Source organism: Saccostrea cucullata, unplaced genomic scaffold (genome assembly GCF_032062105.1).
Source record: "Saccostrea cucullata isolate Sc308-1 unplaced genomic scaffold, CSIRO_AGI_Scuc_v1 ctg1867, whole genome shotgun sequence".
NCBI lineage: Eukaryota > Metazoa > Mollusca > Bivalvia > Ostreida > Ostreidae > Saccostrea > Saccostrea cuccullata.
In genome coordinates, this window is record NW_026940998.1 from 1,846 (window position 1) to 73,934 (window position 72,089).

Here is a 72,089-nt window from a genome sequence, read left to right on the forward strand (position 1 = left end):
ATATACCTAATGTTTTCACATATGAATAGATATAATCATGAAAACATTTTTAGAATTATAATCTATGAGTTTAAGAACTTAAAAAAAATCATTCTTTTAAAATTACGGTAAAAAAGTCTTCTCAAATCGAACCTGTTAATATCTCTGCTCCGCCGCCAAAATTGTGCGGTTTTTCATTAAAAAAAAAACGATATATATAAGTGTCTTAGAAGTAAAATTTAAGCATCTTTACAGTAGGAATTATGGCATAAAATTTAAATCAAGGGGACAAGTTAGAAAATTTATTCTTACCGACTTTATTGAATCCCGGTGTCGTACGTATATCCCAAATCACTATTTTGCAAGAGTACAGAGTGATAAATAAGTCAATAACCACTAAATAATTTAATGGGTACAATTATTTATTCAACAAAAATTTAAATCCAGTCACAGTTTACTAAATACAGCCATTATTCAGTCGTATTTGTGGAGAAAGCGAACGACAATCCATCGTTTGTTTACATCGGAAGCCATTTTGCCGCAATGCATGACGGAGCCAAAGACTTCTTTTTTGGAGTTCACGCCGTTTTTGGAGTTCGTCTAGACTGATATACGCACCTTTAAATACCCGTGAATGGCGTCGTAATCAGAGCGTGGCATTTGACCCGTGAGGAGACTACAGGTTACATGTTTTTAACGCTTTGTGTACACATTATGCAATATTATGGCTTGATAAGGGTGATGACCTTTATAATTGAGACTTATCAAAAGACTTACGTGACTGATTAATTCTGGAGAAAAAGAAAAACACCGTGGTCATTGAAATACAATGTTGATCGTTTTAATGCCAGAGTTTACGCTATGCAGGTGATGACGATAAACAGAGGAAAGGAGAAAAATTATGGAAAGAATCGTTATTCAATTGGAATGCATAAAATTTCTAAATTATTGGGGAGAGAGAAACTAGAGAGAGAGAGAGAATAAAATTACCACGTTACATGAAAAGCATTATATTAATAAAGCTATATATTTTAATATTATTTATCTAAATTGACGAGAATAATAATTTTGGTGATTTTACAGGCAGTCGTAAAACTGGAGAAATCCCCTGAATAGTAATTATTGCTACCACAGCCTACTCCACTATATGCCAGTTATTTCTTCAAATGGTGACAGGATTTGGCCCACAGGATATTTCATTCACCCTCGCCCTCTAAAGGTTGCATGTGATTTTTAACACTGTTTCGTGAAGGGGAAGGGGCTTTGTTTAATGGATTTCAAGGTGAAATAATAGTAAGTGTGCACACATCACGAATTATGTAACACTAAATGTAAAGGTGTTCAAGTTATACAACGCTTTTGAAAAAAAGATACTACAGAGCATAACAAGAAGGCGTTCATTTCCTTTAAGAAAGACAAGAGGCGAAGTGCAAGCTTTATGTTCTTTAATGCTAATAAAATTGATTAAAAGTTAACTGGCTCAGGGCTGCTAGCTTATTGCAATCATTCTTCTAGGTTGATAATTGTCAATGCATGTCAACACAGTAATGAAATCCTTACTTTATAAGCATATTAATAGCTGCGGCCAGTACTTTGAGGACATTGGTTTCATACTTTTTCTAAGAATATTTTTTTTAAAGATAATATTAATGTGCAAAAAATGTTTGTCAGTAAGTTTGATATGGATAAAAGAGAAAATGTTAATAGCTAAGGTATTCAATGTATAGCTGACAGAATTTCTAACCCCGGGCCGATAAATTTCACAATTCTTAAAGAGGCATCCTTAATTGTTATACATACACTTAATCAGTCTGTCTACTTAGTACACACAATGGAGAAAAAAAATACGATTTCCAAATTATACTTGTAATTGTTTTTTTTAAACTATGTCTTTTATAATATTGTGTGATTTTCATATTGGCTTTATCCAACAAGTTGAAATGACGTACATGTATATATTCGCGAGGATTGCCGAGCGAATATTACCATTTCAACGAGTTGGATAAAGCCAATATCAAATCACACAATTACAGCTGTTCTAGTTATCTACTACGACTTTCTTTTTCAACAAAACTTTGAGATTACCCCTGTGAAACTATATACTCAACAAAAAAGTTGTGGACCACTTACTTTTCTGACAGTTTTATAACCTATAACTATTTCATATTGTACTTTTTAGTTTTATCTAGGTTTCCATACATGTTCTAACACACTCTTGATTTGTGCTCATTTGCTGAGAGGTTTGGTTATTGAGAGCAGTATTGCATTACCCACATTCCTGTAATATTTGTTGTTTTGTATTGTTTATGTTTTGTTTTGTATAAACCCATTGACAAATTCCAAAAGGAACAAGATTCGATTATTTGTACAGTACAGACCCTAAACTGGTCACTCAAAAAAGTACAACTGTAAGACAGGATCGACATATAGAACTACTTGCCAAGAGAAACCGAATGTCTTCAGCTATTGCACTGAAGAAAGAGGTACATGTATCTGTAACAACAGGTATGAGATCTCCACACAAACCTTACGAAACAGATTTCATGATGGGGGAGTATGTGCCAGAAGACCTGCTATGTCCCAACCTTTGATCGTGAAACATCGCAACCGTCGCCTCCAGTTTGCCCAAAACTATGCGCTCATCAACGGAGACCGACATCATCTAGTTCGAAATACGAGGGTTGATCCAATAGTTCGTGGAATTTCTTTCTAAAATTTTATCGTGATTTGATGAAATCAATCAACAGGCATATTCATAATATAGAGTCATAATGCAACAATATTGGAAAATTTCACCACTTTCCGATTACCATTAAGGTCACACGAGCTTTCTGAAAATGGATAGTTGGGAAACCCGGGGGAGACATCTACGTTACGTCAAGTTAGATATTTCACGTCACGTTATAGAAGCATATCACCAAATGTCCAATTTGAAATCGTAATTCTACAAAATGCTGCCTTTTTCTCCATTTTTTTTCTCAAGAAAAGCCTGGGTATCCTCTCGTACTGTTATCTTCATTTTTTACTCATATTTCAAAATACTACCCATCTTTCCATATGATGTTCCAATTTCAGTAGCAATGTCAAGAACAGTACGGCAGCTGACTATGTCCATTAACGCTTTTAATTTGTCCAGGGGGGTAAACACTTAAAACAGAGCCTTCAAAAGGCGGCTACACCTTTTATCAATGTCCATGGAAGTTCTATTTTCCTTAAATTTCTTATGCCACTGGAAAACCAGTAACTAAATGCATTTTTCTTAAGCCAATAATATAAGCGTTTAAAAATAGAGTGATCCCGGGATTTTCACAAAAAGTGTGACTTGACCGAAATTTGACGTTGGCTAACAACTTAAAAATGAGCAATAAATCATCAATATATAAACTAAATATCCAGTAAAATCAGTAAAACTCTCACACAAAGGTTTATAAAAGATCAAGCAATCTTAATAATGACATAATTTTCGTTTTATATACCACATTGGGCGGTTAAATTCTTATTTCACGTATTAAGAATTAAAATGATAATAAACGCGTTAATGTCTCCCCCGCATTTCCAGACAACCGTTTCTATGGCAACTGCCAAAAAGCTACTATCAAAGATATTTAAAATGTTTTTTAATGTAAGATTTTCATCAAGTGTCTATATTTTCATTTGTAATTTTCAACCAATTCCACTTAAAAACAATTAAAATATGAAGAAATTCCACGAACTTTTGGATCAACCCTCGTATATGACGTTTTCCAGTTTTTTTTAAGTGCAAAGGAAACTTCAGAATCTTGGAATTCGCTGTCTCCAACATTTCGTGTATTTTATTATCTTGCAAATCCTGTATCGAAATGCGGAGTTCTTCTCTTTTCATGAATATTAGTGAGCACTAGAAGCATTGTGCTATTGATAAATTCTTATTTCAACATTTAGTTCTGTTCGCAAGTATCGAAAATTAACTCCGAATTGAGACGGTGAAATTTCCAGTTTTCGTAATGGCGCTATAGTTCTGCATAAAGTTTTCCTAGCACATAAAATTTTAAATAGTAAAAAGAGAAATCACTGAAATCATAAAATTTTACCAAAATCAACTAGTGCTAATTGTAACGGGGACCGTTACAGATGTTCCCCAAACTCTCCCCGACTCCCTTTTGGTGCCATATTCCCTGTAAGCTTAATTAAATAGGACAAAATCTATGCATTTTTGACTTTAACAACGCCAATTTCATTCAAATTTTAGCACTGCAGGCGTGCGCATGTGAATGCATGTGCGTAATGACCATATCATCTTGTCTACACAATCTATATATTTTGATATACTAAATACATGTATTAAAGTATTTAATCCAAAAGTATTAAAAAAAAAAACGCTCATTCAAGTGTATTTTTAATTTTACCCATTTCACGTGCACGCACGTGCATACATGAGCATGGTGACCACACCTTCTGGTAGATGTCCGTTACATCTATCTATGTTCTAAATCCCACACCATTTGGTTGAAAACCAAGGGAGTTATAGCTGTTTAAAGTTTCAGCCAATCAGATTGCAGCGCACGTACATGCACGTGTATGCATGTGCATGGTGACCATATTTTCTTGCAGTAGACCAGTATATCTATCTATGTTCCAAATCCCATCCTGTTTGGTTGAAAATCAAAGGAGTTATAGCTATTCAAATTTTAAGCCAATCAGATTGCAGCGCACGTGCATGCACGTGTTTTCATGATAATTGCTATATATCATGTTGTAGGATATTCTAATGCATGGCTATTTTTAAATTTTCAAAGAATTTCGTCAAAAAACAAGAAAGATATTGAGACTTTACTTTCAGCCAATCAGAGCAAAGCGCACGTGCATGCGCGTGAGATCTTGCTATTTTGACCATGTCATATTGTCTATGCTACTAATATATCCTTATATTATAAGTTTCAAAGCATTTCATCAAAAATTTAAAAAGTTATGCCTATATCAATTAAATCGGTCATTTCACATGTTGCACGTGCACGCTCTTGCAAGCACGTGCGCGCAAAATGACCTTCGTTCCGCAAATCTACATAACATGTCTACTGACCCTAAAAACATTTCACCTTAGTCGGATGTATAGTTTACGAGATCATTCCCGGACAAAAAAGTACCCAGGAAGAAGAAGAAGAAGAAGAACTAGATACGATCTCGTTGCGAGCAACGAGTGGTCTTCCGTCCGTTTTAGGAAAAGAAACCTCACTATACAACTGACTATATAAGTCAACAACTACCTGCCTTGTGCCTCTTGATTTAGCCTTTAACACCTGCCGGGTGTCTTACTGCTTACGAAGTTGCCTACATAACTCTAGCCAGGGGGCTACAATAAACTTACACAGTATGATTTAACTTTGGTAGAGCTTCTCTGTCCTGATGACAAATTTACAGCTAACGTCACAAAGCTACATTTTAACAGTCACTGACTACGGCAACTTTGCACAAACCGATTTGATCAATAAACCAATTGGTTTCTGTAACTAAGTGCCAGTTGTCTGTACTGCCCCCTTGTACATGTACCTAAACTTAATCAATGATCATTAGTTATCAGATATCATTTTGATAAAATACAACAGACTGCCTTTCCTTTGGCAACACTATTATTGTTTTCTAACAGAGCATCATTTATCAATATTACTTGTATAATTCCTTTGTCAATTGACCAATGAATTAAAATATTTACATTGATTATCTATCATAATATAAACAAGTAACGGGAGGTAACTCCTCCAACCAATTCACTACAACGTGAGAGTCGAAGTAGTTTTTTACATTTCATGTATCCTTATGTCAGAATCGTTTAATCAAACGCTCAGCTGCCTGTCTAAAAAATATCTAAAGGCATGCTACTATTCATCATTTCGCGCCAAACGCCACGAGTTAATCTTCGGGCCTTTTCTTTGGAATGTTCCATTAAAAAGGTATGATAGCTTCAATAAAATTTAAAAAAGGAACGTTCTTTAAGCTTAAATGTCGAGGTTTAGAAAGTATATTTAACTGATTGTAGATATTTTATGTCTAATAAAGGTTAGTAACACAAAAGAGCTAAAATGGTAATCATTTTAAACTTTTTTTTATTTCCCGTTTATCCCCAAACTGAACTAACCCGTTTCGTTACACTTTCATGAAAAGGTAGAAATGGTTCGTTGAAAGACATGTCTCGCCCTACAACGGTCAAGGAATCAGATATCAATGTTCAGTGTTCAACTTTAAATATCTTTGAGAAAAAAATGTTAATATAAACTAAATTAAACGGTCTTTTAAAATATGATTTTCTTATTTTTGTCTCTTCTGTTTGTTTAATATGACACGAGTGTGCATAGGAAAAACAGTGGTTACGTTTTATACTTACCATATACATCGATATTGTTTCTTAAAAAACTATAACTTATAACAATGATTTAAAATCTGTTTTCCCATCGTGCAAAAACAAATTATAGTATGTATAGTATTATCATATGCATATTCAGTCTTTTCTTTTTTTACTTTGAGCACCAGCCAAAACCAATAAGAGAAAACGTTTGAAAAGACCCTGGAATAAATCTTTTGTTTTACACAGAATTGTAACGTTATTACTACGTGACAATCCAGTAGTCTTTAACCTTTCATTTATCCCTATCTTAATTTCGTTTAAGCAAACGCTCGGATGACTCCATAAACCCCTACTCGCGAAATGGCGGTGTTGACAGAGACAGCCGCCATCTTGATCCCGCTTCATATTTTCAAATGTTAATATCTAGAGTTCAGATTAACCAATATTCAAACAAATTATACAGTAAGCTCTATTGAAAGGGTGTCTATTAGCATTCCAAAAAGAAATGAAAAATATTGAAAGTCAAAAAAGTTAGAAAATTCGATTTTTTATCTTCGCATCTCCTTACGACAGGAAGTACTGACGACGAACAAATTGTTGCGTCCTGGATAGTAAATATCACGAATTATAATCCCTGAAAGTTTCATGTTGATATCGTTTACCGTTTTTGAGTTTAATTGTGGACAAAATGTCATTTTATTTTCAGGAAAAGTCCCTAAACTTGGCACCGGAAGCGAGTTTTCAAAAAATCTCTCGGAAAAAATAACTTCAGATAACAACACATAAGTCCTGTAAATTTCGTGAAAATCTATCCAGTAATCTTTGAGAAATCGCGTGCACAAAATTTGATGTACGGAAAAATAATAATAATAATAAAAAATAATAATAATAATAATAATAATAATAATAATAATAATAAGAAACAATAGAATCACTATAAGGTCTTCCGTGAAGACGGAAGACCTTAAAAATAATAATAACTAGTGCTAATTGTAACGGGAACCGTTACAGATGTTCCCCAAACGCTCCCCAACTCCCTTTCGGTGCCATATTCCCTGTAAGCTTCATTAAATAAGACAAACTCTGTGCATTTTTGACTTTAACAATGTTTTTCCAGAATGATACCTATTATATCAATTTTTAGCATTGCACCCAAGCGCATATGAATGCATGTGCATTATGACCATATCATCTTGTCTTTCAAGAGTAGTTTTAGATATACTCGTTTCAAATGCACGCACGTGCGTGCACGTGCATGATGATCATACCTTCTTGTAGGAGTCCCTTACATCTATGTTCTAATTCCCATCCTGTTTGGTTGAAAAACAAGGGAGTTATAGCCATTTAAAGTTTCAGCCAGTCAGATTGCAGCACACGTGCATGCGCGTAATTTCATGATTTTTTTTAATATCATTTTGTAGGATATCCTAATGCATGACTATATTTTAAATTTCAAAAAATTTCGTCAAAAAACAAAGGAGAAATGGCAATTTAAAGTTTCAGCCAATCAAATTGCAGCACACGTGCATGCGCGTGATTTCATGATATTTTTTCTATATCATTTTGTAGGATATCCCAATGCATGACTATATTTTAAATATCAAAGAATTTCGTCAAAAAACAAAGGAGATATAGCCATTTAAAGTTTCAGCCAATCAGCTTGCAGCACATGCACATGCGCATGTTTTCATGAAAATTCTTATATATCATGCGGTAGATCATTATAATGTAGGACTATGTTCAAAATTTCAAAGGATTATGACAAGAAACAAGAAAGTTATTGATACTTTAGTTTCAGCCAATCAGAGCAAAGCGCACGTGCATGCGCGTGAAATCTTGCTATTTTGGCCATGCTATCTTGTATATACTACTTATGTATCCTTACATTATGAGTTTCAAAAAATTTCATCAAAAAATAGAAAAGTTACGGCAATATCTATTATATTGGTAATTTCACCTAATGAACGTGCACGCTCTTGCAAGCACGTGCGCGCAAAATGACCTTTGTTTGGCAACTCTACATAACATGCCTACTAACCCTAAAAAGGTTTCACCTAAGTCGGATGTGTAGTTTACAAGATCACTCGTGGACAAAATTTTCCCAGGAAGAAGAAAAATAATAATAATAATAAGAAACAGAGTAAAAACAATATGTTCCCCAACTTCGTTTGGGGAACATAACTAGAAACTCTTGTTGCTACAGCAACAAAGAAGGTCTTCCGTACTCCTCTATTTATCTGTAAGAAGGATATTTTCATAAAAGATATTTATGGGAGAGTAAGAAACTCAATTTATGCAGTTTTTCTCTCATAACCAGAAGTCGTCGTTTTTGTTTCCAATGGGACTGACATATTTCGAAACTACTAGTAAAAAGCTATTAAGGTAATACTAAGAAAGATTCCATAAAGAAAAGTTTAAAATTTTGATTTCTTTGATCACTTCCTGTGACAACCGGAAGTGACGGCGGATGATCTTAAACTCAAAGGATTTGTCTACTCATCAAGGTCTACCACCCCTAGTAGTTTGCTTTCTCAATCTCTTACCGTTAACGAGATGTTGTAATGATAACTTCTGATTTTGAGGACAGGAATTTTCGCGACAGGAAGTGAATTTTACTGAGAAATTAGACATTACTGTAGACATTTGCAGTCTGAATAACATATCCAAAAATCATTACAAATACTTTAACTATAAAAAGTATTTATGGGAAAGAAAAATATTCAAATAATGTAGTTTTTCTCTTTTAACCGGAAGTTGTCGATTTTGTTTCCGGTGATACTATCATATTTCAAACCTACAAATAAGATGCTATAATGTGATGCAAAAAATTTCTATAAGAAAAGTTGAATTTTTCGATTTCTTTGATCACTTCCTGTGACAACCGGAAGTGATGGCGGACAATGTTATCCCAACTGGTTTTGCCTACTCATCAAGGTCTACCACTTGAAATAGTTTGGTGTCTTAATCTCTTATTGTTTACGAGATCTAGCTATGATAACTTCTCAATTTGAGGACAGAAAATCACGCAACCGGAAGTGAATTTAACAAAGATATTTGACCTTCCTGTAGATATTTGCAGTCTGAATTACATATCCAAAAATTGTAACAAATATGTCATGTGTAAGAATTATTTAGGAGAAAGAAAAATACTAAAATAATGCAGTTTTTCTCTTAAAACCGGAAGTTGACGTTTTTGTTTCCGGTTGGACTGATATATTTTAAAAATACAAATAAGATAGTATAACGTCATGCCCAAAAAGTTTAATAAAAGAAAATTTGAAAATTTTGATTTTCTAGAACACTTCCTGTGACGACCGGAAGTGACGGCGGACAATCTTATCAAAACTGAATTTGCCTACTCATCAAGATCTACCATTTGTATAAGTTTGGTGTCTTAATCCTTTTCCGTTTACGAGATCTAGCTATGATAAGTTCTCATTTAGAGGAAAGGAAATCACGCGACCGGAAGTGAATTTTACAAAGATATTTGACGTTACTGTAGACATTTGCAGTCTGAATAACATGTCCAAAAATCATTACAAATACTTTATCTATGAAAAATATTTTTGGGAAAGAAAAATACTGAAAATATGCAGTTTTTGTCTTATAACCGGAAGTTGTCGTTTTTGTTTCCGGTGGGACTGATATATTTCAAAACTACAAATAAGATGCTAGAACATGAGGCAAAAAAAATTTCATAAAAGAAAAGTTGAAATTTTCCATTTCTTTGATCACTTCCTGTGACGACCGGAAGTGACGACGGACGATCTTAACCCAATTGGTTTTGCCTACTTATCAAGATCTATTACTCATATAAGTTTGGTGTCTTCATCTCTTACCGTTTCTGAGATATGACTCGGACAAAACTTTTTTCGAAAAAACCGGAAATCGGACATATCTGACGACCGGAAGTGAATTTTGAAAAATTGAAAACTGCATTTGAAAGATATTTTGACTATCTATCATCTCTGAAAATTTCACCTGAATCCGTCCAGTCATCTCTGAGAAATCGTCAAAAACAAAAGGGGAAAAAAAAAAATAATAATAATAATAATAACTAGAAACTCTTGTTGCTACAGCAACAAATAAGGTCTTCCGTTCTCCTCTTTTATCTGTAAGAAGAATATTTTTATATTTAAAAAAAAAACAACAAAATGCCAAAAAAACAAAATCAATTCTTCCATCTGGTCTCGATCCCAAAACCATTAGTATGTAAGTCGGACACGCTAACCACTGAGCCATCAACTTCCACAACATTTCAGGTATTTTGTAAGCTTAGTATTTTAAAGTTGAAGGAAATAGTTTCGAAGTGAAAGAAATAGTTTCGTAGTAAAGTCCCGGTCAAATTTCTTAAAAAACTGAGATATTGGCTGTTTGATGTGATATTGTATGTAGGAAAATGATTAGAATAATTATGGGACACATTTGCAGTGAAGCAATGACACTTAGCATATACAGAGTTGTAAAGCGAAACTAATACACGTGGTCAGTTGCAGAGTAAATTCAAAATCCCGGAAAAAGAGTGAGTGAGTCATGGGCATTTTTTCAACACCATATCGTATCAAGCGGGGTAACTGCAATTGACCTATCTCAATTGCGTGGAAATTTAATTGATATGAAAAATCGTCATTTCCGAGTTTCAGCCGATTCATATTTAAATCTAAATAAAAATAAAATAAATTCCATACACCTAAGAAAGCAAGAATACTTGGTATTAAAATGTCGTAATGGAGCAGGAGAATCGAATGATATTAACAATAATTGCAGAAATATCCAATACGAGTTTTAATTAATTTTTATGCTAAGCAATAACTTAATTTCAGACAGAAAAAAATGCAGATTTTGCCGATATTCACTAGAATTTCAAAATACTTCAAAGACTCACCATAAAACTCTCAGGACACTTTCTTTCAGGTCTCTTCTTTCTTTTATTACGAATCTTATGCCGATATTTCGTTTCGTTTGACTTGTAGACATTTTCTCTTAGTTGGTATTGATTGTTTTGTTTTGTTTTTAGAGAAAGGAGGGGATATTTTATAAGCATTTGTTAGAGTAAGAGTTGCAAATACCTCCACGACCGTAAGCTTGATTGTGACCTTTGGGTCAATGGGGCCAAAGAACAAGGTCATTTATCAAGGTCAAAGGTCAAGGTCATCAGAGAGAGAGAGAGAGAGAGAGAAAGGTAACCTTGAGATAAACACTTGAAGCTGAATCTAGAAAAAGGTAATGAATATTTCTTTATTACTTTTTGAGTAAGGGTCAAAGGTCTCATTTTGAGGTTTCTCTAGACATTTTCAGTCTGAATAACATGTCCCAAAATCATTTCAAATACTCTTTTTATAAAAGATATTTATGGGATAGTAAGAAACTCATTTTATGCAGTTTTTCTCTCATAACCGGAAGTCGTCGTTTTTGTTTCCAATGGAACTGACATACCGGTATTTCGAAACTACTAGTAAGAAGCTATAAGGTTATACTAAGAAAGATTCCATAAAGAAAAGTTTAAATTTTTGATTTATTTAATCACTTCCTGTGACAACCGGAAGTGACGGTGGATGATCTTAAACTCAAAGGATTTGTCTACTCATCAAGGTCTACCACCCCTAGTAGTTTGGTGTCTTAATCTCTTACCGTTAACGAGATCTAGCAATGATAACTTTTGATTTTGAGAACAGGAAGTCACGCGACCGGAAGTGAATTTTACTGAGATATTAGACATTACTGTAGACATTTGCAGTCTGAATAACATATCCAAAAATCATTACAAATACTTTACCTATAAAAAGTATTTATGGGAAAGAAAAATACTCAAATTACCGGGTATGTAGTTTTTCTCTTTAAACAGGAAGTTGTCGATTTTGTTTCCGGTGATACTATGATATTTCAAAACTACAAATAAGATGCTATAATGTGATGCAACAAGTTTCTATAAAGAAAAGTTGAATTTTTCGATTTCTTTGATCACTTCCTGTGACAACCGGAAGTGACGGCGGACAATGTTATCCCAACTGGTTTTGCCTACTCATCATGATCTACCACTTGAAACGGTTTGGTGTCTTAATCTCTTATCGTTTACGAGATCTAGCTATGATAACTTCTCAATTTGAGGACAGAAAATCACGCGACTGGAAGTGATTTTAACAAAGATATTTGACCCTCCTGTAGACATTTGCAGTGTGAATTACATATCCAAAAATCGTTACAAATATGTCATGTATAAGAAATATTTAGGGGAAAGAAAAATACTAAAATTATGCAGTTTTTCTCTTAAAACCGGAAGTTGACGTTTTTGTTTCCGGTTGGACTAATATATTTTAAAAATACAAGTAAGATATTATAACGTCATGCCAAAAAAGTTTCATAAAAGAAAATTTGAAAATTTTGATTTTTTGGAACACTTCCTGTGACGACCGGAAGTGACGGCGGACAATCTTATCCAAACTGAAGTTGCCTACTCATCAAGATCTACCAATTGTATAAGTTTGGTGTCTTAATCTTTTTCCGTTTACGAGATCTAGCTATGATAAGTTCTCATTTTGAGGACAGGAAATCACACGACCGGAAGTGAATTTTACAAAGATATTTGACGTTACTGTAGACATTTGCAGTCTGAATAACATATCCAAAAATCATTAAAAATACTTTATCTATAAAAAATATTTATGGGAAAGAAAAATACTCAAATTTTGTAGTTTTTCTCTTAAAACCGGAAGTCGTCGTTTTTGTTTCCGGTGGGACTGACATATTTCGAAACTACAAATGACATACTATTTTGTGCTGCAAAAAAAGTTTCAAAAAAGAAAAGTTAAAATTTTCGATTTCTTTGATCACTTCCTGTGACGACCGGAAGTGACGGCGAACTGTGTTAACCCAAATGGTTTTGCCTACTTATCAAGATCTATAACTCATATAAGTTTGGTGTCTTCATCTCTTACCGTTTCTGAGATATGACTGGGACAAAAATTTTTTGAAAAAAGCGGAAATCGGACATATCTGACGACCGGAAGTGAATTTTGAAAAACTGAAAACTGCATTTGAAAGATATTTTGACTCTCTATCATCTCTGAAAATTTCATGAGAATCCGTCCAGTCATCTCTGAGAAATCGTCAAAACAAAAAGGGAAAAAAATAATAATAATAATAAAAAGAAAAAACAGTAGAATCACTATAAGGTCTTCCGTCTGAAACGGAAGACCTTAAAAAGAAACAGTAGAATCACTATAAGGTCTTCCGTCTGAAACGGAAGACCTTAATAAGAAACAGAGTAAAAACAATATGTTCCCCAACTTCGTTTGGGGAACATAATAACATAAAATTTTACGACTTTTAAACTTCATATACAAATATTCCCCACGATAAATTAAAGTCAAGGCTTTCTATTATTGACAGATGTCAACTTCAGAATACTTGTGTGTACAAACAGAATGTTTTTTTTTAATATAATTTTGCAAAAAGATATTAAGGTAAGGTTTGCGTTTACAGGGAGATAACTCTTGCGAATCACCAAAGCGTTTGAAACAGGCGAATTTAGACCAGCGATGCTAAGCATCTCGGTAACGAATTTCCTCTGTCATACTTGATGTTTGTTGTCACTTAATGTTAGGGCTAAAAACGAAGGACGTTTTCATGAGAAAGTCATAACAAATCAAAACATAGGAATCTTAGAAGCCTTTGAGATTAGCGTGATGCATGTGGATGAACCAATAAAGGAGGACTTGTTTATTTTCGATACGAAACGTGGCAAGTTGCACGGCAATTCCGATCAGAAGAAAGTCATTGACGCATTGTGCTGATGTGTGTTTCTCGCTTCACCACTACACTAAAATTTTAAGTGAGAATGGGAAAGAAAAAAGAAAAGACCTGAGAGTATCCTGTAAAGTATTATGCTATATGCAGTCCGAACAGGGAAGAAAAGTCACGGTGCATTGACCATGTCCAATGATGATGTTGACAGTTTGATTGTTGATAGTATTTTCATCAGGTAATTATTTAACTATTCATTTTACTGAAAGTTATGAATGATCTACTGACTACGGATTTAAAAACGATGAATAAACGGTACAAGGATGTCAGGATGTGACTAATATCCCAACATTGCCAAAAAATAAAAAAAATGCATTCATTCAAGAAATTATGAAAAATAAAATCCTTGCTTTTTAGGCCTCAGAACAGGTATTCAATTGTTCAAGTTACCTTTTTAAATGAGGTTTGATTTTAATTAATATCTCCTTTTCTAATTAATAAAAAAGAGATACAGATTGTGCATGACAAGAACATTAATTTTCTTGATCAAGCATTTGCATTTCACTAATTCAATCTGTAAATTTTACAATAATTTCATATTGATTCTTCATTCATTATATTGGAAATTTATTCATTTCATTGAGTGAATGAAACTCAGTGCAATTCCTTATGCTATTCAAAAAATGCAATTCCTTAAATGTTATTGTAAAAATGAACACATGTGATTTCAGATCATGGGTCATTAATTGGAATAGATAAGAACCAAAAAAAGTACTTCAGTTTTTCCTTAAAAGATTTGTGCCATCAATCAAAGTAGAGGTCATCCCATATCAGCTCAAGAATATTAAAGAAAGTTGGATGGATCAAGCTAAGATGTTGAACCAGACATGGCAAAATCAATGGAGATTTGGAGAAGAACTTCTGACTTGTTATACCCAATGCATATTTTTATATGTATATAGATTATAGAACAAAATTTAATGTTCAACAACATCCTATCTAGTATATACATAACATGCTGTTTTCCATATATTTAGAAAAGATGTGTATGCGATGATTGCAGTTCATGCTCTGCTTGTCCATCTTTGAATTTGTTTTCAGTAAAATAAATGTATACATCATAGGTATTAATTGAAGGTTGCTTTTGTCATGTTTGTCTATACTTACATGTAAGTTTCTTAAAAGGGTTTGTAAAATTGCAAGGAAATTAATACATGAACAATTAAGATTAATATTTTTATTCATTAAATTTTGTTCTTACCAGGACCTAATACATGTACATGTAATATGCTCAGATAAGTATTTCTGAAAACTGACGAGTTTTGTATATAAAGCTGCAGTGAACATGTATAATTATATATCTACTGTAACAGTTTAAAACATGACACTTGGCAATTGTAAGGTTGTTAATTTAGTAGGAATGATAAGACCAATTTAGTAATCTAATAAAATTAAAAAATTTTCACAAATACATGTAGTTTATTTTAAAGTTGTTTACATCTATAATCTTTTAATTTTTTTTCTGTATTTTGATTTTAAAAAGCAGAAAATTTTGTTATATTTAAATTATTATTTCATGGATATCAAGGAAATATATCTATCACTGTAGCATTGTTTCTTTTTCCCTGTTCTTGACAAATATTTATCATAATGACAGTGTTCATGTCATTTTGCAGAATTTGCCTTTTCTCTGAAATCAGAAGTACTCTGTAAACTCATTAAAGTATGAATTGATGTCACTTAGAATTCATCTTTATTTTGTTCTGTCTGATATTTCAATTTAGATTCTAAGACTATCTAATCCAATGATTGAGCTAATGTCCATGAAGTGTAGAAATAGGCCATCTTTAAAAAATGTTTGGTTGTCGGCCTCTCCAGACCGACTGACTAAAATGATCAGACTGAAAATTTTTTTTTCAATGCAGGGCAGTATTTTTTTCTTTTTATTCCTCTTATCCCCTTTAAAAAATGTTGTTGAAGATTTTCTCACCTACTGACCCAATAATTTTACCCTGAGTCAAGAGAGGGCAAACAAACATTACTTTAAAGATAGCATTTCTACTCTTCGAAGTAAAGAAATAATTTAATTATAAAAACAGCAGCTTCGTGGATGCAATGCTTACAAAATTTCACTCAAAAAATGGCATACATGTATAATGACAGTCACCAACCATAACTGAATAAAAATATTTTGCTACAAAGATGTCTAGAAGTTACTACATGTTGGAATAACTAATCAGCATGAGGTCAAATTCATAGGCTTTTAATTGGTTTAGTTGCAACATGTTCTGAAGTATGTTTATATACATATACATGTACTTCTAAAGGTGTTGCAATATAATTCATGGACAATTTCATCAAAATATTCAGATGTAAAGATTGCCATAAATACTAGAGTTCTTCCATGGAATAATTTTTTAGGCCATCATGTAGCACAGGAGGCGTTTTATTTTGAATATTTTTGGCCAATTTATGCCTAAAAACAATATCAAAAATAACATTTAGTTTTTAACATTCACCATGACAAGGTGATATCAATGTTGTCTTTAAAAGTGTAGAAAAAGCCTGATTTTTATGTTCCGAACCCATAATATAGCCCCTGTTTCCATGGTAATAATATTGGGGACATACATATTTTTTTAGTTCAAATTAATGAAAATGATCAAATTAATAACTTCATGGATTTTGATGGAATTGGTAGATATGTAAAACGTTGGTTTTTATATTTTTGTTGCCATGGCAACGGTTTCACTTTATCAAGGAAAATTGAAAAATCTTCTTTTTTACCCAAATTTTCACATTTTTGATAAAGGAAAATTAAAAGTTTAAATAATAGAAGCATGACTTATACTAATTCCGGTCATTTTGATTATAAAAGTTTGAAAATTTATAAAAAAAATCAATTTTTTCAATGAAAATAATATTCGAGGTGAAATGTGAAATACGTTAAATTTGGCGTCTTTTACTCAAAAAATGAGACGGGCAATATCTTTGAAAATCATATTGAATGATGAAGCTAATCTCCCTGAAAAAATTGATATATAGCATGTATGCATATTAAAAAAAATATGAGTTGGAGGGACTTTTTTCGGTTTTGCTTTCACAACCTTAACGCAAACCTTCAATGGTATGCCACAAGTTCAGAAAAAATATTATTACTTAGTTTTTTTTTTCTTCAAAGAACTGGAAAATGAAATACACTTTAAAAATATTAGTAATATTTCAATAAAATTACAAATATTGACAAAACACACTAAGTAAAGGTTTACATATGAAAAGAAATTTTAGAATATGTTAAATTAGTGCTAAAAGTGTAACACAAACTTTAGAAAAGTATACCAAGCCAGGTGTTTTTTATCAGGAAAAGAAAAATGGTAAAAATTCACCTATATGATATTGCTGAATTCCTGTCATTTTCTCTGTCCTCATAAAATTCACCAGGCTTGGTATCATTTTTCTAATGTTTATGTACTTTTAGCGCCAATATAACATATTCTAGAATTTGTTTTCATCTGTTAACCTTTACTGAGTGTGATTTGTCTATATTTGTTTTTTTTTTTATTAAAATATTACTAAGTTAACATTTTTCAAGTCTTTGGGAAAAAAAATCTAAGAATTATCCAATTTTCTGAACTTGTGACATGATATTAAGCATCTTCCAAAGGAGAAAATTGTTTGTATCATCTGCCCTTAAGATGATAATTATTTTGAGTAATATTTTTACTTTAAAAATTGCACGGTAGAATAAACCAAATTAATTCAATAATTTTACCAAAAAAATTCAAACACAAAAAGTGATAAGATTTTGACAAGGATCCATTCTAAAAGAAAGATTTTTTAAAAGTAAACTTAAACCTTTCACTAAATATATATGGCATACCTGTACATGGCGATCAGCAAATTTAAAAGCAATATGACTGCCGTGAGAACGTAAACAGCTTTTAGATAGGGGGCCAGAAACCTCCCTAGTGCTGAAGGACATCGTTCTTGTGACCCATCCCTATATTCAGTTTCGTTAAATGTACAATCAGGTTCCGTCACTAGAAAAATAGAAAAACAGGAAGTGTTGGTCTTTGAAAGACTGGTTGGCAAGGAATGCTTATTTTCCAATAGCACATGATCCCGACTATGATGTTTTTGAGGTTTGTGTTTGCTTTTTTGTATTGTTTAATGGAAATTTAATCTTGAATACTGTTTGCTATATCCATATGAAACATATGGGGAAAACAAATACTATTCAAGATCAAAGTCCATAAAACAATACAAAATAGGAGCAGAGCAAACAGGGACCTTTGAAACATCAGAAAGATCAGGTGCCATGGAGGAGTGAGCTTCCCCTGCCGACCGTTCACACCCACGGTGTACCCATTGTCATGATCGGGATATAACAGAAACTATTATAATCTATAACGCAGTTATGAAAAGGCTGTCCGAAGGCTTAAAATGTCTTAAAAATATATATTTTATTTTGAGCTTGATTATAATGTCAATATGTGATCCTTGTTTGAAATTGCAGTCAACTTGAGATAACAGTTTAATCAGGTATTATAATAAAGCATTTCTGTGATGTCAGATGACTGTGTTGATCACGTGACGGACATTTTTGATATTCTTAAATGTTGCACAAAAATCACCTCGGCACAAGTGCAAAAAGAAATATTTGTGCAAAGTTTGTTACATAGATCAATTAATCGTTATCCCTGGTACAAAAAAAGTGCTGGGGGCAGGTTTAATTTTTACTTCTTAAGAAAATATTTTACGATTAATTAAAATTACCAACGTAAAGAGTGATATTTTCCACACTTTATCGCGATTTATACAAAAAAGGATAAACTACATAATTCAGTTAGAAAACATATTTTTCTTCTAGATTCACGCCGAATATCTTCAATTTATCCTTGTCTTTCACTTGTGCCAGTCTAATTTAAACACGATTCATAAATTCTAACTCTGTCTACGGAAGGGTAAGGGGAGCGTTTCAAACATAATCTTTTGCTATTGCTTGAATATATGCTAATCGGACAAGCAAAAGGAATAGAGACATTTAAATATCAAATGTTAAACATTATAACAGCACACACAAACTTAAAAAAACAACCCTTACTCTTAAATTAAACACATATCCCCATAGTAAATCTACATGCCGTGTAATAATTATGACACTTTTCCCGTCATGTCAGCTCAAGTATGCAGTGTTTTGACGTCATATTCTATTATGACGTCATATCTAGGTAGTTCAGAGAAGTAAGTAGAGTTTGAACAGTTTGATATTTTACGGGCAGCCTTATCCTAGCTGCGAAGGATTTGCTACATATGTGTATCAGCCAAAAAATCCATGTGAGTTCTTAGGATTGGTATACCTATGTGATGTCAGGCATACCTGCAACAATTATGAGTTATATGTATGAAATACGTAATAATATGCTTTAAACACATATAAAACAAACTTTGCAAAGGGACAAATATTATAAAACATAACTATATCCAGAGTACGGGAAAAAGTCAAGGTATATCAAATCATTTCATTGATTTTTATTATTGAAAATATCATGAAATCGATTGAAAATGCTTATTGTAATCTATTCTTCTTACATCTATCTCCTTCCAAATTCAGCTCTCCGAATAACATCCAGTATCCGTTTCTTGTTATTTTCTCCAGTTGGTCAAAAGAAAATTCTGAGTTTTCAGAATATAGTATGGCGTAGTAAGAGATGTTATAGCACATGGAGATTATAAACATGATTGCCATAAAAGCAACTGTGTCCCTAAACTGAAAACAAAAAACAAAACCTGACACTTCATTATCTCCATAGCTAAGTGCTTATCGGTAATAAAGTACATTTAAAAAGGCGTATCTTGTCAGATAAAAAAAATATATATTATAGTTTTTCCTAAACATGAAAAGAAGTCAAATGAAATGTTTTATTTACTATTTAAATCGTGATTATACGATTGCTGAAAACATATATAAAAATGTTGTTCATATTATTTTATTTTTCTTTTGAATAGCAAAGTATCTGTAAAATATTTGAAAATATATTTAAACTAAAAAAGTAATGAATTCGAATTAATTATTATATTTGTTCAATCAGATTTTTAGTCGGGCTTATTTGCTCAAAGAGCAATTAAAGAGCAATTGTTGGCTTATGTCAGCGTGTTCAAAGCAGGAAGTCTACCCCATAGTCGACATATTATAGTTACGTGTTAAAAATATAGCACTTATTTTTAACCGCTTTTTAGAGAATGCAAACGCTTAATAAAACAACCAAAAATAAAACAAATCTTTAACTTTATAAATAAACATCAGTAGTAATGACTTTGAAACTTCAGTCCTAAGTCAAAAAACATTTCAGAATTTCTTAATTCTTAAACAAAAAAGTTCATTTGCGCAAGAATTTTTAGAAGGTCAGTGTTATCTTAGCCAAGTTTTGTACACAGCAAAAGCAAGTGAGGGAACCTAAAACGTATGGTGTGATGACTCATGTACGAAGCAATGAGACAATTTTTCCTCCGGAAAAGGCTTAAATACACGTTTTTGATGTATCCCATTAATCAAGTAGGCAAGTTATGTAATACAAAATGAATTAAATTATTTATCCCATCAAATTTCGTGTTACACCTAAAATTAAATTATGTATATATAGAACATTTTTCTTTTTCCTAACTTATTAAAACATGATTTATAAAAATCATTAATTTTTTAGCTTTATTTGGTTAGCTAACGCGAAGTACTTTTTTTTAATTGAAAATCAGCAACAGTTAAGAGCGTTCTTATAATTCCTTTACCATTTTCTGTATGATGACCAATGTTGGACCCAACAACTCGGACATGGAAAACATATGAAGGATCCGTATACTCAACATGATGAAAGCCGCAACTAGCAGAACTTTGGATGCAGTAAAGTAGTCATACATATCGTTAAGTTTCATAAGCATGCCACATGTATACGTAATCAAGGACACCCAGTCAAGAATGTTCCAGGGGTCCGTAATATACTGCTTCTTCTTTTTTCTTATAGCTGCCACGATCACCTGAAAAGTCATTATGTACAGCGGTATACAACGAAACCTGTCTAAACTGCAATGCTCTTGGAGGCAAAGTTTGTGTCAAAATAGACAGGATGTTGAATTGCACAGTGTTAAAATAATGGAAAAAAGGTAAAATCGGAGAGAAATTAAACATCGAAAATCAAAGTTTGACGGATTTTCACAAATGTCAGATTAGACAGTTTTCACTGTATTTTAAAATAAATAGAATTCACTCAAGTTACAGAGCTTTGAACATTTGTCTAGATCACTATATTTTTGTGACACCTAATTTCTGCATAATAGTCGTAAATCTTTATATGCGAGAGAAATTCTCACATATTGTCTTTTTGCAATGTATCATCTTAATATAAAGAAAAGTAACATACATGAGAATGAAATTATCGCCAGTAAAATGTCTTGCGTATTAACGTACTCGAAAACAAAGTTCCCGTTTATGAAATGTGGTTTAGACTATTCGTTTAATCTTTTGCCTTATAACAAAACGGTACATCGAGAACATTAATGATATTTCAAAATCAATACGTGTTATTTAAATTCACCTTTATACATGTACAAAGAACACCTTAAAAGATATCATCTACGTATCAAAACCAAAAAAAAAATAAGTTACAGCAAAAGATATACAACACTTATGTAAATACTTACCAAATGTAATACAAAAGAATAATAAAATGAGTAATATTTGTGATTTTCAACAAATATTTAGCGAATCAAATTAAGGTTGGTAGAATTTGCAGAAAAACACGTTGAGTCATTTTAAACTGCCATATTCAGTTTTGGTGTATTAATTTTATGTCTTTAAATAATTATGTATTGTATGTAAAAGTAACTGTTCGTATTGATATATATATAAAGGGACTAGAAAAAAATTACCTGTTTTGTTTCTTCAATGAAAAAGCTAGTCATCCAGGCAATAACAAAGATATCTGTCTTGGATATCCCTTTGTCAAAGTCAAACAGAAGCATATAAGCATATCCTGTTAGGAGCGCAAAAAGACTCATCTGGAAGTAAAATAAATATATTTGAAGATAAAAAACAGTAAAAACAATACCATCATTAGATAAGGCATGAACATGGACCTTGGGAATTCTATATGAGGGATCAAGTAGCAATTAAGATAAGGCATCAAGTTAAAAGAAATAGGCAAGCAAACTCGATTCCCGCATACATTTTGGAACAATTTAATTCAATATAAATAGCAATTTGGCCATAAAAGGTTTGTTTAATACAAAGAACATTTCAATGGTAATTGATGAATTGATTTAATACCAGCGTTAAACATTAAATTATCCATAATTCCAGCTTTTGAAAAAAAGGGGGTAGACAATATTTTCCATTGAAACCAGAGTTTCAAGCAACACCATATCTTGAAATAGTCTTGGATATGATTACTGTATACAGGGTTATTTTCGTCCCGTGTTATATTCGGAAACAAGTTTGTCCCGTTTTAAATTCGCCCAGAAAGATTTTTGTTTAAGATATTTTACTGTTTACTTTGAATTCGCACCGTTTTAAATTCGCCCACTTCCGACGAGGGCGAAAGGGGCGAAAATTAAACTGGGGCGAAAAATTCCCTGTATACAGTAAATGTTCCTTATAGCATGCCTTATGTTTTAAGCAAATAAATAAAACATAAATATATCAATTACATATTATGTTTCAGTTGTAAATTCCTTTGAAATTGGTGGAAAAAAGCATTTTTATCGTTTTTTGTCAATAAACATATCCTCCCCCATTGTCACGAAAGGGCTTTGGTTTGAATTTGCAAAGTAACAGTCCATACTACCCGTAAAAAGGATTTTTTGTTACACGGGGGGGGGGGGTGAGATGTTATAAAAATATTTACCGTTTTCCGTTGATTTTTATAGTGAAAAACACAAGTTTTACCAAAATTTTAGAGTTATCTGTCTTTATTTTCCCAAATAAGTATGTTTTTTTGAAAATCCTTATAATAATCTATAAAAAATATTATGAATATTACTCGTTAAAATGACTTGGTCGTAGGTGGGAGAACAATAATATCGTTCGCAGTTCTTTTAAGAGCCTGTCTACGAGAAAACCAAGCAGATATATAGAAAAATGCTCTGGTAGGCACTCTCAAGAACGAACTAATTTTTATTATTAACTTAAAGGACACCCATTGAGAGTCAGAAATACGTTGTTTATTTTTGCATCGGTTGTTTCTATTTTTAGTAACAGCCAATAATTCATTTTGGTCTATATTCAAGGGAAAATGCAAAAAAGTTGGTGTAAAAATGACAATTTCAATATTTAAAAGTAAAAAAGAAAAAAACTATATATGAATAAAAGGGCAATGTGTTCTCATAGAAATAAGTCGTAAAATTAAGTTGGAATCAATTTTTTTGTAAAACCCCTATATAGAAGGCTGCCCCGAGGGCACAAATATTGGCATTGTGCCAAGAAATGATAATGGTTCATTTTTTGTTAATATTCAGGGATACATTTCTTAGAAAGTGACGCTTCTTTTTTCAGAATTTTGTGCATTTAAGAATCTCTAGGATATTATCCCAACAATATGTAAAATCCACCTTTGGACTCTCAAGGACAGAAAAGTTATATCGTAATGAAATTACCTCAAATTCAAATGATGGAAAAATTAATGATTTTATAAGTTTTACTTTTAACAGTAATTTTAATGAATTTTGTGTCAAATATTTACAAATATAAACAATGAAAAATTATTTTTAATTATTTAAAAGCTATAAATATTTTTTTTTCCTGCTTTTCCTGTGAAAAAAAAACGTATTTTACTATTTATTTAGATTTTGTTAGAATTGTCTCCCCTGTTGCGCTCTTCTGTAGAGAAGGTAGATAATGATTATGTTTACGAAGTTTATAAACAGATGTCTGTCATCTAATCGTTTTAGGCATAAATTATGTGTGATTTGAAGAAAATTGTCCCTCCTTTGAATGTAATTTGTTACATATATACTAGTGGCCTATGTATAAAATGCATAAAAAATTATGAAAACCATCGGGATCGATGTACGGTTCCGTAACCACGTGTAAACATTATGGCATCCTGAGACGTTTTGTTACCGTTTTGTACGTCCTCAGAAAAAGATTCAGGTGCGTGAATTCTGGCAAGATTCTGGCTCTGATTTTCATGAATATGATTCTGACAGCGAACATTCATTTGGTAGCGAGACGGATGTAGTGATGATGATACCGAATCAACAATGTTTGAATTTGAAAAAGAAACAGGTAGGTGGATCATGGTTTATAATACTATGTACCTTATAAAAAGGCTTATTGATATGTAAAAAATAAATAAATAAACAATTTTGATGGGGACTTGATTATGGACAAGAGAAGATTTTTTACAAAACACTATCAGGTCTGGTACAATCACTGGATTTAGCTATATACGTAGCTTGATTTACCTACTTAGTTAGCTTAATTCACCTACCTGAAGTAGCTTTATTTAGCTACCAAAGTAATTTATTTCTATAAAAAATACCTACGTGGCTAAATCTAGTGATTGTACTGGACCTGAATATATACCTAGCAAACCTGTCAAGAGAAATTTCAAGGTTGGTACTTGTACATGTAGCAATAAAAATATCTGTATAAATTTAACAATATTACAAAATATTCACATCTGCAGAATTATAAATAGCATAAGTAGCCTTTGTTGGGTGATGAAGAGGGAATGAAAAGTTGAATAGGTCCAGGGTTTTCAAAGACTGTTTACTAATTGGGTACATTAAGAATTGGATAGGTGGGTCTTCACTGTCAATTAAATCACCATTATTGCCTCATATGTGGGCTGCATGATTATAAAGAATCTCATTAAACAAAATATTTTTTTTCAGATATTTATGAAATGTTTTGAAGATGGCTACAGTTATGATTTTCGGCTTTTCATATATGATTAAAGGAAAAAGAGTTGTCAAATACTTGTGCAGACTTTTCAAATTCAAGGTCACCATGTGTTCCTTGACAGGTTTGTGTTTAAAACATAACTAATATTATAAATATAAGTCTGGGAAATTATACTTTGTAAAGAATATTTCCTTTCATTTTTATATTTCTTGTGCAATTTCAGATTATTCAAATTCATTTCCCTGGTTAGGGCTGGGCTTTACAATGGGATTTTCAGCTGTGGAGCTATAAAGAATTACTACATAGGGTTTCCAATGTAGCTTTGTGAACAGAATCCAGAAATAAGAAGAGGAGAGACAATGGAGATGCAGCATTAGCATTACCAATTACTTACCACTGCTGAGAAAATGGTAAAGATATGTTATATTATTAAACCTCTACTGTAATTACTCTGTATAAATTAATACCATAAAAAGAATCTCTATTTCCCCGAGAAGTGACTATTGCCCTCATCTGAAGACTACTCCCTGGAAAATCAGAGCTACTCCCTCACGAATATTTATTAGTAATTTTAACCAATCAAAGTGTTCAGTGGGTGGAGTGTTCAAGGAATCTCGAGTCTGTGATGTCATGTTATTAGCAATGTAGCTATGACGTCAAAACATTTTGACGTGCGACGTCAAAATCATACTAGAATTCTACCAAAATGAAGACAACGATAATTTTTCAAAATGTCAGTGAAAATACTTTTTAAAAATAATTTAATTGTTTAAGGACACGATGCTTCACTTATCATACAATGTGTTAAACCGCATGCGTTTGTAATTATGCCTCTACAGTTTTTTTTTTAAATGTCGGAATATCTGGTTAAAAAAAATTAAATCGCCTATCATTGTTTCGGTATAATAAAAAAGTTATGGAATTGGAACTCGGGAAATAGCAAATTTAAAGTTCCCCTCGGCAGAGAACTATTTCCTCAGGGAAATAGTTTTCTCCTTCGGGGAATCATAAATTTGCTATTTTCCTCATACCCATTTTATAACTGTATACTATGGTACATGGATAGGAATTGCCTTGTCTGTCTGTCGATTTGCCACATGCATTTTTCCCTACTCTGTTACTTTACTTCAAGGATATATGAAGCTCTTGTTTTCTTCAAAGATAGCCAGAAGAATTTGTGAAGAATCTTACCCAAGTCATTTGATGACATTTTCTTCAATTGATAAATTTAAATGTAGCATTGTCATAAACATGACATGTATTTTAAAAATCTTAGAATATGTCTAGTATGATCTATTTCAATTTAATTTGAAAACTGTCCTTTTTCACAGGTACATGCTTTGAGTACTACTTTTGTGTATTTGGAGATAATCCAGTCGTTCTTTAAACCAGAATTGGAAATTTCAGTGCTTGTTAAATTTTCTCCAGAAGTTATTGGATGCTACATAGGAAGAAAATGGGGTCATACTGAACAGAATAGTTTGGATACACCTTAATAGATTTTGAAAGCTTGAGACCTCAAGATCAACCCAAATGGTGTACCAAACATCAAGAAAAAAATACAGTTTATGATTGAAGAAGCTTGTGTAGTAGCCAAAATTGAAGGGTATTTCTTATATGTTAACTTATACGATATTATTGGTACATGTACTTAAACATTGTTAATATCTTGATATTTAATATGTATCAGGTTTCACAAGCAGGAATACACAAAATTCAGAGTAAAGTAAGTGTTTATGTTAGAAAAGATCAAAGTTCAAGGTCAACAGTGCTTTAGTTTTACCAAATATATATCACTATTATAAAGACTAATTTCCTGTATACAGGTATAGCCAAAAATTCAGAATATGATTTGGGGAAACTGTGATTTTTTCTTTTAAATCTTACCTTAATTTAGAACCATGATGTATACTTAAGCAAGTAGATGTTTTTCAAGCATACAAAATTTCAAGGTCATTTAATTTTGGAAGTGAATACAAAATATCAGGAAGCAGTCAAGCACTGTAATTTTTTGTTGTTGAATGTATTTAGTTATTGAGTAATATTCAAATTTTGATCTGCAATGAAATTAAAAATTATAAATGTTTTAATTTGTTGATTTTTAAAACTTCGTGTTCATTCATTTTGAGTTTGTTGCCATGACAATATGTCTGTCAAGAAAATGGCTCTGATATTCCTTTTTGTTTAGTTTGACCCTTGACCTTTGACATCGTGACCTCAAAATCTAAAGGGGTCCTCTACTTTTCAAGAAACCAGTGTACTAAATTTGATGTCTGTCAAGCAATGGGTCCTCAAGATTTTGAATGATTAAAATCTACATACTGGTATATCGAGAATTATAACCCTTGACCTTTGACCTTGTGGACTCCAAATTAAAAGGGGACATCTACTTATAAGTAGGTACCAGTGTACTATGTCTATTATCTTTCAAGCAAATGTTTTTTTTTTTAAGATAAGAGAGAACACACTTGGTCTACTGATTGACAAACAGGTACTAAGCAGTATGTGAATATCACCCTTTTCAAAGAAAATGTAAAATAATACAATTCTGGTACCCCCCCCCCCCCCCAAATTAACCCCATTTAACCCCCTAAGAAATAATTATTGATTGAAAACAAAAATGTACAATATACTGTTATTTTTCAACAGCAAAATTTAAATTTTTGAAAATATTTAAATCAGCAAAATAACTCCTTGCTGAAGTTCAGGGATGAGAAAATTTGAAAATTCACAAAAAAAATGTCCAACTTTAAGTAAAAAGTACAGCAAAATATTTGAGAGTCCAAAGACAGATTTTTTATATAATGTAGACAGACATGTTGTCTAATAATTGGTATGAGATTGAGTTGATTCTAGGCGTCACTTTCTGAGTTATAGGTTTTTGAAAAGTGAATATTTTCACCAGTTTTCAAAAATCTGGAAATATGCCAGATTTGTGACCTTTTTGCACTTAAACGAGGGCACAGTTTGTGATTATGAAAAATTTTCCGAAACAAGTGTATCTTGTTACTTTCAACCATATATGGATATTTAATATCATTATCAAGTAAAATGCTGAATTTTTAAATATAAAATCCTATAAAATTCCTGTTTTCACCCTGTGTAAGGACCAAGAATTCTATTTTTAGTAACAGTGTCCATTTAACCCCTTAAGTGAGACCACACTGAAAAAAAAATTTGTGGCAAAATATTTCATATTATAGAAGAAATTTACACACAAAACATGAAGTTGATCTGAGAACCTTGCTCCCATAACCTCTTGCATGGTTTTCTCGTAGACATGCTCTTAAAATATACTCACCATGTTCAGGAAAACCTTCATGAATGGAATTTTATATTGTCTGTACAACCTGAAAATAAAATGTGAGACCACTTTATCATGCAAGTTCAGTTTTATATAATAAAATAATAAAAATTTATATAGCACCTTATCTTATGAGAACTCTAAAGCGCTATACATCGATATAACAATCTAAATAATAAAAGAAAGACTAAAAAACAGAACATGCATATATACACATCTCATTCATTTTAGAAAACCTAATTTAAATGATAATGACACATTCCTACCATTTAAAAGGCTTGTTTTCCAACTTTACACTCTTACCATTTAAGAGGCTTGTTTTCTAATGTTATCATCAGCAATGGTAGTAGAATGACATGAAGAATTGCCAGTAGCACAAAACCCAGTACCTGAAAATTGAAAGGCATATAGGACAAAGTCAACTTTTAAAATCATGCCAATACTTTGTCTAAACTGGAATTTTGATTAGATGCTTCAACTAAACAGTGAATAATTCACGCAATCAAATTTCCTATTTCCTTTTCTTCAAATTAAATGTGATGTCTAATGACAAAAATAATAAGTATTTTTACTTACTTTACACTTGGTAACCTTTTCAACACCGTACCACATTTGGTTAAGAATGTTTTTCACAACTTCATTGTCAAGAAAAATTCTGTTCTCTGTTTGAATACCACCAGTAAGATAACCATGGTTAAGGAGAAGTCTCCCAGAATGTTGAATGTTTTCTCCTACTTTTATTTGCTGCTCTTCAGTGATTTCATTCGATTTATTTTCCTGTTTTTGTGATTTTGCATTCCTTTGTTTGTCTTCTTCATGTACACAGCTGAGAATACGCAGAGCTTGATGTGTAAACTTTCTATCGATAAAGATTTAAAGCGTGAATAGAAATAAGGTCATTGTTATAGATGTGTCTATTTCATATTATATGTTTAGTGAATGTATAATTCTATAGTAAAAATAAACCTTTTGAGAAAATAATACTTTTTTTTTAAATGAATAAAAAAAGGCTGTGCAGTAAACACGAGTATTTCACAAGAAACCTTCTGAGGCAATCATAATTTAGTTAGAAAAATTCTTTGTATATTATCCGATGGATAATTTTGAAAATATAATTAAGATAGTTTAATAATTATAAGCCTGACGATAGTGAAATCCATCTAATGCAAGCATGAAATAAGTTGACATTATTTACAGTATAAAAGCTCAAAAGTCCTCTTAATAATACAAAGTTGGAGCAGAGCAATCACGGTCATAAAATATCAGAAGTGGGATCAGGTGTCATGGAGGAGTGAGCATCCCCTAACGACCGATCACATCCGCCGTGTACTTCATATCGTAATCAGGAAATACGGGGGAAAACGTGGAAAATTTAAATTTTAACAACAAGTATGAACATCGTCAGACCGCATTTGACATAGTACAATAGTTTAAAACATAAAGCATATGATCTGAAGATACGAATAGATTGATGTGTAAATTTCCTATTGATACTCATAGAAAGATATATACAAAATTAAGACAGTTCGATAAATACAATATTTTAACAAGAAGTCATCTTAGATACGTATATTTCTAAAACAAGACATTGATTTGTTGAATGATAAACATTGCAAAAATTTAAAAATAATACGAACAAGTCTTATTTACAAGAAACTGCCGTAGCGAGTGTAAAATTTTTAAAGCTGTAAATAACTTTTAATCCACTTTATTTTCACAAAGTAAAGCGAGACAAAGAGCTCGCAATTTTTTTTCTCGCCTATGAAAGTATTTCTTGCAATTTTATAAAGGAATAAGAACAATTCGTGAAAATTATATCTCGCTAATAAAGAGTTAATGACAATCCGCGAAAATAAGGTGTTTCGAAAATTTATTGATATACAGTATATACTTGTTTATTTTCTAAGTTTTATTGGTTATATAATTTGCTATGAAAGTTTTAGATGCTCGCGTTTACGTTGATCCTGATTTGCATTGTTTTATGGACTTTGATCTTGAATACTGTTGTTTTCTTCATTTGTTTTATTTCATCTCATATTTTCTTCACCTACTTTATCATCAGTTCGAATTTTTCTTTATCTTCTTCACTTGTTCTCCAGTCGTCCACGGCCTCTTGTAGAATGACACAGCCAACCAGGATAAAGTGAATACGCACCTGTTGATGACAGTAGCAACATAAAGAATTAAAAATACATTTATTTGGTTACATATAACTACAAAACTAACATAAATGAAATGAGCAGACAACTTTTAAAAACGATCAAATTGCTCTGTTTTATTGTTATCATATGTATATATGTATATAGATTACTTGGCAAATCCGATAAGTAAACATTTGGGATTATTTCTGCTCCAACGAAAGTCATAGGTTAACATTGTGTCATACGTCTTGCATCTTAGTCATCATTTAGTTGTGAACATGTTAATCAAAAGTTATACTTTTACATTGACATATTACATTTATCATTAAAGAGCAAAGAATAATTTATGCAGGAAATGGTCCCGTCCTTATTATATGTCACCCTAAACTTAAAAGTTTGGAATTTCATAATTTAACAAGGCAAAACAGAGCCAATGTAAAATCCTATTTAGAATACGGTAATAATCGTTTAGTAATGACAATTAGTTTAGTATGACAAGGGGTATTGCAAATTATTGATAATTAATAATAAAGATATATAAATCAATAAATTTTAGAAAAGAAATGATTATATATATATATATATATATAAGAACTCACACATCCTGTTTCAATGAATTGCTTTGCGCCGGCGTAAAATTTTTCTTTTAACAAAGCTAGAAAGATGAGTCCAAACAGCCCAGAAATTGAGGTTTCAAGCTCTTTACCTAGGACAGTCAGATATATGGAGATAACAAACAGAATTCACAATCAAAAGTTTATTAAACACTACAATTTTGAAGCAGAGTAAATACTTGTCTCTAAAACACCAGAGAGATAATAAGTGATCAAAACAGGTAATCTTTTATTATAAACCAATGGCAGGGGACCTATATACACAAATCACAAAGAAAATTTGATATCAATTTTAGAAAATTATTAAAAAGGCAAACCAAGTTCTACTTTACAACTTAGAATTCAGAATTGTAAACTATATGATTTGCATTATTTTTTACTTCCAAGACTCGATTCGAAATTATAATTGTACTTAAATTCTATGAATCGATAGTTAATATCGCGAAATATCAAAATACAGCTCTGTACTTCTATGTTTACCATTTAAGAATATTTGTAACAAGGCAATTTTTTAAAAAAAAAAGTTTAGCTGTTTTCTCCGGCTATTTAAATAAAAATTACTCCACCCAATTTTTTTTTACATTCCAGGCCATGATATATATATCTTATTTTTTTTCTTATTCCATCTGTGAATATGTTTATAAATATTCCATCTATAAATATTTTTAACATTTCAGGAGAAAAAATTAACCACTGACCGATCTACCCAATAAGTTTACCAAAAGTCGGAAGAGAGAGTTTAACATTACTTTAAAGATGTTCGAAAGGGAATTAAATAACGGAATAAAAAAACTACCGTTCCAAACAGGTGGCTCATATACATCGTTAGTTGTTTCTTTTAAATCCTTCCAAAGACCATTTTTGAACTCCTCTGTCATGCTCTTTTAAAGAAATGTATAAATGTAAAAAGAATGTTAAAAAAAAATTGGCAAACGTTTCTCTCAAGATAAATGTATACAGCATTATTTTCGTTAGGTAAGTAGAGTAGCAAATACAATGAAATTGTTTAAGAAAGAAAAATATATGCACTTTTATGAATCATTACATACCTTTTCAAAAATATATTCAATGGAACGATGACTAAAAAAGTTTTTGATGCAGTCCTTCGGAATTTTCCATTTCCCACTTTTTAGAAGATACATGCACAAAGGATTGGCATATTTTTCCTGAAATGTTGATATATTTTTTCTTTTATATACATGTGGTTCTTTTTGCTGTATTCCGATCGAACAATAAAGTTTTGATATAAGAGATTTTTTATTATTATTAAAATTAATGAGCCTACCTTGAACCCCTTTGGTGCTCTTTCTGTCATGCAAACTGTAAAAAGCACATTCGATAAAACAGCTCAATATCAAAGTAATATTTGATTTACTTGATAATTTATTATATTATTACAACACTGAAAGAAACACATTTTGTTAGTTTAACAATAAGACACCCCAAGACATGCTGATGTATATTATAGTTATATTTGATAATTTTATCATATTCATCATATTTTTACTAAGGACCTTAATTCATAAAAATCCTGAATCATCGAAAAGAACAAAAAAAGAACAGTATTTGTATATATTTCCTCTTAACAACCGGCTACTGTAATTGTGCATAATGTCATTTCTGCGATACGGACTACTTCTCTTCAAGATATTTAGATAAAAAAACTCTAAGGATCCTTTCCATGATATACATTAATCAGTTTTATTTTCATTATACTTTAATGCGCTAAATCTTATATATATTGTACGTATCCCCCACCCCAAATGTGTGAGAATGGTAGTTCGTGATTCAATTTTATAAATACGTACCGGCAATAACCGTACAACAAACTATTGTATCTAATTCGTAAAGATCATGTGGCATTTCATCAGTATACGATATTTCATTTGCGTCTTTGAGTGTGGACACATCATAACGAAACACTTGAGCGTCGTATTCCATTTTTACTTTCCAGGGAATATCAACATTAAATAAATATTTCGTTGCTAATAGAACACGGCTATATTCCTCTTTGTTGTGATGGTCCCCATAATGGTCAATTAACGTCACAGTTGCATCTTTTGTAGATTTCTTTAAAAGAAAACAAAAATAAAAATAATATATATTTTTTACCTCATATATGTATGGTAAGCCCGATATAAAGTTCAAAATACCAGGTTTGAGGGTACATACTAAAAAAAACCAACGCATGGACATACATTATTTTTTGGCTGATTATGAATGAAAATGATTTGAATTATCAATCCCTAAGTTATATAACAATATTCTCTGGTTCCTTACGAAAGCCACCTTGTATCGCTTTCCAAGTCATTCTTTTCAAAATTTGGCACACATTTTTAACACTGTGACAGCATTTACAAAATTGTCACACTAACCTGAAAATGGGATATATTGAGATTATGATGATATGATATTATGATTATGATATTGATGAACAGTATTCAAGATCAAAAGTCCATTAAACTAAACACGAACCTTCAAAACATCAGAGGTAGAATCATATGCATGCAGCCTATTTGAATATTAATTTATGAGAGAAATATTGCCAACTTCTGCACCCCCCCCCCCCTCCAAAAAAAAAATGTTTGTAATCCTAAAAAGTAAAACTAGTCACTTAATTAAACATAATTTATGTAAAACCTACCCTGGAAGATAATATAGGAAATTTCATGTTAACAGCATAAGCAACGATTTCATGTTGAAATCCGCCGTTATCAAGGGATAAGGCAACAGGCAGTACCACGTGACCAGAGTAAGCTGTAAAAATACTCATATATTAACAGAAAAATAATTATCTAATTATTATCACTTGTATTAGTAATGAATTGGAATGATTCTACTTTTTGGTCAATCTTATCAATTGAATGCCTTCGAAGTCTAATAAAAAGGGTAATTAAATCTTCTAATTTTGTAAACTTGACACTGAACCTAGTTATCAAGATTATATTTCAAACTAGATTAAATCTGGTAATAAAGCAATCTACTTAAATTGACACTGATGAATGTAAAAACAGTTTTGAAGAAAGATTCATAGAAATTAAACAACCCTCACCCAAAAAAATTGTGATTTCACGGTAATTTTTATATCGACCATTCTATCTTATACAGTACCTTCAGTCATGCGTTGGAAATATTTAATTTCATTCTCTTTGTATTTTGAATCGCCTCTTTCGAACGCATATTCTCCCATTTTTATTAACATCTACACGGAGAAAGAACAATTAAAAATATACAGTGCTTGTATAGGGCTAAAACATTTCAAGATAAATACATTCAACGTTACACGTTCTATGAATATGCTTTAACATACAGAGATACATTTCAAAGTACCATGATTAAGAAATTAATTTAATAAAGCTATCAATATTACACTTAGCGCTTTATCTAATTTTATAGCAATTAGCGTATGACAAATTACACAATTTCGCCTGATTATTTTAATGAATTACATCAATTTGAAATCGTCAAGCAAATGGATGTTTCTACGTACGTGAGCCAATGTGACCTAAGCCACACGGATTTTACATTATACATTATTTTCAGCCAATGAATAAGTACATTTCAACGATAATTAAATCTATGACTTAAAAGAATATTACTTGTATCGTTTCTTTAGTTGTTTTCTGGTGAATGATAACTTTATCCTGAAAGAACATCGTCTTCTCCACGATGTCCAAGCATGGCAACCCAGATTTTTCTAAAAAAAAAAAAAGCATTAAAACATTATCACTTAAATCAATCTAATGAACGAAATTTTTTAAAACATTTTTTTCTGATTATTTTACATACCAGAGACACTTCTAATGATACGTAGTAGTTTGCCTCTGTCATGTTTGATCTTTTCTTTATTATCTTCTTGTTCGCTCTCTATATCTTTGTCAGGATTACTCGCAAACAGTAGATACGGTAGAGCTTTCTCCTGTTTTATATGGGTCTCGTTCTCGTCTAACCAGAAGTCGACGGAAATCTGAAACATTGTGTGAAATAAAACTCTAAATGTAAGTGTCATAGGGAATGGGTATCTGTTAAGAGAATAAACACATAATTGAAAAAAAAAAATCGACGAAGAAAGAACTCAAACTATCTTTCATTATGTTTTAATTAGTGTAATTGAAGAATGTATATTAGGGAAAAAACATGATTTTATGATATACATGTAATTGCTTAAAACATATGTTAAATCACATTACAAGATTTGCATATGTTAATTAAAAATAATTCCTGTTGGTTTTTCTGAAATTTTGTAATAAGAACAAAATGCTACTATAATAACAATATACGACAATATACAACAATATCTTATTGGTGACATTCATTAAATTGTCTTTCTTATTATCTAATAAGCTACTTTAACTTGTTCTGTTAAATTCACCGAAAAAAAAATCTCAAAAAAGATACTTTGTATACCTGTTGGGACATTTATACGCTACGCAGGAAAATGTTCGTTCTTTTTTGCTATTTCTTCGTTTTGCCCTTCTCAAGCGAGGGTAATTTGAAAATGGACAATTCATAGAACCGAGTATAACTTCTGAAACAGAATTCCTATTGCATATTTTAATACCGGGGCAAAGATGTTTTGTAATGTGAAATTAAGATTTCTAAATCTGTTAAAATGAAACAGATTATCGGTGAAATGACAGAAACTAATTGTATGTGTATTTACTCAACTTTGTTAATGTGAGATATTGCAGCTGCAGATTCTAACTGAGGAACAATTTTACTAAACAGAATAACAACATAAGAAAATTTGTTTAAACTGTCTAGTACACCCATTCAACCCAGAAAGACACCAGAGGGGGAGAGACAGAAAAAAAGAAGGGAAGGTTTGAAAAGGGAAACACGAAAAATTCAATTCAAAAAGGAGTAAGATAATAATTATAAAGAAATCACTTTTAATTCTGAATAATTTTAAAGCAGCACAAGGTTTACTTTTAAAAACTATTAATTATGATTTCTTTGCATATATATTGGACAAAAAAGTTAAGAATTTTCTAGGTAAATATCTGTCAAAATATGTAATTGACCATAAAAATAAAATAGAGTTCTAACAAAATGAACACAGAACTTTATTACTTTGTTCGAAAATGCGCAACAAATTGTTCCATTCGTCCACTCTTAAATTCGTAACGTTAGGCATTGACATGTAATAAGAAATTTTCATTAAAAAGTAAAATAATTTCATTTTCAGGTGAGTCACTATTTTGTGGGACCTCCCTGCTAGGCAATGAAGGCCTTACTTCGCCGACCCATGCTGTCCATTAACCATGCAAAGCTAGCTTGTAGGATCTTTTGCCGTTCCCTTTCCAAGATTGGCTGACACTTCTACCAAATTAGGAGAATTGTTGAACAAATTAAAATGCGTTCCTAAAGAACGTTTCAGTCATTGTTATTAGGTTTCAGTCGGGAGAAAAACTTGGTCAGTTCACATGCCTCATCAAAGCGTTTTATTATAAGGTATGAATAGCAATAATGATCATTTCTCATGGCGATTTGAGAAATAACTTTTTGGTATCTCTATGCTCTCATTGTTCCACTAACTTATTTAGCGCAAAGAAAAGTTTGCCACAAAAGTTATCAATCACGTGTAACTGAAGCATAGAATCTTATTAATAAGATTTTTTTCAAGGATACGTTTTATTGTCGCATAAATTCAAAGGTGTGGTAATATTTTTCTTGTGCAAAAATATTATCCTTACCAATTCTGTCCAATATAAATGTATTCATATTGCTGAAATTTACTTGTCATGCATTTATAGGTAATTTCAGTTAAATATATGCAATACTGGAAATGTGATATTTAATCTGAAATACACGTGTTTCTTTCCCCATGACATAACACTTTTTTATTGTAATACATTGAGTTTGTTTCCATGACGAATAAAAATAACATTCCTTTTTTAAATATAACAACTTCTTTTTGCAGATGGCAGCAGTACTATCTAAAGTTGATATGGTTAAAACAAAGATGAAAGAGTTTCCTTTTGAATGTTTGCATACCTTTGTTTTATCATCCCCAGCTTTGATATATCCATGCATATCTGAAACCAAGGATCACATAAAATTTATATGCGATGTTAAATGTTCAAATTTATGTTGTCTCTTAAGGTTTTTTTCAATTTTTGAAAAATCATTTTGTATTTTTAATAACATAATAATATTATGTTTTGGTGAAACATATTGAGACTAGAGATTAAAATAAACTACGCTGTTTACGATAATTGCGTTTCCTTTATATTGATAGAGTAAATAAGAGGAATTACTAATTTAAAACACTACAATTCTTCAATTATGTTTTGTGTCAATTTTTGCAAATATATTCAATATTTTGATATGAAGAAGATCCTCATTCAAGGTATTGTTACATCTTATCAATTACAAGACGACACAAATATAAATACAAGTTGGAGTATATATTTTAACTCAGAAACATCAGGTCATACACTGAATTGGGTATAAGTGTGAAATACATTTTTTGTTTTACAAAATATTATCTCCATTTTAAGGTTGTTCCGATCCTCAGCCAATAAGAATAACTCTTCAGTTTATAATTTAATTCAAAAAGTTTCAAAATGAAGCTTGATTTTTTTTCCATGCAGCTATTTTCATTTTATACCTCTAAATGTGATTCAAGGTCCTTTGAAATTTTCAGAAATATATATTCTACTTTTTAAAAAATCAGACGGATAAAAAATGATAAGGAAAATCTGAATTTATTACCGTTTTGAAGTTTTGGCAGATGAGCAGGGTAATAGTTTAAAGTTGGAAATGATTCACACAGTTTAAGATCTGTGAATTTCCATCCGCTCTTGGGAAAATCATTGCTGTCCCATTTCACAGAAACTACACTCCTCCCCGTGTTAACTTTGTAATCAGTGATCCTTGATATTGTTCCTTGTCTTGTTTCTATTAAGAAAAAATAACATCAAGTAAAAAGAAAACAAACTTTTATCCCCCCCCCCCCTGCTAAGTCCGAGGAGCTTACCATTTGAACTTTCGATTTCGCATACAATTGCACCTTCAAATAGTCCAAGTGCTTGAATCTTATTTTCTGATGAAAGAGCCGATCGAGATTGATTTAATTTTTCTCTACAAATAGATTGAACAAATAGACAGTAATTAAATACATGTCTCAGTGAATTAAAGAACTCTAGCATTATGTATGAATTTATTCCTTTTGTAAATAATCATCAATAATGGCTAAATCACAGTTCATACAAATTTCCCTGAAAGTGAGATTATTAATAAACAAGGGGTTGTTAAAAAGAAATACCCTTAAATAGTAGAAGTTATTGCTCTCCGAAACCCAAAAGATAAAAAAAACAGGAAAAGTCTTGATTTTCTTTTTGCAAAGATCTTTCCAGTGGGTTCTCTTACCTTTTAGAAGGATCTATCATTCGGCAGAATTTTAATTTCATCTCTCCTCTACCAGACATATAACATCTTGTACACAGGTCATAGTCTTTGTTTTCACACTTCCATCGCACGCCTTTCATTCTCCTTGCACATTCATCACATCGAATGTTACTATGTTCAATACCTGTAAAATCAATCTAAATATTGGAAAAATTCTCGTTTATAAAGTGAACACTCTCGAGATTTATTCACTCATATCACTCATATCTAGATTCAATCTCTTGTCGGTAGTGGGACTGCAAATGATGAACTATATTCAGGGAGTACACGTTGCGTGTGACCGATGGCGAGGGTATGCCCACTCCTACATGACACCAACTCTGCAGCTCCGATTATCCATTCATTTCCGAAGGACCGGTCTCCACGTCTCACAATGCGATTCGAACCCGCGAAGTAAGGATCAACACCTTACACCAGAATAAAAATTCTAACCACGATATATGCCATATATACTTTATTCATTAAGCAGAACTCCTTTTGTAATGTAGAAAAAGCAGAATATTAATCTAGAGAGATGTATAACAGATAATAGTTTACCTGTTTGACTGTTATCATAAAGAAATATTGTTTTCTTCTTCCCAATTTCTTTTATTTTTCCGTCACCATCCCACTGTACTAAGAATTTTGAATCTTTTCCTGTCTGGATAAAAAAAATACCTCGATATTACAAAAAAAAAAGAAATTTAAATCAACCCTTAAAATTGTACGAGAATGCTCTAAAGGTGAGATTTAAAATACGTTTTTTATGATAAGACTATAACAAAAAGAAAGTATTATTGTGAGTTTGTTTATTTGTTGCATTTCAAAATTATTAATGATAATTAGCTGTTGAATATGACAAGCTATGTTGTAAAATATTATTCTCTATAAATGTAAATAATATTTATTTCTGGTTTGTTTTGTTGATTTTTATCAACCGATGAGTATGTTTGGTTAATATGTAACAGGAATACCAATAAACGATATCATTGAAGAATATATTTATTTTAAAAAATCGTACTTCATTTGAGATGACTGTTCCGACATACTGTTCCTTCTTCCCTTTTCTGTATTTTGCAACAACTCGCATCCCAGGTTTTGCATTTTCTGTGGAGGAAAAAAAAATATACATTTGTAAAACTGAAAATTATGAAAATGACTGTAAATCTGAGAGACGATTAAAAAATTAACCTAGTCAAAAATAACATTAGTATTTTATGTTTTACTATTATTTTTTGTATTTTCATCTATCAAATAAGTTTTTTAGAAATATTTATTTTGCTTTTATAATTGGAAGCTTTGGTTTACAGGTGTACCTGTAATAAGGTAGAGATATTCTTGAAATTCTTCTTGAACATTCTTGAAATACAATATACACTTTAAGCTTACTCTTTTTTGTGTGTCAAGGACGTGGAGATAACGGAAAGCATTCAACATCAAAGTCCATAAAACGATACAAAAAAACTAGGAGCAGAGCAAACACGGACCTCCAAATCATTGCGAGGTTCCCGTGAGCCTTGTCATTGGGAATATTTGTCCTCCAGAACTAGTGCCTATAGTCTCTGTGTCTATTAATTACAGATCTAACAAATTAAAATGCTTGATCGCGAAAATAAATCGTCGTGTATACCAAATAAATCGCAAAATAAAGTCTTTGTAAATAAAATCGGCTGACAGTCACTGTATTTGATATTCCTAAATAGAGGTATACATGTACTAAACTCTTCGTTTATTTAAACTGCGTTTCGTGATTTTGAATCTTAATTTGTTTTACAAACCATTTGTTATAATCTCCAAATGATCTTCATAATATTTCAGTCCTTTTCCTGGAGTCACGCACTTCAAATCTACTTTCCCCTTCCTTCCAACTTTGTAACGTTCCTCGCTCTTTGTGTCATCCCAATTCACGAACGCATCGCAGTTAAATAGACTGGATTCTTCATTTTTTAGTTCCTCCACTGTTCCTGAAAATAATCATTCTTTACAGTAACAAACTTTGGTGTCAAAATCAATCATGGAGAGACTTTCCTCCACTGTTCCTAAAAATAATCATTCTTAGCAATAACAAACTGGTGTCAAAATCAATCATGAAGAGTCTTTGAAAATACATGAATATATTCCACAACCTAATTTTTTTGATCTGTGTGTGTACATTTAATAAACATCCAAATAAATTAGATTGTTTGCCTTTATTTTTAAAATATGCAATGAAGGTTCTTAAAATGCACAAGTTGACATTGCTATATTTTTCTATTAGTCTTCTTGTGCGTGTACATGATTTAAAAGAAGAAATATATCATAAATAGTTTAACTGATACTTTTTTCAGGTTCGTCATTAATTTGGGTTGTTCGTTGTCTTCATCATTCAAATAATGCCAAAAACCATCATTATCTCTTTTAAGCATTCAATCAAATGCTGACTGACGTCTTCCATACTTATCGTAGGTCATTAGTTTAATACTAAATTGTCTACGGATTATCTGCTTTTCATGATCATGATTACGAGGTGGGGCGGTAGACAAGGTATGCTCACTGTTCCACGATACTTACTCACACCTCTGATGATTTTAAGGTAAGTGTTTGCTCATTTCTTGGTTGGTATTGCTTTAATGGACTTTGACCTTGAATGAATGATATGGAGATAACGAACAGTATTCAAACTCAAAGTCCATCAAATAAAACAAAATAAGAGCAGAGCAAACACGGACCCCGGAAACATCAGAGGAGGGATCAGGTGCCATGGGGGAGTGAGCATACCCTGCCGACCGGTCACACCAGTCCTTATCTTGATATCTTATTAAATAAAATGGAGGTAAGAGCGGTATTCAAGCTCTAGAGTCTATGAAACGATACAAATCGGAACAGAGCAAACACAGACGTCGAAAATACCACAGCTGGGATCAGGAGTAGTGGAGTACTGAGCATTCCTCGAGCACACCCGCCTTGTGCTCCTTGTCATGATCGGAAAATGACGGGAAAAGAAGAAGGTATGGTTTTAGCTTTATTGCGCCCTAAAAATGTAATGACATGAAAAAGTGTTGAAACTGGCTTAAATATTAGATAAATAAATGACTCTGATAAATCAGGAAAGAATATGGCATGAAGGTTTACCATTCTGCAAATATGACGTCATAAATGTGAAGCATTTCTCTATTTTCAACAGAAAAAGCCTCAAAATGGCACATTTCAAGGGTTATTTTCCTTCAGAACACAGTGTCCACAGCCGTCGCCCACGTTAATTTTTTGATATTTTGTGCAAAATTCAATAATAAATCATATATCTCAAGATCTTTGTGGGCGATGCCTGTGGAAAATGTTATCTGAAAGAAAATTCCATTGAAAATTGGTGTCTTCTGCAACTTTTGAAGAAAATACGGGAAAATGCACATGTTTATGACGTCATAATAAGCATTTAAAAGCACATGTGAGAAAAATGACATGTGTGATTTTTCTGCATTGAATTTCAATTATTTAAAAAGCAAGAGGTTTCAACTTTTACTCCAGTTTCATTTTTAAGAAAATCACCGGGCAAAATTTGTATCGAAACCATACCTTCTTCTTTGTCGACAATTCAGTGTGTACATACTGACCATAACATTACGCCGGTTTGTTAAAGCAGCACATGGATCATAATTCGGCGAATTAACACTTTTTTATAATTATGCAACAATAATAAATCGGAAAAGTCAAGGATGAAACTTTTACTATCATTATGTATTCTATAGACTTCAATGGAACTTATACTACATGATGCACCTCACCACGACGTCACCACGTGACGTCTATAATTAGAAAATATGCCTTAATGAAAAAGTGAAAAGTTTAACACTACCCCGGGGATAATTAGTTCCAATTTTTTATTAATAGTTATGTTAAAACATCTCTGTACCATGAAAAGTGCTGCTAGAATCCTACTGTCCTCTTTTAGAAATAATTATTCAACAATTTCGGACGAAACCTTCCCAAAGTTTTTACATTTTGTTCATAACATCGAAAAAAATGCATCAATTCCCGTAAACCATACGATTCTAGCAGCACTTTCCAAAAACAAAAGAATAAGAACTTTAGATAGAAACAAAAATTAAGTTTCAAGGTATGCGGCGTAGTGTTGAACTTTTGCTTCTTTTTTGTTACGAACGACAGAGGAAAGGCTGATCGGCAAGTTAACACCCTCTCTACTTTAATTTTACGAAGAAATTGCAGAAGTATATTACCATACCTTATTCATACGTTTTATTCCCACAAGAATCACACATGATATTCATTCTAAATGCTTTTAAACTCCGATTTCTTGTGTTTGTTTACATCAATTTTCGTTACTTTTCACTTTCACTCTGCCATTGCATGATCAACAGTTATGACGTCACGGGTTTGGTATGTAACCCCTGTGATAACTACAGAGGCCCAGGAACGACAAAATTCCAATGATATTATTCCTCTGCATATTTTGGTTCAATTTTACGACCTCAAATCAATCTTAGATATCGATTTTAAGAAATTGTTGTCTCTAAATTTCACGTCATATAGCGTATTATGACGTCAAAGCATATAGGCATGTAGAATATTTGGTTGTAACCTTAACCTACCTGTGTACGTATAAAAAAAATAACCAGCGTTAGAATTAATCAGAAAATGAATTTATTTCTGTTGTATAGAAATGGAAAAAAAATGAATCCGGAATTAAAATCAAACTATTTTCTTTAGTTACCTTTTATGTTATTGTCTCTTCTTAAAAAGACCTTTGCACCGGGAAATATCCCACACACGGTTCTATGGCTGTTATCTTTGGAATCCAATCCACGAACACCCACTTCAATACTAAATGATATAAAAGTGATTTAAATTTCTCTCTCTCTCTCTCTCTCTCTCTCTCTCTCTCTCTCTCTCTCTCTCATAAAAACATTTCTTAAGAGTAAGATTACAAACTGTCATTAATATTGAAAATGCATGTACATTACTTACGTCCTAGAATTATTGTCTAGTTTTCTGTGGAATGGATGGTTGATATTATGCTTATCCTGCATGTAGCAGCGTGTACATAAATCAAAGTCTTTACAATAGAGACATCTCCATTTGATACCACGTATTGGGTATTCTCTGCAGTTGTCACATTCGTGGGCTTCATGCTTAGCTCCTTTAAATTCAGAACACATTGATGAATTCAGTAAATAGATTCATCAATTTTCGTGAATTTTGTAAAACAGACATTTTCCAGGATAAGTATTTTCGTGGACGAAGACATAACCTATACAAATGAATTCGTGGATTTGCTCAACAATGAAATCCATGAAAATATGTGCTTAGCGAATATTGATGAAACCACAGTAGTAATTTAAGTTCCAGTATTATTAGGTTTTTATTAGTAGGATATGCTATAGAATTACCGGTCTGAGCATTGTCCAGGAGCAGTAAGGTGTACTGGACATTTTCGCCCGACTTATCCTGTACGTTATATTCCTCTGGGTTATCTTCTGAGTCCCACAGCACGCGAACTTTGTTATCTCCAGCGTGGACCACGGTTCCAATGCAGTTTCTTCTTTTAGTGCTGCTGTTATTTGTAAGGGCCTCTGGATTCTGCACAACTCTTTGTCCTTGTTTGATTTTATCTAATTCAAATGAAAGTAAAGAACGTTCTTTTTTTCAAAAAAAGTTATCCTCTTCATTAGGAAATTTATTTCTCTAAATTAAGAAAAAAGTATACGGTGCATGTGAATTCCATGCTATAAGCAAATTGCTTATAGGTTATTCAATGTAATTCATTAATTTAATAATTAAGAAAACTCACCTCCCTCGTATGCCTCGGATATTTTAAATCCTGCAAATGTTTCACAATCATAGATCTTATCTTTAATCGTAGGGTGGTCTTGGATATCCTGGATAAAACATAATTATTAAATATACATGCATAATTTTATTTTCAAAGTATAACATTTTTATTTTAATTCGATAGAACTTTTTTGAAAATTTTCTTACACAAGATTTCAAGCTTCATCATTAATCTATTAAGAATTTTCTCGAAACATTTATCGTAAATGCTACGGTCAATGTCAAATCAATATTCTTTGACGATAATCGTATACTAGTAATGTATAAAGCTTATGACTGCTCACCCCTTTCCTCTGTCTATCTATATTGTCATCAGAACTGGTCCATCCCTTTCATCATTTGTGTTAAATAAAAAAAAAATATTAAAAATGTTACAAGCAGTACCTTGGACATTGTTGATATTAAGAAATATTTAGATCTAGTCATTTGATTAGATAAAAGATTTGATGTATATCGTATTACATATGTTGCCCGAGTACGTCACAATAAGGTACATCAAAAACATATCACTCCATTTGACAGTTCTTTTAATTATGTGCCTCATTTGAAGCAATTTTCCGAATATTTATTGTATAGACTGAAATAGGATTGTAAGAAATGAAGCTTATATTAGCCTATGTCATACGAAATGCCATAACTTGGGACAGTTTTTTTATAAACCGCTTCTTTTATATAACCTAACAAAGGTTAAGATAAGCTTCATTCCTTAAAGGAACATATTAATTTGTCTGACCTCGTCATATAACCCAGAAGAATCTTCTTCGCTGCCGCTCTTTTTTGAATAATCTTTATCTTTAAAGACCTTTTTCTGAAAGATGACTTCACTTCTAATTTCTCCATTTTATCTTCTGAATGATTTTGTGTTTTAATGTTATTCTCATACAGTGGCAATATTATTACGTCCAATATTCATTTTTTTTATTAGATAAACAAGCGTTTTAGAAATAAAGATAATAACTTTCTTGTATTCACGTACAGATTCACGAACAGATTCACGAACACTAAAATTAGTCAACTTTCGCTGTTTATAAGTTTAAGATACAAATTTTGACTATACAAATTTTAACCCACCTACACCACTCCAACCCCTCCAACCCCCCAACCCCAACCCCTCAACCCCCGAAAAAAATTGTCTTACCTCATACTGTTCTGTACTACTCTCTTTGTCTTCTTTTAGAAGAAAATACCTTCCCTAGAATAAAAAAATTGAACTTCAATTTTTACAATGTTAAGTTAAGCTGTCCTTTATATTTAGCGTAAAACTTGACCTTCTTTTCTTCTTTTTTGAATCTCACAATTGGACGTGGAGACCGGTCCTTTGAAATAGACAGCATAAACCGAGGTTCAGTGTCAAAGAAGGCACTAACACAAAAAGATCCCTCACTGCTCAATGACCTTGAGTCCCGAGAATAAAGAATTTGCAGCTCTCCACCGACAAGTGGTGGCGACTCCACATGTGTGAAAAATTCCCAAGAGTAACATTGGACAACATAAGATCAATCAATGAATCCTGAATGAAGACTTTTTAAAGTTATTGAACCTGTAATTTTATGAAAACTTCAAGATCAGAAGAAATCAGGTAATGCAATAATTCTACTTTTGTCGATTTCAACATTTTTTTTAAGGGGTGGGGGTAGGATGACGGTGTCTACTTAAGGAATTAGTCAGATTTTGGATAAATTACGGGTAAGACTATGGATTGTTTGATGCTTGATATGAAGAACATTTTTACATTGTTACATAAACTAGCATGCTTATATTTTGTTTTGAAAGGGACATTATCATATATGCCTGTGTGTGATTATCAATCATAATTATATTTCAAATTCCAATTAACATTCCAAATTTGAAACAACGTAAAGTTTTCCTTTAATTTTTTTTTCACTCATATCGAGAGGCCACCATATATTTTCTTATTGAAACACCTTCAATAACCTTCGTGGACAGCAAATGTTGACCTATGTCAGAGCCATTACATAGTGATTTAGCTTTTTCGTAGTAGAATCTACTGCGACACAGTGCCTAGGTTTGTTCAGTCTCACGCGAAGGATCGGTCTCCTTGACCCATAGTTAGTTAAAATCGACGTAAGAATTAACACTTTGCCATGCCTCTCTAAAGCAAATGTTCTACCACTGTGCACCACATGTGACCAATTAAAAGTGTGAAAACATAATTAACTTACATTAGGTTCCTCTGAATTGCTGTCCTCGTTTTCTTCTTGATGTTCAATGTGTAGCTACAAACAAAGTAATGTATACTTTTACAATCTTTACTAATTTTAAGCCAAAGTACGTTTTACCAATTAGGGTATTAGGGTGATAAATTAAACCTTACACTTAAGGGCTCGAGTAAGCAAATTCTATAATAGGCATGATTAGATATAATTACAATCCTTTTACATATTTAATGGCTTTGACCCCAATGATCACGACAAAATTAAGCTGTTAGGACAAAATTATAAAGACTTTTTTAATTTATGATACAAAAATCAAAAGGACATCTTACTTTAGGTCCTCCCGTGCTGTCTTCCATCCTGTTTCCTTTCTGTGCATCGTTATCCATCTATTAAAATATGATTTTTAGTACAGAAAATGTTGTGTCTGTTCGGTCTTTGAACATTATGAAAAACATTTGTGTTTTGAAACACAGTGTAAATAATAATTGTGTTATCATTATTATTAGGGATGTCAAATCGGTCGATATTTGATAATCGGTTACTTGGACGTTTTTCCGATCGAGTACCAGGTAAAATTGTAAATACATGTACAAGTCTGTTAATTTTCCTAAACCCAGTTAAGCTCTGTTAAACTCCAATGCTGAATTTACGTATAACGTTTTTAGTGCATGTTTAAAAACATCGAGTCCAGCGAAAATGATTTATTGTACTTTATTTATTTTAAAAAAATACGCACACTCAAAAGACATCAATTTGATTCACCAGTAATTACAGGTTTTGTTTGGAAAGACGCTTTAATCAATCTGCTACGCCTTTTTGATGACCACACAAGTAAAGGAGATCGAAGTAACGGACGTTGTTATGATCGCTTGTCGTATATTATTATTCTATTCCCCGTATAAGTTCTAAGAATATATGCTAATTTTTTTCTGCATAGCTCACTTAAAAAGATTTTTTTTTCAATTTTCATTCTTAATTACCAATATATTTCTTTGCACATTTTAAGTCGGTAGCGGCATACTAGTATCTATGCACGTCGGATTTCGGCACCGTTACAAAATAATTTTAAAATGATTTAAAAGGTTTGTTCCCGTTTTGCACACATTTGAATTACAGGTAATTAAAAATGTGTGAAAAACAGGAATTTGACCAGGTGAGATAATTACTTAATTGCTATAGTTTATACCATACTTAGCTTAGTAAGTATGTGAAAGGTGAACTTATAGGGAAAAAAAGAAGAGAATAAACACTAAGTTAATGTATTTGATTATCTGATGATCTTATTATAACATCTTCTTGGCTTGGGCATTATTTTCAAATTATTTCTTACTCACTATTTTCCTTATTATATGTTATATCTTTCATTCATTTAGATTTTTATCAAGATTGAAAAGTACGCATTCTTTCTTTAAGAAATTGGGCCTAATAATAAATAATATTAAATATTAATAATTTATTCAATAAAATCAAATATTTTCCCATAGATATATATAGTTTTTGAATAAAATGCTTATAAAATTGTATTAAACCTCTTAAGATTACATTAAGCTAAATCAGGTATTCACAGGTAAATCCAGGTAAATCCAAACCAGAAATCAGACTATAATTGCTATCAAAACACACATCACACCTATTGTTCTATACTAATTACCAAATGTGTGCAAAACGGGAACACACCATTTAAAAATAACAGAACGTACTTAAACGATCCTCAATGAAAACAAATCATTGAAGCCATCCAAAAATTAAGGACCTCAATAGGTGAGAAAAGCAGGTAATTGGTCACTAATTACTGTATATATACAGCCACTGGCGATAACGGATGTTTTACAGGTGTAGGCGACGGCACTCTAATTATCGTATGCACATTTAAGTTATTTTTTGATAAATTTATGCACTTTGGAATTAAAAAAAATGTACATCCGAGTAACTGAGTATCAATTTTAGTATTCGATACTCGGACGTTCGATCGAGTACCCGGTTAACCGGGTACTCGTTGACATCCCTAATTATTATCAAAAGGGCAAAAATGATTTAATTTATTAAGGTCATATGCATTTCAGCTTTTTTTTGTCTTTTGTAAAAAAAACTGTGTATTATATTTTAATCTCTATATATGCTGTTGTACATATCTTCTTAAACAATTTTGGATTAAAAAAAAAACATCTAGAATATATGTTAAGTATTCTTTATATATATTTCTTTGAATATTTCAAAACTTTTATCAATTAGTATCTTTCAAGGAACCCCTGGCAATGCATGCTGATTTTTGTTCTTGAACCTCTGGTCACGTGATAAACTAAATCATCAACAGAGAAAGATGTACTTACATTGAAGAAGTTCACTTCTCATTTAAAATCTTTTATCTTAATTTAAAGATAAACCAAAAATACGACAAATTATCAAAAACCTTGGAAAATGTAAACGAAAATGAAAGGACTTTGTAAATGAAAAGTTACAATGTTAACGTTGTTTCAAGGTAAGGAACAGTAGTTAAAAGGCTGTTTAAAAAGAAGAAACGTATACGTACGTCCCCTGATAATTATTATATCGAAAAAAAAATTGAACCACAAAATCTACTTCCATTTAAATTCTTCAAATAAAACGTCATTCGTATTGAGCTTGATCTTTAAAGATTTTTAAATTTTAGGTGACCTGGTTTTAATTCAAATATGTACGTTAAATTTACGGGAAAACATTAGTTTCTGGAATTACCTCCTGCAAAAAACTTTGCCCTTGACTAGTTTCGAGAGTCGCGCTATTTAACAAAAACTTAAGAAATTATTTACATTTCGCGTATTTACATAATGATTACAAGGAATTCAAGAACATTATAATTTTAATTTAATATATTCCTCTTGAGACAGTGAAACGAAACAAACATTGTTTTGTTTAATTTCTAGGTGACAGTAAGGCACAGTTAATAAAGAATGCTTCTTCTGCACATAATGCTTTATGCTTTTTAAATTTTTTCAATCACGCAAACGTGGCTGGTTTTTAAATCTTAAAAAAACAGTTCATTGCAAGTTTTGAATTAGTAAAAAAAAAGCCAAATGCTAATAATCTTTTTTCCGTACGTGTAGTTTTTACATAGATTTCCCGTCTTGTATTTTATCACAAGTTATGTGTATGATTTTTTATTCTTGTAATACCTACGAATTAATGCTGTATGTTTAATATTAAAGTGAAAGTTGCCATCTTTTTTAATGGATTGTGAGAATATTGTTACTCTTATTTTCGATACGAAGCAGCTGAAGGATTCTTTTACTTTTTTTGTCTGTTAAAGGACCCATAATCAATTAATTATAACGAGTGAAATAAGGAAAAATGATCAGTTTTGCTGAACTGAAGAATAACTTAAAGGTCCTAACAACAGTAAATTACGCCATATTGAAAATAGATCAATACAGTAATGAAAACGATTTTAAATAATTAAATGAGGATGAAAGTACAACACCCCCTTTCATTTAAAAAAAAATAAATAAAAAGATAAAGGTAATTACTTACAACTTCCGAACTTGGTTACGAATGTCTCTGTATAATCCTATACGTCGTTGAAGAGATCATTTTAATCAAAGCTCTCCCTACATATAAACTTTAGGCGATGTTCATTATATGATTACAAATTATTTGTACATTTCCTGCATTTCACACAATCCGTTTTCTGTGAAGATAGTTTTATTTCAGTACACTCGTTTTTTTTTTAGGAGTAAGTTATACGTCAGTTCAGTGCAATTGTTGTTAACCTGACAAGATATAAAATCAATAAACAGTTTTAAATGATAGGTGTTTGAACAAGTCCTTTTTGTTAAATAAAAATTTATTGGTTGAAGACATTTAAATCCTGTGTCAGTTGGAATTTAAAGGTACAAGACTTCAAAAAATCAAGTACATTTAAAACGTCCACTGTTTGAGGTACATGGGATGTATTTAATTTCTCTTTAGGATAAACAATTGCTATCACTTCATACTATTGGAATTTCCCTGGGCATTCATAGTAACAAAAGTAACATTAAAAACTAAAAACTTGACTGTTCATCAAATTATGTATAAAACTAGGTTCGTCTTCACAAATTCTTTTCCATGTTGTAAAGATACGATAACGATAAAACTGGAATTAAATAACTTATAAGAGGAATTTATTTTTCCTCCTTGTCTTCCAATTCTTTACAATGCTTTACAATTTTTTTTTTATTAATATAGTGTTATATTCATGTCATGTGTTATTATTTCACGGGATAGATAAAATGATTTTATAACTCGGAAATATAGTGTAGAAAACTCTCGCGGCGATTATTTTTTGCGAGTTAAAGTATCAAAAACGCGAATTAAAGTTGGTTTACAGTAAAGAAAATCAGCAGAAACTTAATTAAAAAAAATCAAATTCACATAATAAAGTGTATATAATGTCAAAAAATCAAATGATCTTGACTATCATAACATGTGTAGATAGGCAAACTAAAATTCCAAACTTCAATATCCTTCGGTGTATCCTGGTCTTGGTTTCAAAGAAACCCAAAAGTTACATTTGGTGGAGTATAAACGTCAATATCCTTTGTTTAGGGTCTTGATTTCTTTCAAGGGAGTTTTAAACTGACAGTGTCTTTATTAGATATTTTGGCCATCATTTAGAAATTGATGTCGAGATTATCTGTATCAACCGTCAGATGTACAGGTATGTGTTCTGGCTGCTAAAAAAGATGCTCCAGCTAGATTCCTCTGACATAATACATGTGGTTGATTCATCTGTCTGAAAAAAAATATAATTTAAAATTTGAACTTTGATAATGAAATAAGGCATTCCATAAAGCATTTTTTTCTTGTTGCTGTTGATGGAAGGGAATGGCTAAGGTTCGTTTTCTCTATGATCATGAAGTCAAGAAGCCCGTGGTCCACAACACTCGATACTAACGGATTTTTCCGTTATTTCCCGATCATGACAAGGAGCACACGGTGGATGTGACCGGTCGGAAGGGGATGCTCACTCCTCCATGGCACCTGATCCCACCTCTGATGTTTTGGAGGTCCGTGTTTGCTCTGCTCTTATTTTGTATTGTTTTATGGTCTTTGAGATTGAATACTGTTCGTTATCTCCATATTCTTCTTCTTACTGGTTTATCTGTTCTTTAGAAGAATATTTTTAAAGGTTTTTAAAAGGATTTTTCCTCTATATTCCTATGTAAAACTTTGATTGGCCTTTGTGCTCCCAACCTATCCTCGAGGTCATGATTTGATCAAACTTGAATCTACATCACCTTAAGATGCTTTCATATAAATATTATCGATCAAGGCTTTGCTGTATCCGAGAGGAAGAATTTTAAATATTTTTTCTATATATTCCTATGTTTAACTTTGATTATCCGTTGTAGCCCTGTCCTACACCTGGGGTTCATGATTTGAAAAAAATTAAATCTACAATACCCGACAATAGTTCCACATAAGTTTCATCTTTTCTGGGCCATTGGTTCTTGAAAAGATATATCAGTAATGCCATTAATTTTGTAATTCTCACCCCTTGAAGAATGACAATTACAGACAAAAGACAAATTTTGATCAGAAAGCTCACTTGAGCCGTCGACTCGGGTGAGCTAAAAATTTCGGAGAATCGAGATCAGAAACAATACCTGTTTCAAAGTCTCTGAATGGTAGTTTTCGCTATAATTCAACCCTTGGTCAGAAGCTCCTTGATTGCTAAACGAACAGGAATGTTTTAATGATAATAAGAAAAAACTGCAAGTTGTCAACACAAAATACCAAATTATCAAATGATACATAAATACATGTAATATAAAGTATATATAACACTAATGTTAGTTGAATTGATAATCTTTTCTTGACGAAGATGGTCCTCAATTTTAAAGTTTACACTACCTCAGCTGTGCAGGTGTTGTCAAAGGGAATTCTGAAATTCAGAACAAGACTCTGATTGCCTCTGAAATGATAACAAAGAATAAAATCCATCATATGACAAGATAATACATACATTTATATCACAATTTAGCATTTGAATTAATGATAATTAAATATTTATTTACCTCCCCCCTCCCACATGCACTTGTAATATCATCATAAACTCATACTATTAGTAATAAATTTAAAAAGAGTTATAGTTTTGTAGTATCAAATTTTATTTTTTAGTAAATTTAAGCCTAAATTAGACAAAAACATTGGCAGAAACCCATGCATATTGTATTTGCTCTCATCTTCATAAATCTCTCTCTCTCCCTCTCTCTCTCTCTCTCTCTCTCTCTCTCTCTCTCTCTCTCTCTCTCTCTCTCTCTCTCTCTCTCTCTCTCGTGTGTGTGTGTGTGTATTTTTGCTTGTAGGAATATTTGGGGAGCCACCACCCCTACTAAGACAAGTTTTTTTGTCAGATTTTTTGGAGAGGTTAACACACCCCTCCTCGATTTCAACTGATTAAACTATAACTACCTGGCCAGTTTTTTATTAGTTGTTTTTCTTGTCAAATTTTGTAGGATTCTCCATCCTTTTTTATAATTCAATTAAAGGGAAATGCATTTGAAATCTACAATGTATCATACACATTTAAGTTTGGAAATTTAAAGTTGGAAAATGCACAATTTTACATTTTGATTAAATGAATAAGAAAATAGTAATTATGGTTTTTGCCAAACATCTAGTGATTTTTTCAGGACTTAATTGAATATTCTCGATATTAAAAAGGACCTATTCCCAAACGGCGTTTGAAATTAGAGTGCACCTGACCGCCCGAGACGCACAAATTTTGCCGTGGGCATACAAATTTGCACATATCGATGCCCAGCTGGACGTGTTTTAAGTTTTCCTCAATTAAGATTTATTGATTGCATTTATCGCTTCCAAATCAACTAATGGTATTGCTATCATGGGCATATACAGAATTTGTGATTAGGGGGGTGGGAGATGGGCTTGGATAACTTTGCTCAGGCAAAGGGTCTTGATAGTTATGTACCAAAGTATGACATTATTCATGCTTGTCATATCATACTTTGAATGATGGGGACCCAGGAGGCAAAGCCCATGGAAGCTCCTGAGTTTTTCATGTATTTAAGAGTAAAAACAGGCAAAATAACAGTGGTATATTGTACCAAAGTGTGGCATTATTAATAAAATAGGTTCCCATAGCAAAATATGGACACTGTTATATTCATATGGCCATGGGAGGCGCGGGGGAGGGGTATCATTTAGTGAGCTCATTGCTCACAGTACCTTTAGTTTCAAAACTCAATTTTACAAAAGACAGTTATTTCTCAGGCTGGTAGATTTTAGCAGGACTGATAACTTTTACTAGCAGTCAGCCTTGTATGTTTGCCATCAATTTTTCTTGACTTTCCTCTTTTTTAATTTGACAAAAGAAAGTCAATAGTGCCTTTGTGTAGACATTAGTCTGGCCACTGTTGGTATCTTGGTAATGCATTAAATACCTGATGTAAATATGACATCCACAGAGGCGCCGAGACATGGAAAAATCCATCCAATCTCTGCTGTAGCTTTCATGCTTCTTTCGATGACTTCATGACTGTTATCCCCAGCTAGGGTTCAAATTCAAATACAAAATCAAATGTTTTTCCCCAAAATTAACTGAATTTAATTGGTTTTTGATGTTATTGTTAAACAGGTCAGCCTTTTCAAAATACTCAAACTCTGTCCTCATTTAGAAAATAATATTAAATTTTGTTTTAGAAGATAAGATTAAGCAAATTGCAATTAGTTTTTTGTCGTTGGCTTACATTTTTCTAATAAAAATGTAGAATTTCATGTCCCTTGGATGTATAAAAACCAACAAAACTTCAGAAATGAAGATGAAATCACATATGTTTCTTTATCCTCACCTTCTAAATTGAATTAAAAAAACACTCTTTCTAACTCCTTTTGCTGAAGAGTTCCAAGGGAGATAACTAGAATTGTATGTTTTTACACAATTTATCACAATATATATTCGTAATGAAAATAACCCATGGGTTTTTTATATCGTTTTTCACTCTTTGATACAAGATGTTCAACAATTTATAATTCACATTTAAGGAGAGTGCAGGCCCTCTAATAAAAATCATCTGCACGTACAGACACCTTACAATGGATATTGTTGACTGTTTTAGTACAATTGGGTATATATTTACTGGACAAAATAAGTTAAGGATCATGGTTTTGAATTGTTTTCTCAAAACAATTATAATATATTTTTTACGTTATAGTTCAACCGTACATTCTTTTTAACAAGTTATCGATACGAAAATGCTACCTGTAGGGGCGTGAAATTCATGCCCAATTCATGCTTTACTGAATGCCGACACAGTGTGAAAAACAAAGTGATTCAGGGTATACAGAAAGTTAATCAAATTGTTAATTTCAGTTAATTTGGATACGTGTTTTAAGTTGTGTATATTTTTTGATGACCCTGTGACATTATAAGCCAAAGGCGTCACTTAACTAGCTTTGAGGCAGCCCGAGTTGTAGGTATTCTTCAATCTGGTAGTACTCAAAGAACTGTTGCTGCACACTTTAAGTGTCATTTTACGATTATGGAATCGATTCCAACATACTGGTACCGTTGCTGAAAGACTACGTTCTGGTCGTCCGAGGTCAACCACGGCTCGTTAGGACCGCTATCTGGCCAATATGGCAAAACGACAGAGGTTCCAGAGTGCTGTTAGGCTAAAAACAGACTTTCAAACAGCAATAACAGTGCGAGTAACACCACAGACAGTTCGAAACAGACTCCATGCAGCTAATATTCTAGCATTCCGACCAGCAGTTCGGCCCAAAATAACCCCAAGACACAAAACAACCAGACTCCAGTGGACACGAAACCATGTCAATTGGCAACTGCCTCACTGGTAGACTTTCATGATGGTCGAAGACGAGTTTGGCGTACGACTGGTGAACGTTTTGCAGATTGCTGTGTTGCTGAGCATGATCTTTTCGGGGGTGGTTCAGTGATGGTTTAGGGTGGTATCAGTATAACCGGAAAAACTGATCTGCACGTTATCGTAGGAAATCATACAGGGACAAGATATCGAGATGAGATACTGCACCCTATTGTCAGGGTGTATGCAGGTGCTATCGTTTATGACTTTATTTTAATGGACGACAATGCTAGACCTGACAGGGCTCGTCGTAACAGAATACCTGGAAAATAAAACCATTGAGCGAATGGACTGGCCCAGTCTTTCACCTGATTTGAATCCAATAGAACATGCTTGGGACATGCTACAGCAAGCCATTTCAGCGCGCCCAGTACTCCATAGGAACCGCGAGGAGCTTTCTGCAGCAATCGTCGAGGAATGGGCTAGATTACCGCAAATCTTCTTCCGGAGACTTATCCGCAGTATGCAGAGGCGTTGCCGTTCCGTTATTCAAGCACGGTGTGGACATACAGCATATTGAACACATCAAAACACTGCGCAAACGGTTACATTTGAATTTACCATCCTTTAGCAAGGCTGGTTTTCATTCTGTTTTGGGGGATGTGTGACAATTAATCCCAATGCACGTTAACGCTCATTGATGTTTGATAAACACAATAAAGAATGTTTGTTCAGTTGTTAAAGATTGATATTATATAGTTATAATTTGATAAATTGTAATTTATAGTAAATTAAATAATTTATAAATCATGATCCTTAACTTATTTTATTCAGCATATTGAATTCATTTTTAATCAACTATGCATTAAATCCATTAATAACTGCGATTAAGTATTTATTTTGATGTTTTTTATGATGCATTTACATAATATCTTTGTATAAAAACAAAGTGTTTGCATCAAAAAGATTTATCATAATATCCATTCTTTTTTTTATTATTATTCTTACGAAATAGAGTAAAATGCATTAATGTTAATATAATAATTTTTTTTTCATAATATTTTAAAATTGTTCTTTAAAAAATATTTCTATTGATCATTATTTAATTTTAACAGGAAAACATCAGACAGAAATTTTTGATAACATACCCAAACTAACAGCTAATTTTTATACTTCAAAGTGATAACTTATATAAATTAGTACATGCAAGTTGGGAAATTACGAATACATGTATTTAGTTTTTCTTTTTTAAATTGGTGTCTCGTATCCAAGCTCCAAAGCAGTTTCAACATGATGGAGAATTTTAGCATGCAAGCTCTGAAATTTATTTAGGTTTTGTGATGAAAGTGTAAAATAAATGTTTGAATTTTGCGAAATAAATAAAACTTGTAGCGCCAGTAGCGACAATAGCTAAAGTGTTTAAATTATCACATATAATACATAGTATTTCTATTTTGTTTTCAATAAAATGAGAAAATTTTTCAGATGTTTATTTTAACTTTCTTAACACAATTTAAATTCAAATATCTGTTTAATATATTTAATATTTGCTGGTTTCTTAAACTGGGGGCGAGCTGTTTTGAGTTGGGGCGAGCTATCCTAAATTGGGGGCGAGTTGTCCTGAATAAGGGGCGAGTTGTCTTGGTTGTGACCTGTTTTAGGGGCGAGCTGTCAAGCATTCATCTCAATGTAAATATGATAGTTTTTGAAAAATCTATTACTTTTATGTATAATTTATTTTCATTTCTGCCTGGTTCTGATAAATAGATGTACTTAAAACATGACTCAAGTTGTTATTTTCAGATTTGTTGGCATAAATTTGTTTGTATCATCTGTCCGTAATTTTAAGTGACATTTAATTTTAGCCATCTCAGCAGCCTTGCAAAAATGCCTAAATTAAATCATTGCTAAAAATTCTGCTTATACGATATATGCATGTAAATGATATGATGATATAAATTGTCTTTAATGACCGACCTCTGCTTCATAAGGCAGTTTAAACTACCTGTATTTCTTCTGTGTCCATTTATTAATAAAAGGTACATAAGATCTGCAATATGTGTGACATAGCTTTAGAAGTTCATAGATTTTTTTCATTTACAGTAGGAACTCTAATTTTAGACAAGAACGTACATGTAAGAATACTGCTATGATATGCTGTGTAACCGTCATTTATACATGTACTAAAGGAAATGTAATTGACCTGTAGAATGATTAATGAGATCCATGCAAAGCAAAAGTACAGCAAAATATATATTTTAATCCCTTACATCCCGTTCACTGCTCGAATGAGTAAATCTTCAGCAAAAACACAGAAGTTACCAAAACAGCCATGTTGCCTTCGAATTTATTTAATAAATGCTTATTGTTTCACATATTCAGTCATAATTAGGTATTATAAGGTATCATTTAAACGATCGAGGGGGGAGGATATTATGAACTGTTTCAGGGATCTCCCTCTTATGCCACAATTTTTTGAAAACTATTCTCTTCCTTTAAAAAAGAATTACAACTTTTGGGGAATATGACCTGTAACATTAAATGAGTATATTAATACCTCATTATGGATTTAAAAGTTATCCAAGTATATACCATTTATAGGACTCACGTCATTTTTTAATGTTCTATTGTACCACCAGGTCAACTTCTGATATATTACTTATATGCAGAAACGTGGTATTTTATTGCTGTTCTTACTAATTTTTGTGATATTTTATTGCTCAAATGCTTTTTTTTAAATTAGACAATAGAATTAAAATTAAGGATAAAACAACAGTATTTCAGAATCTTAAATTAATATATTTACATTCAGTGTAATTTTCTTTGTGAAATCCATTAGAAATCCAAGACGTTCAAATTTCTATAACACTCGCGAAACCTTGTCACCGCGCGTTAGAATACGCAGTAAGAACTATATGCATTTTCTATAATCTGAGAACAACAAAATATACAATGTTTGGACTCAATTTAACTAAGAACTGTAATCCTATTTAATTAACGTACAAATACTACACATGTGCGTTTAAAATTATTTTGTCATTGTTTTTCCTTGCAGTGTTTGCTTGCTTTATTTATCTTTGCAACGTCGTCTGACGTCACAAACGGCTCTTACGTCTATTAACTGCGTCAGTCTTGAAGGGCGTGAAATAAGCAATTATGAAGAAGTAAAATTAGAGAATGTAGATATGAGCATTGAATTTATATTTTTGGCTGTCTTTGGTCCTATAACACACCTGGCTGTGCCGACAAATTTATCCTACCGCGCTTACGCGCGGTATTCAATTTGTCGGCGCGGCCAGGTGTGTTTTAGGACCGAAGACAGCCAAAAATATGATTTCAATGCTTAAATAAAACAACAGTATGTCACCGATTTGGATTAATCAATATCAAAATTAAAAAAAAACTAGAGGTACTGTGAGCAATGAGCTCACTAAATGATACCCCCCGCCTCCCATATTAATATAATGGCAGTGTCTATGTTTTGCTCTGGAAAATCAAAAATATATGTCAGATCAAAAAGTAAAATAGGAGGTGCACAATGGCAATATGTAATTAAGAATTTATGAAAGTTTCATTAAATTTCCTTCAGTGGTATGAGAGGAGTTGCGGATAAGAGATGGGTACCCCAAAGCGTAACAGACGGACGGACGGACGGAAATACCGATTACTATATACCCTCCCGCTTTTCAAGCGGGGAGTATAAAAATGTATGTATATAGAATGTTTTACAGCAATTTAATAAAGACTTAGGATTTTATAAATGATTCATTGATGATAACAATCATTCTTTCACACCTGTCAAGCCTGGCACTACAGAAAGAGACACACGCTTTATAGCTATTTTCTTTCATTGTCATTGAGAAATTGTATTAACTCTACACAACGTTGCTTCTTAAATCTTGTGAAAAGGATCTATTTCCAACAAATTTGGTTAGATTCTAATGCTTTCGGTAAGTCCCCACTGATTTGCTGGCAGGTGGTCAGTATCTGCCACGAAATATCTATTAGGTGAAGAGGTAGATAAATTTTGTCTTCGTAGAGCAACAGATTGTGTAGATCCTGTAAAAATTGTTGTGACGTCACTGTGTCAACCAGACTGTTGTGATTCATTGTAAACAAAATGTGTAACATCACTCGAGGTACAATATATATTTTGTAGTTGACTGTTTAAACATACATGATTTGTAGAAATACTTAATGTTTATGACTGTTTTAACTTTCGGGTTATATTGCTAGGTCTGTAATTAATTTAAAGTAAATTTAGGTTTTTGTTTGGACACACAGCCGGCTTCATCAACATGACGGTGTTTCGAAATATGGTCGATCCTCTAAATTTTAATGTAGCTCCAACATTTGGCATCAACCTTCTAGCTTTCTATATTTCAATTTTCATCAGGAAAGCTGCATATTCCACAACACTAGCAAACGCCAGATATACCAGCATTCACGGAATATTTGGAATAGATGTATCTCTTGTTCAGCGTTGGTTTTGATACTGCTCTCGTTGACACAAACTGTCAATGTTCTGTTTGAAACGACTCGACTCGACGGAGGAAAGCTCTTAAGGTTACACTAAGTTGTAGACTTGATAAACCCTTGCAATAATATTCATACATGATCTTGAACAATACAATTTTTATGGAACGGATGCTATTTTAAGTAAGTACGTATGTTTTATGAATAAGAAGGCTTTGGTATTTTCCAGGAAAAAACTGTACTCAATGATTTATTGTATTCCCAAAAGCAATGCAATAAGTCTTCAGATGTCCAATCCAAGGAGTTATTATACTAACGGATGTTTTTGTGGTATATGAACACAGAAAATATCAAATAAAATATACCCAAGCTTTTCTGTATTTATCACAAAACTTTCTTTGAAAGAAAAGTTCTTCTTCATTGATTAATACTTTTTTTTTTTTACAATTATTACAAAAAGATAATTTGGTATACTCTGCTTTTATTTTCTCCACATCTCCTGTCTCTTTCGTAAGACTCATGAATATCAGCACAATGAAAGACAAAAATATCCTTTTCCTTTAATTTTTGTTTCCCGCACTGATCGTGTGTTGAAATTAATGTTTGTTATATCATACACATATAATTTTAAAAACGACGTGTTTTTACCTAGACGTAGAGTTAAAAAAAATACACGCAGAACGTTTTCAGCAAAGAAATGTAAATGAGAATTAAGAATACTATAAGAGATTCTTGAACATTACAACAATTCCTTCACAGAAAAAAAACTGCCAAATATGACTCGCAACAAAAGTCCTCAGAGATCAGCCACATGGAGATTTGTTTTTTTTTTTTACATCAACCATTGAGAAAGTACATTTATTCTAAATATCGTTGCTTCCTGAATTCTGTGAAAAGATTCCGTGTGTAACGAATGTTGATAAGATTCTAGGGCTCCTGGGAAGTCCCCACAGATTTGTTGACAGATTCCTAGAATTTGCCACGAAATACCTCTTAGGTGAAGAGGTAGGTAAACCCCGTCATCATAGAGAAGCAGTGTCTGTAAATCCTGTAGAGATTGTTGTGACCTGCCTGTGTCACCAAGTCTGTGGTGATTCAACATTATCAGCATCTATAATATCACTAGAGGTGGGATGAACAATACATTTTCACCATTCTCGTTACAGGTCTTCTGCTCTAGAGTAAGTTCATCAATGTATGTGTGCAGACTCTGTAACTCAATATCGTTCACTAGAGCAATCCTCATTTTATGACAGAGACATCCCCGCCGCGAAACGTCTGTACATTTCTTTATTTACCTTACCATGGAAAATAATGTATGACTTTGACATTCTGTCCTGTGCTTTTTAGAAACAACTGAGTGACTGTTCCTATCTTCATGTTCTGTAAAAACACATTGCAAGATATAGAATATCTGAAGCACAACCCATTGTACACGATAGTATTAACATTCGGGATACGTAACTAGCTTTGTAATAAACCTTATTAGGATTTTTATGTTGATATACAGTTTCAGCATAGCAGTGTGACGTAATATGTCTGATGTCATAAATTGTACTGTGGCCTCCTGGATAGGCGTCATCCTTTTACTAATCTCTATTTCAATGTTCTTCATAAGAGCTGTAAATTCTACCACACTTGAAACTTCGTGGCTATATTCACGGAATTCCTTAAATAAACTAATTTCAACCTCAGTGTTAGTAATGATACTGCTCTAGTCAGTACAGACTGTCAATGTTCTGTATAAAATGGCCTGACTGAGAAACGGTCCTAACGTTTTACTCAGTAGTAGACTTGGTATACCCTTGCAATAAAATTCATTCAACTTATTAAACATTACTTTTTGAATAGATCCAGTTACTTTAAATTTGAACATATTGTTTCGTGGAATAAAAAAGTTTGCGATTCTCCAATAAATACCCAGTATCAGTGTGCTGATTAGAAAGTTACGCATACATGTACAAGGCACGTGTCAGTTTTCTGGTAAAGAAAGGTCTTCGTTTTTACACCCTGGTGGATTATATTTTCAGTTTATTTCCACGCCGAAAAGGTAAGCTGTTAAAACATCATGTTTTTCCCTGTATATATTATTTTTAGGTTATCTAATGCCAGATAAAATTAATGAAAAACTTCTATTTTATAGTAACAACCATGGTGTGATAAGTTGGGCAGAATATTTTCAATTTACAATTAGCGACTTAAATAGTGATTAAAAATAAATTTAAAAATTGAATACATACGGCCAAAATCGGTGTTAAAATCATCTGGATCAATGTCTTATGTTTTATTATTTTTGTAACATCAAGACTTTAAATAATTGTGCATACATGCAGATCAGAGGCGTAAACATATAACTAATATTATCAGTCGATAAACAAGGGGAAAAAAGAATATAGCATGAAAAAAGATACATATCAATCCTTTGCTTATTATTTATTTATTTGCTTTTTGGGTACGCATACACCGTAGCTTACAAAAAAAATCTTTCTCCAGTAACTGATTCATTTAAGAAAATCATATTAATAATATTTAATTTTTACAAAATAAATCATACAATTCGATAAATTGTTTTAAAAAATAGACCAGGTGATCGATTATAATTTCATTTCCGAAAAATAGAGTTACTGTTTAAATTTTGACGATCACTCTCTTCTTTACCATGATATAATTAATTTATTTATTTATTAAATTAATAATTTATTTTTTTATTCACGAATTACACTATTTATTTATTCTTTTCCATCTACGTTTTAATATTTCTTTTAATGATGAAAAAGAAAGGGAAAAAACTTTAAAATTTTCAAATCCCTTTTTCGGTGGAAGTAATCTTATTTTAGTTAACAAAACGAAAAAGAAATTCGGAATATCTCAGTAGTTTCTTTCGATAGTAAAGATAAAAAGCGAGGGTTTCCGAATATACACGATAAACGCAAAACACGATAAACGGAAAACACGACAGAAAACGCAAAACACGATAAACGGAAAACACGATACGATAGGATACACGCACGATACGATAGGATACACGCACGATACGATAGGATAGGATACACGCACGATAGGACACGATAGAATCGTAAAGAATAACGATGCGGGTACTATATAGGACAAGGACGCACTAGTCTGAATTACCCAAAAAACAACAGTTTTTATAAAATATGAACAAAGTACAGGCAAATAAATTACTTCCTTAAGAAATATTTTTAAAAGACCATAGCACAAAAACTGACATTGATTCATTGAATAGATATTTTTTTGTTCTGCACATGAAAATGAAATGTCCACTCTTGTCTGCTTTCATGCGTACTGCTGATAGGAACAACATGGAGTCCAGCGCTTAATATATCTAATATCACATCGTCAGATGGCCAACCTTGTTGACGACATCTACGTATCCATGGTAAAGCTTTTATCGGCCAGTGCTGGGAACGGAAACAAAATGCATAGTGTGTTTCTATACTTCCCATGCACAATTTAGAAGAAGGGCCATGGGGATTAGAAAAGGAGGGTAAATTCCAGGTTTGTAGGAATCGTAAGTGGTTATTACGGAATTCCGTACTGGATATATACACGAGGTTATCTATCACGACACACGATGATCTGACTTTTTCATCATTTGATGGACTCATCAGATTTAGTTTTACAAACCCTGGCGGCAAATCGTCACATTCCATCAGAATCACTGTTTATGTTGGGATACGATAAAGATTGGCTTGAGAGACATCACATATAACCTTGTGGTCTGGTTTCCAGAACATACGATCAACATCAGAAGTTCTCAGTCTGAATCCCTCACGTGTACTCCCACTTTTAATTCTATCAAAGCCCTTCATGATGTACACAGGTTTATTCACAGCCTCCTCAGTGTCCATAACTTCTCTCCTGATCCTCACTTCAGTAGGACTCCCTACTTCACGACACAGTCCTACATACACAGCCTCTGATAGTCTCGGGATGTGATCCATTCCAGTGTATATTCTGAAATTATCAGAAAAAAAATCTAAAGAGGAAAAATTAACTTAAATTAACAATATAATTTCCCTCATTTACACACCGGTAGTTTATGTTCTAAAATATTTCCTGTTGACAAAATGTACGGATATTTATGGTTTATAAAGTACTAATCGAGACCTTCGTAACTCAGGTATTACCGTTCATTAAGTTTAAATTTCCTTATTCACAATAGAGGATTGTATATTACTGAAACAGCAGACAAATAGTCATTATTGTTGTACAATGTTAAAGTGCCATGATTATGGTGCATAAATGGATACGTTTAAAATTGTTTTATTGTTTAAAATCTCCAAGATCAGATATTTTATATCAATCAGAAGAACAATTACTATTGTGCAATATAATCAGTTTTGTTCTGAATGCTACCTGACAGATAAAGTAACGTGCAGAAAATTCCCCATCCCTACTTCCGGTTTACAAAATAATGTTGAAAATGTTATTACCTTTATTTTAGATTTAATTACATTGATTAATAACGGGATGAAAAGATCCTTTACTAGTTTTTTTCTTATTTTTTTTCTTATAAATTTGATGTGTGTTTAAAATATTTTCGTTTCAAATAATTGTTAATCATCATCGCATTAAAACCTAAGTTGGAATTCAGAATTCTAACTGCATCAATTCCTCTGGAAGTCATCATGATACAGCATGTAGTATGTATTTCAAATTAAAGCGTTAGTTTCTGTTCACGTAATTTCTATTTTTAACACATGCTGATATGGCACTACAATTTTAGACTCCGTATTAATATATTAATATATTAATATATTAATATTAATATTTATTAATATTAAATATTAATATTTAATTAATATTAAAATTAATATATATCTATTAATATAAATAGATATAAATTATTTTCATGTTTAAGTAGTTTTACATAAATATAAATAATTATATACATATATGAATATAAGCAATAAGCTGAAATAAAATAGAATCAATACATGAAACATTAAATATAAGAATGTATGTAATGTATAAAAATATAGTTCATTATGATGCAAAAAAACTGTGAATGATACTCCTCCCTGCATATTATTTTTAGAAAAAAATCTGATTTCCCTTTTACAATGATGTGTCATTGTACTTCAATTGATATTATACATTATCAAAATAAAGCTAGAAAAGAAAAGAAGCTAAAAAAAATATGACCTTAAATGGAATTGAGCAAATTAAACACATTTTACTTTCAGCAAAATTTAAAGACAATGACATTGGTAACAGAAAAAAATGTCATATCGCAATGGCACAGTGTATTTGCTTTAAAGTTATAGTCTGAAGTTTCATTATCAATTGACGATTTTTGGGAGTCATATTAATGCTCCGAATAAAGAGAAAAGAGAGAGCTTTTTTAAAGCCTTAAAAACAGTCATTTTTCATGCAAAATTGCAATCTTGAGACCCATAGAAAACCTGTATATGATCTAGAAAATATAATGACTCAATTTTTATATCAAAATATATCATATTCCTGATACTTATGATTATTTGCAGTGTTTGAATAATTTTTAATCATAGTAAAAAATAACCGGCTTTTGGGGTTTTTTTTAAAGGACAAAATAACAGTTTTAATGCCCTTTTGATAAGCTTGGTAAAAACTTTTGCGGACATGCAGGAAAAAATAAGTATCATGGTCTTAAAATACATAGTCTGTTCTACTATTAACTGCATTGACTCATTTGGTTTTCATATCTTGTTTTCATGTTACCATGGTTACAAAGTAATGATTTTTAATGTATTACGAAAAATGACAAGAGGCATTATCTATCAGTTTCCCTCTAATAACATAAGAATTTTACATTGGATTGAGACCAAATCTTGATAATTGTTTCATAAAAATAAAATAGACAACGATAATTACTCGGTTTTCATAATCTGGTTAACCTCATTCACTGGAAATCGTGAAGAGGTACCGGGATGACTCATTCTAGCTCTTCATCTTTATTATACAATTCCTTCTAAACTCTCTTGGCTTGTGGAGGTACCGGGGATGAGACAATTGAGCTCCTTTATCAAATAATTCATTGAGATTTTATTTCCAAAGGAACTTTCCGGACCTGAGCAGATGACATGGTTGGGGAGTGGAGATTTTACCCAACCTGTATCAAATGCAACCAAGACAGTCAAGATTCACTTTCCACTCTTTATTAAATTAAACAATTTATTTGTAATTATTATGATTACAATAAATAATTTCTTACAATATACTAAACATTATGCTAAACATTATTAGTTCTAATATAAAAAAAAGCAACCTGTTAATAAATTAAGCCATGTGAAAAATTTAATAGTTTGACAGAAACCGCGCAAGTCTAGAAAATTATCTCACCTGTATGAAATGCAACCAAAGCATGATATTCAAAAGATTTCTTCAAACAACTAATAGTTCTATATGTAAATAGTAAATATCTACTTAAAAGGACACATATAATTGCAGGCACTTACAAGTGTAGTCATGATAAGGAATTGAATCAAACACTAATTCTGCAAGACAATGACATCAAAGAATGCATATGGGTACAGTCCTCTAATTGTTTTCCCATAGGCGACAATGTTAAAGTTTCTTCTCATAGAGATGTCCCTAAAATTTTCCTTCAGAAGTGAGTGACCCCTCCAATCAAAGCACATCAATTTGTCTTTCCTTGGTTAAAATCTCGAGATGGCATGTCAGATTAATTTTCCAGCAAAATGCGTCTGTCTGCGGGAACCTCTAAAAATGAAAGTGAAAGTAGGGGAGTTTCAGAGTTCTCACTGGCGTTATAATACACAAAATAATACGGCTGATCTTCTTGATAAATTAGATTTGCCAAGCTTTTTTGGTAGGAAAGATACTCCTTATCAACAAGGTTGAGGATCAGTTCAGTACATCTGCCCAATTTTTTTTATGCAAGTCTGCAAATTAAGGAACTTGTAACTTCTTTCTGCACTACTTTCTTCTCCTACCGATTCTAAAAATAATTAGTGGAATGTACCCATATGACAGAGAGTGACAAATAAAGGTACATCACTTGTTATTTCAAAAGTTGTTGTATTTTGCATTTCAGTGAATCTTGATTTTCTTCACATACTGCAGCCCAGTAGACTTCATTAGATGTTCTTTTGCCAAGCTGCACAAACCTTGAAAAATAAGATGAAATTTGTTGCCCAGAGAGGAAGTCTGCCATTTTGAACTTTCCAGACAATCTCATTTCGTCGGCAGCACAAAACGGGTCAACTTTGTTTCCACTAATTTTGTTAAACTTCTCCTTCATGAATTCCTTTTGCTGAATGGTGAAAACGACTCTGACTTTTGTTTCTTTTAATGCCCAACCTGATGGTAATGAATGCACTGCATCTTTCATATCCTTAACACTGGTAACATCAAAGAATTTGGAATACTTTAAAGTACCTGTGGATGTATATAACATATAATAATAAGCCTTGAGTGATGAACTAGGATTATTCAATTCTTTTATTAAACGCTCTCCGAAAATTGGAATCAGTGTTTATAGTAAACAAATTAAGGATACATGTTCCGGTACTTGAATATCACATACTTCAAAAATATTTCTCATATATATCGTCGACATAAATTGCTTCGTAAAATATAAATTTTGATAGATTTTAAATCCTTAGAAAAAAGAAGGGACAATAGTATATAAAAAATATCATATAATTAATGCATGCATACTCCCAAGGCACTATAGTTTATTTTGAATAAGGTTCTCCAAAAACTCTCTTTATACTTCTACATTAGTCCGAATGAAAAATGATAAAAACATACAGCTCTCTTTCTTTCTTTCTCACAGTGGAATCAAAATCAGATTTATGTACATATTAAGTCTGATTTCACGATATACTATGCCATAGAATTAAATTTTATGTCCACTGTATAAGATGGATAATTATTTGTAGTTCGTATTTAAAATATAAAGCATCCTACGTGTAGGATTAACGTTAATGAATAGTTACAGAAGAATAAGGCAGGGACCATCTCTGGTAGCCCTCCTATTTATCAATGTATGCATTCTCCCACGACACTTCAATTTATCTCAATTCAATTAATCAATCAACTAATTTTCTGTTTCTTAAACGTTTTTGAAAAATTCCTCTCTCCATTCCTTGCCAAGGGATCATGAAACAGACTTAGACTTGAGTCAACATTCCAATAATAAAATTGTTGAATGATTTCTTTTAATTTTTCAATGGCAGCTATTTCATAATAAAAAAATTCGAAAACATTTTCATTTCGAAAGGCGGCATAACTTATTACTAATTTCAGCGCCATTTACATTTTTTTTTAACTTAAGATTAAGATGCCTCACGATCCCGAAAGAAAACAGAAACCGGCACAGATCTTTCTTTTTTTTATTTCTTACAATATGTAGCACGAATAAGCATGAATATCTCCATTGTCATAAAACCGCTTTTGACGTCAAAAAATATTATGCACAACGTTTTGTTTTAAAAATGACAGTTGAACAGCGTAAATATATGGCAAGTCGTCAAAAAAATAATGTAAATGTAAGAAATAAATTTATCTATTTGAAGATTCGTACGGTATATGAACTACAACCTTCTTAAATACACTTGTAAAGCATTGAGCAATGGGAGATCTTTTTCATGAAAGCACCTATTTTGACATGGGACCACGATTTATAAAGTATCATTCGAAAGGTCTTCACGTCCCGTAATTTTTTTTTACATCAATTATATCAACTATACACTTTTCAAAGATTAAAGGAATCCCACCGGAGGGGGGGGGGGGGGTGACTTCCAAGGGAAATAATAAAATAATTTTAAAAAATCTATCAGTATCCATAAATGTTTTTTATAGGATAAAAATATTTTTGTAATTAGTAATTTGCAAAATCACATTCTTAAAACCAAGTTGATTAAGCAAGAAACATATGGAGATAATGAACAGTATTCAAAATCATAAGTCCATAAAACAACACAAAATAGGAACAGAGCAATCACGTACCTCCAAAATATCAGAAGTGAGATCAGGTGCCATGGAAGACTAAGCAACCTCCGGTAACCAGTCACATCCGCCTTGTGCTCAAAGTCATGATCGGGAAAAAATTGGAAAATCCGTCGTCAATTCAGTGTATGCATATACACTAACGGTCATCATTTCGTAAGTTTTATGGCTGGTATAATGACCTTGTCAGCAAATACAATTTTCCATTAAATGAAATGAAATGCTACCTGACGATGTCTCTATTTACTTTTATTCCATAATTTAGACACAAAATCGTCGTTGGATTTTTTTCAGTGATTCCCGTTAAGGTATACCTTTACTCAGAAATAAAAGCATTCCACTGATAGGAACGACGAACCATAAAAAGTATGTCACTGACCCCAAACTGTAGTGTCACTTACCACTTTGAAATATCTAGGTCAATGACCTAATTTTTTTTGCTATTGGCCACCCAAGATTTTTCGGAAAATTCCTCCAAATTCTACACTATGGCCTTTTTTTTCCTTTTCAAGCAAAATATGAGGCGTATCAGAAATCTTTTGGTATATAAAATGTATTTTATAATAGCAAGTGGTGCTAATTAGTAGATAATTATCAGATTTGGGCTAACAAATTAAAAATTATTAAGGTCCGAATTTCCTCAGTTATTTTCAAAATTCAACCAGTTTTTCGCCATTAAGGTCAGACGACACGTTCCTAAAATATATGTGTTGTATCTCTTGGTATTATATAAAAAATAATTCAAATTTGTTATTCTCTTCTGATTTCTACATTGTTTTCAAAATGTTTTTAAATATAAATACACCAAAAATTGTGATATAGCCCATTCAGAAGATTACCTATAACGGTTATATAAGAAATATGACCTGTGGTATCTTGTCCAAATGCCTGGTAAGGTACCTTAATTTTTTGTGAGGAAACTTGTTTAAGTACCTAGACTTCAATGACAAATTCTGAGGAAAAATTATATATTTTTGAGGAAGGTGTCGTCTGACCTTAATTTAAAAAAAAAATCCACTAATAGGAACAATAGATAAACCATACTTAATTGTATAATATCTCTGATACATGTATGTACTTTTGAACTGTGTTTTACTAATACATGTATCTGTATGCGTGTATGTTATTTTACAGTTCCATACTGTTAACTAGCATGGTTGTTAAACTAGGTCACCCTAGATGCCTTGCATAAAGGGTTTATTTTAAATAAGATTGTTACTTTTTATATCACAGTGTTGTACTGGTTTATATTCATTTTTAAATATTTGATTAAAAAGTTTTAAAAGTAAATTTTCAATCATCTCAAAATGCATTGTGGATAGGGGATATATAATTCTAAGGTCTCTCATTGACACAAAGGTTCCGACCAATCCGACCCCCTTTTCTCGAGCCACGCCAATTTCAAAAGCATCAACTCTCCTCCCGGTGTATAAAAGGAATCATTTTTTTCCTTTAAATCATTTTTTAGATATTTTTAGATAACAAAAGTTGAAATTGAGTATAAAACATTAGGCGATAAGAAAACTTACATAAATTTGAAAAACAACAGAATCAAAAGTTACTGATTAAGTTCATTTAATATTTTTTTTAATACATAATTAGTAACCAACATAATATTTATGCACTTATCTTACCAGGAATGAAAAAAACAATTTGATTAAATTGTAATTAAAAATGACGATTATTAGTTAGTTGAAGTTGAATATCAAAAGTTTACAGTACATAATTTATGCCTTGTACACAGAATTGTACTGTGTAAGCTTCTATCTATCATAGAAAGAAAAAGTTTAAATTAAAGATGATACAAAATGTAAATGTACAAAATATGAGGAGTCATATTTGAAAGGAGTATTTTCAGAAAATAAGCTAGATTGTAACTCCCTCTCTCTCTCTCTCTCTCTCTCTCTCTCTCTCTCTCTCTCTCTCTCTCTCTCTCTCTCTCTCTCTCTCTCTCTCTCTCGCAGGTCTCTTGGATGCAAAAAGATAAATTGTTTTCCAAGTCCCGACGTTGACGACATCTAAAGATTGATTTTCTATAAAGCCATTTTCCGGTCTACGATAAAATCACCTTTAAATTAGATTTCATATAATTTTAATCATTCTATTTCATGATTTTGATGTTTGTTTTTCAACATCGATCATTTAGGTCACGTGATTCAGAGATTAATATGGACGTCAGTTAAAGAAAAGTTAAGTGTAGGTCTATCCTGATCAAGTTTCTATGCATGTTTCTGAATGTAATGAACAAAACTTTTTTATTTATGTTGGAGTAATAAATTCGAAGATATTTTAAATCTAAGGCTCTCTATATATATTTTATGAATTCAGATGCATACACATTTTGCATATTTTGAATATAAATCTTTACAAAATTCAAACCGTATGATGCTGAAAAAAGTTTAATGAAAAGTATTATGTCATATATAATAATATGTAATTGTTTATCATTTCTATAGATATTGTACCTATTTTATGCATAAAATGCCCATGTAAGAAATGAGCTTTCTAAGTGTTTCTATTGAACTTTAAAAAGTTATGTATAAAATGTTGAAAGCACTGAATGGATTCTGGTTGTGATTAAATAAAACTGAAGTTACTGTAGTAATTAATAAAAGAAATTCAACAATTTCTAAAAATAAAGAATTAATTAACAACATAAAATATCAATGCAAGTAAATGTTGACTATCCATATACATGTAAATAGTCAATACATAAAACTAAGAGCGGTTGCTTTAAAATGTACATCTTTGTGTAAGATGAAATAACGTTGTAAAATGGCTTTGTTTTTTGTAATACTCATGTTGCACGATATATTTAAATAACCCCCCGGTTTCTAATGGCACAACATAAAAATGGAGTAATTTTCAACAGTTCCTTGAATTATGCCTATCAGAAGTTTTCATATATATACGGACTAATTATAGAGCTTTACAACATCCCAGGTAAAATGGACCATAAGGGCTTGATGCTCATCTAGCACTTTTGAAACTTGTAGGTTAAATTCAGCCCCCCCCCCCCCCCAGTGCAGCGTCAAAATTTTATTTAACACGGGTAGTGACAGTTCTCAACCTAGGTCTTAAGCATTAAAAGTAAATGGCTTGGACCTTTCGGATATTATCTTTTTTTAAAAAAAAGGTTCCGTCCCGGGTAAGGCGTTAGCCAATAATGCAGCTATGTATAAAGAAAAAGTGTGACACTTGACCTTGAGTGGATGATCTCTTTATATTGGGTGAAAAATCGTAAAATGGGGTAATGCAACATTCAATTATCAATTGCATATTAAAAAACCCTCCCATCCTTACTACTGTTCTCGTAACTTATATCGATGCTATTAAAGAAGTGTGATGAATAAACAAAGATTATTTTTATCTACAGTACTCATAAGGAAATACAAAGCATATTTGCAGAACTCATAATGGAATTCAAAGAAGGAG

The 72,089-nt window shown here is 31.9% G+C and overlaps 1 protein-coding gene and 1 long non-coding RNA gene across 2 annotated transcripts; one reads left to right on the forward strand and one right to left on the reverse strand.

Moving 5' to 3' along the window:
* Nucleotides 1-17,902: 17,902 nt before the first annotated feature.
* On the reverse strand, nt 17,903-50,087 carry LOC134256893 (uncharacterized). Its single transcript, XM_062739570.1, has 35 exons — nt 49,900-50,087; nt 48,723-48,758; nt 46,722-46,778; nt 46,399-46,452; nt 45,354-45,407; nt 44,949-45,023; nt 44,500-44,544; nt 44,175-44,262; nt 43,774-43,995; nt 43,352-43,523; nt 43,098-43,207; nt 40,168-40,353; nt 39,411-39,496; nt 38,948-39,050; nt 38,372-38,534; nt 37,980-38,083; nt 37,715-37,900; nt 36,995-37,035; nt 34,787-34,964; nt 34,597-34,694; nt 34,109-34,199; nt 33,642-33,754; nt 32,806-33,067; nt 32,283-32,317; nt 32,047-32,163; nt 31,794-31,878; nt 30,983-31,089; nt 30,294-30,397; nt 28,819-29,101; nt 28,546-28,631; nt 28,240-28,288; nt 21,965-22,093; nt 20,828-21,073; nt 19,634-19,811; nt 17,903-18,081 (listed from the first exon to the last, which is right to left on the reverse strand). Exons 3-35 carry the CDS (start codon nt 46,776-46,778, stop codon nt 17,903-17,905), a joined length of 4,086 nt encoding a protein of 1,361 aa, XP_062595554.1. The 5' UTR covers nt 48,723-48,758; nt 49,900-50,087.
* On the forward strand, nt 24,718-26,528 carry LOC134256897 (uncharacterized). Its single transcript, XR_009989810.1, has 3 exons — nt 24,718-25,059; nt 25,162-25,348; nt 26,270-26,528. It is a non-coding gene; the product is annotated as an uncharacterized LOC134256897 (long non-coding RNA).
* Nucleotides 50,088-72,089: the final 22,002 nt, after the last annotated feature.

What these genes read in the sequence shown, in the direction of transcription:
- LOC134256893 (XM_062739570.1), bottom strand. Translation starts at nt 46,778, where the DNA reads ATGGATAACGATGCACAGAAAGGAAACAGGATGGAAGACAGCACGGGA. An exon ending in TTTCCAACGCATGACTGAAG is followed by an intron (nt 33,755 to 34,108) that starts GTACTGTATAAG and finishes GTATTTTTACAG; the next exon opens with CTTACTCTGGTCACGTGGTA. An exon ending in TCATTGAAGAAACAAAACAG is followed by an intron (nt 21,074 to 21,964) that starts GTAATTTTTTTC and finishes ATGACTTTTCAG; the next exon opens with GTGATCGTGGCAGCTATAAG.